Source organism: Grammomys surdaster, unplaced genomic scaffold (genome assembly GCF_004785775.1).
Source record: "Grammomys surdaster isolate TR1022 unplaced genomic scaffold, NIH_TR_1.0 124439, whole genome shotgun sequence".
NCBI lineage: Eukaryota > Metazoa > Chordata > Mammalia > Rodentia > Muridae > Grammomys > Grammomys surdaster.
The window spans coordinates 11359-81303 of record NW_021619445.1 but is presented as its reverse complement, the minus strand read 5'-3'; the positions used below and the strand labels follow the sequence as shown (position 1 = coordinate 81303).

Here is a 69945-nt window from a genome sequence, read left to right as displayed (position 1 = left end):
GGACGCTCTGCGCTTGTCCTGTTGTTGCTCGGACAGCACGTCCCGCCCCACATTATCTTTCTTGGCGATCTATCATTTGGTCTCTCTGTGTGGCCAGACTGCTTGGTTTGCAGAAGGATAGAACCCTGGGAAAACAGTGATTCCCTCAACTGGCTATTCCCCTCCACCCCACCATTTGTTCTGCTTTGTACCGGGGCCCAGCTGAGGAATACCTGACCTGAGAAGAACTTTCTTCCTCCAGAAATTCCTATATTTACCTGAACCTACTTTTAAAAATAGGCACTCGCGCCTGTGTGTGAGGATGTGTGTGTGTTCATATGTATGCATGTGCGCGCACGTGCGCGTTTATATGTGTGTGTGTGTTTGCTGGGGTTGGAAACCAGGGCCTCTGGTATGCTAAACCACTGAGCCACCGCAGCAGTATTTCTTTTTGTCCTGTGTGTGGTAAAGACAACAGGGATGAGGGCTGGTCACCTTGACCTCTTCCTAAATTCTTTGAGGAGATGTAGTTGGGTTTAGGGCTGGCTGAACGTTTCTGTGTGCCAGAAGCTGTGTGAACATGCATATTACTGCTTTAAGCTTCCTGCAGCCCTGCTGGATTGGTATCACAAAAACAGAGCACAGATGTGGTCACAGGAGTATAGGGACTGTGTGGTGGATTCCATACTAGAGTTTAGTCTGTTTCCTGTGCTTTTCCCAGGGTTGTCACGGATCAGGCCAGGGCTCCCACAGGAAGCCCAGGCCTCCTCCACCCAGCCCCCTGCACCTCTCAGCTGCCCACATCCCAAGGGCAAGCAGAAGCAGACATATCAACTCCTTTCCCAGTGCTAGAGTCAGCCTGGACAGCAAGGCTTAGGGGAATGAGGGGGATGTAAAGACAACCCTGGAGTATAGGGCTTGTGGGACAGGTCACAATGGTCACTGGTCTGCAAGGACGGGGTGGGGGAGGGGGATAGATCAAGAAAAGAAGAAAGTTTGGAGAGACAGAAGCCAGAGTGCTCTGGACGTTAGTCTTGGTCTAGTCTGAATGATACAGAGTCTGCTTAAGGAGCAAATGTCCAGAAGATGAAGTTCTGGTACTGGCTCCTCTGGTGCCACTTGACTTCCATATATGCTTGAACTGCAGTTTGGAGGTGAGACACCTGGTGGCTGGCACAAGTCTGCTCTGCAAGATGGGGGAAGGGGAGTTTTAGAATAGCCCCTCCCCTATGATGCTGTGACACCCCTAGCTGCTGGGAGTGTGGGGTGTGCAGCAAAACTGGAGATACATCAAGGCTCTCAGCAAAGGAGGAATGGGCCTGAGGTGGGGTTTAGGGATGGTCACTCTAGCATTGGCATTGGAGGTGATTACTGGGATGGGAGAATGGGTGGGAAGGGAAAATGGGGGGAGCCTGTTGGGAGAAACATGGTCACTGCTGTTCTTGCCTCACTGTTCAGTGAGCTCCTGAGGACAGTTGTTCCTTTTAGGACACACAGCAGGTACAAAAAGACCCGACTTAGGGATGGCCTAGTTTCACTTTCTGTTGATGTAATATTAACATCCTGCCAGAAGCTAATGTAGGAAGAAAATGGTTTATTTGGCTCATAATTCCATAGCCCTTTGTTATAGGGAAGTCTAGGTTATAGGACTTGAGGCAGCTAGCCATGCCCACAATCAAGAGCAGAGAGAGAACAAATGTGCACTTGTACTCAGCTCACTTTCTCCACTCTTACACAGTCCTGGACCCAAGCCTGGGGAATGGTGCCTCCCACAGTGGGCAGGGTCTTCCCACATCAGTTAATGCAATCAAGACAATCGCCTACAGACATGCCCACAGGCCAACCCAATTTAGACAGTTCTTCATTAGCTCTCTTCATTGGTGATTCTCAACTGTGTCAAGCTGACCTATCACTGGGGAGGTGACAGGGGCAAACCCCTTGCAAGGATAGAGATCAGGCCTTCCTCTTTTGGGCTGCACTTATTTTCTGTGATGTCCTTGAGCCAGGGCCCTGTTATAAGTACCTGACCACAGACACCAAAAGCATCCATCAGAGACAAATTCATTGATCACCGTGTTCTCAAGACCACAGTCTTGGTATTCCATCATAACAAGGGTGATGACAGAAGCCACCAGAGCAGCAGGTACTGCTCACTGAGAGCTTTTCCTGGTTCAAGTGGTACCCACACATGGGCCTCCATCATTCTGGGACTCTAGGATACGTATCCTATGTCTCCATGCCTTTATGACAGTGAATAAAATGAGTCTCAGGGACTGTGGGACAGTGCTGGAAGAGACTAAGAGAGCAGAGGCAGCCTCAAAGCTCATAGGAGGCTGTCCCACCCTCCTATGGTAATCCCACCATAGCTTTCTTAAGGCCACGCCACAGGTGAGGAGACCACAGTCCACACAGCTGGTCCAAGCAGGCCAATCTGAAGCCAGTGCAGGTTTGGGCATTGTCCTTGTTTGGCTCCAATCCTGGAGGTGTCGGATAGAGGCTGGGCCAGCACCTTGAGTCTGAATAAAGAGGAAGGCTTGCCTCAAATTCTTCTCCTTCTTTCAGAACCCCTACCCTGGACAGAAAAACTCTTCAGAGAGACACCTAAAGTTCTCCTGTGTTACTGTTTCATTTCTGGGATAAAATAACCTGAGCACAGTAACCTGAGAGAAGACCGAGTTATTGTGTGTTGCTCAGTTTCCATGGTTTACTGACTGTTGTTCCCTTTTTAGGGGTACGGTGGGGTGCAGCACTGAGGATTGAACCTAGGGTCGGCTTGCCTCGTTGCAGTAAAAAAGAGAGGAGAAGAGAGAGAGAGGGAGAGAGAGAAAGACAGAGACAGACAGAGAAAGGAGACAGAGAGAGAGGAGACAGAGACACAGACAGAGATAGAACCAAGGACAAGTCCAGAGGCGCGCCCCACTTCCTCCATCTAGGCTCTTCCTCTGAGTAGCCCACTCAGCCTGGAACTCATTAGTTCCAATGGAGCTCAACCATTGATAGAATTAGTGGCCCGAGATGCTAATCGTCCCCAGTAATGCCACCAGCTCGGGACCAAGTTTTCACATATGAGCTGGGTAGAGAACACTTCACTTTCAAGCACAATCCCTTTGAAGTGACATCTTCCTCACCAATGACGGTTACAGCCAGAACCAGTACCAGGATCCAAGATCCCCTAAGCAGCCAACAGCTGCCACCATATTCCTTCCCGTGTCCGTCAGGGCTTCGGTCTGGCCCTTTTTGGGTGAGAAAGTAGGGCCTACTAGGAGGTTCACCCTACTGTGGAAAAGCCCTTAGCCCTCTCCGTACCACAGTCGTGTGTTACTGGGTTCACCTACTATGTGCTAAGACTTAAACTGGAGATGAAGGTGTCAGAGGTGGCCCTATCTTCCAGGAGGGCTTGCTTGTCTCAGGGAAGGCAGGTTTGAGAGGGTTAGATAAAACCCAGAATCCAGGAAGCCTAACCATAAGTCATTTTTTGTGGTTTGTTTGTTTGTTTGGGTTTTTTTTTTGGTGCTTTTTTCAGAAGATAATTGGGAAACACCCAATGTTCTTAAACATTTTCCAGGATGGTAGCTAAGCCTAAAGAGAGACAACTCTTAAATGCTATCTGGGTCCACTGCCCCCTGCAGGCCCATCTGATGCTTTGCCGTAGGTCCTGATTCAGCTGGAAAGTGAGAGGTCTAGCAGAGTACCAGCTTGCAGTCTTTCAGGCAAGGATGTCAACCAGTAGTCTAGTGTTGTGGCTTGTCTGCTGGATGGCCTTGGAAAGGTCTTATACCCTCTCTGAATCTTATCCCCTCACCTCTAAGATGAGACCAACAGTGGCGGTGAAGAAGCAGTCAGTCAGGAAGGATGCAAGGATCGGAGATGAGCGCTCACGGTGCCGCCTACACAGACACCAGGGACCAACGGCTTTTATGAAGCCAGCCGACTATTCTGTCAAGATTGGTGCTTGAGCCAAAGGCTGCTTCACTAGCCACGGATGAACCATCCTACCACCCACACTCCCTGCTGGGGTTGGAAAGGAAAGCAGGAAGAGAGGTCACCCCTAAATGCTCCAAGGCAGAGTGGTGGCCATTGCTTAAACTGACCCTCAGGTCACTGTGTTAGAGGGACTCAGAACATCTCCTGGGTTCTCATCTGAGCACATCGTTCGTGGGCTGTCCTGTTTTAAGCTGTCTCCGTTCAGCTTGAGTGGCTTTCGTCATCTCTGCTGGCAGCTCTATGAGGAAGCCGTCAATCATTCCGTTCTCCCCACCTCCGAGTTCAGAATGTCAGAACATCCCAGTTAGCTTCCAGTCCTTGTTTGGTTCCTCATGTCACATTCAGTTCCACCCCCGCTTAGGGGTGGGCTCTGCTGCTTATCCTTGTGTCACCTAAGGAGCGAATGGGAGCGAGAGGGTCAGACAGCGCATGCGTGGCCGTCTGGCCGTAGGAACTATTCTTATTGAGCAACAAGCTTCACAAGTCCGGGGTTCAAACCTGCCCCATGGTCCTCTACCCATGACATCTGGTTAGCCAGGTCTGTAGCCTCATCAGGCCTCACTTTATACTTTTTTGCAATAAGCCATGATGTTGTTACACTTTCCAACTTCCCAGCGTCCTTACAGGTATGTTAGCTCCCATCACTGAACACCTACAGTGTACTGAGCCTCGGTCAAAGCAACATCCTTGGGGTGTGGGAAGAACAGACTCACAGACCTGAGTGTTCCTAACAAACACATCACTGTGGTTTTTGTTGTGTTGTTTTGTTTTTTTTTTAACCTAGAATGTTCTAGAATTTTAGCAGACATTCACCAAGCCTGTCTCAGGAATGGGGATTTGGTTTCAGAGAAAGCCCAGGGTGAAGTGGAAGTTTCTGGTTGTGTCATGTGATGCAGACTCCTGGGGTTTGCTGAGGCAAGACCTGTAGGAGGACACATGGTATTTGGAGAGAGTATAAGTGGGACACAGTGGACAGTGACAGAGAGCTTGCATAGCTAGCTGTGCAGCACTTTGTTAGTCTTGAGTCTTCCTTGGTCTTTACTTTGTTGAGGGAGGCATGGCAGAGAACTTCTCCTGGTTCTGGTTGCTCTAGCTGATTTGGCAGAAGCCTAGTGGTTTCTGCTGGATTGTGCATTGGCTGCTGACTTGTGTTTGCTATCCTGACACTACTGAACTAGACTGCTGATATCCTGACAAACCGAGATTGGAATGGCCCCAGAGATCTCTTCCCCTTGTCCTGCTTACCATCTTTTCTCCCACCTTTGGATGGTGGGCTAGGAGCAGGGTCAAAGCATTTGAGAACTCTTATTTTTTTTTGAAGATTTATTTATGAATACACTGTCACTGTCTTCTGACACACCAGAAGAGGGCATCCAATCTCATTACGGATGGTTGTGAGCCACCATGTGGTTGCTGGGATTTGAACTCAGGACCTCTGGAAGAGCAGTCAGTACTCTTAACCGCTGAGCCATCTCTCCAGCCCCTTGAGAACTCTTATTAAAAGCAGGTTTTGAAAAAATCTAAGCCTACACCAGGATGGGGGTGCACACCTGCAATCCTACAACTTGGGAGGTGAGGGCAGGAAGATCAGGAATTAAAGGTTATTCTGACAGCATAGGAACTTTGAGGTCAGCCTGGGTTGCTGAGACCCTGTCATAAAGATTGACAGATAAACAGATAAATGATAGGGAGGTGGGAAGATAGATAAGTGATAGGCAGGTAGATAGATCAATTAGTCCAACACCCTCCCCTTGAGCTCACAGGAAGGGTCTGTTACTGTCTTCCACTCCATGGGAAGCCTACTCAACTCCACTGGTGTTGTGAAAGGGCAGTCTGAGGCCAGGCATGGTGCCATATGCCTTTAATCCCAGCACTCAGGATGCAGAGCCAAGAGGATCTCTGTGAGTTCGAGGCCAGCCTGGTATATATAACTAGTTCTAGGACAGCCAGGAAAAAGAGACCCTATTTCAAAATGGAAAGAAAGGAAGCAGGGGAGGAAGGAAGGAAGGAAGGAAGGAAGGAAGGAAGGAAGGAAGGGAGGGAGGAAGGAGAAAGGGAGGGAAGGAATAAAGGAGGGAGGGAGGGAAGTGAGAGGGAAGGAGGGAGGGAGGGTGGAAAGAAGGGAGGAAGGATAAAGGAAGGGAAGGAATAAAGAAGTAAGGAGGGAGGAAAGCAGATCTGCTCACATCTCTCAGACATACCTGGTAATGCTGCAGTAGTGGGAGCCAACGGGATGGCCTGGGCCTGGGAGCTGCTCTCTTCAGCCAGCAGGGGGCGCCACTAGACTCCTTCGACCCGAGGAGAAGGAAGCCACACTGACCAACCAGTCCACCTGTTCCAGTTCTCGGTTCCACTGTGTTCTAGGTGGTCGGGTTTTCAGAAGCAGGGCTTGTGGAACGAGTCTATGACTTGCGGCTTGCTTTTCTTTTCTCAACGTCACAGTGTGTATACTTCTGAATCCCAGCTCTGGCCACTCCCTCCAGGCACATGGTGAGTGATTGCTTTAATGTCAGTCCAGCTGGTAGCTGTGGCTGGCGACTTTCAAGGGAGGATCCAGAGGGAAGGACCTGCTCTGTCCTAGCCCTGGACTCACCTGTGACCTCCCTCTACAGAGTCAGCTCCTGCTGCTAGCTAAAGACTCAAGCAGAAGAAAGAAGAGCAAAGAAGGCTTCCTTTGCCCAGAGCCTCTTTTGGTGGGACTTTCTTGTGACCAGAACATGTGACTCAAGCTGGCTAGTTTTGTTTTCTGGTGGGTAGTGGTGGAGGGGTGGTGGAGGAGGGATGTTCCTTGGAGCCCTCACTACTGGGAGTGCAGTGCCATTCCAGGGAAATGACGAGATTTTTCAGGTCAATGTTCAGTGGTGTTAAGTCCTATCTCTGACGTCATCCTCACCAAAATCATTATTCCAACATTACCGCCATTGCTTTCTCTGCCAAGATCCCATCTCACTCATCTACACTACCTTCACATCCCCACATCCCCGCATCCCCGCATCCCCGCATCCCCGCATCTCCGCATCCCCGCATCCCCGCATCCCCGCATCCCCACCATCCCCACCATCCCTGCCGTGTTCACCAGCCCCACCTCCACCATCACCACAATCCTCACCATCTCCACCATCCCCATCATCCTCATCATTCCTGTCTTTAATACTATTAGCACTGTCCGTCCCAGAACGCTTTCAATGTCTAAAACTAGAACTTGGTATCCTTTAAATAACAGCCTCCTCCACATCCTTTGGACCCATCTTCATCTCACTAGGCTGAAGTGTGGTTCAACGATGGAGGGGTTCGTTGAGCACACGAAAGGCTGTCCCTCAGTTCCATCCTCAACACACCAAGTGAACCCACCACCGCGGCTATCCTTCCTTTCCGCTCACTGTTTGCTATCCCTTCTCTCCGCTCGCTCAGCAGCCACCAGGTTCTTTGCATGGATTATGCAGTTTAAGCACATGCCTGGTCAGGGTCACTGCACTGAGGTCATTGCCCCCGTGGGCTCCGTGAACAGTGCAAGAGTTAGGAAGGAGACTCGGGTGGCTGGTCTCACACGTGGTGACACACAGACTCACGCACACACCCACACTTGTATGCATGCGTGCACACACATGCACATGTGTGCATTTCTCTCTCCTTCCCCTCAAAACCTTGACACTTCTAACTCTGACCAGCATGATGAGCTCCTTCTCCCTGCCCCCCACCTTGTTTTCTCTAGCAAAGAAAACATTGGTTCCCAGCTTGTTTTGTCTTTTGGCTGGAGACACACAGTCCTAACAGCCATGACCATATCAAGTATTGCCTGGATGGGCAGATGTGCTGACTGAACAGAAGGCTCCTTCTCCTTGGTTCCCATTGGTGGTCTCTACCTGAATCACAGCTGTGTTAGCTTGCTGCTGATAGTACTGTGTTCTGTTCCCTTCATCACTCTAGATTGATTGACTGATTGATGGTTTTTGGTTTGGTTTGGTTTTGCATGTCAAAAGAATCTACACACAGCAGAATAGAAAAGCGCTTTCCCCAGCATGCCCTCCGTCCTGATGTTTCTGCACATCCTCGCTGGCGGTCGACTTCCTTCCTTTCTGAGTTTTTCTTTGGCGTGACATTTTACAGGAACGAGTAGGTCCATGACTTTTTCAGGACTTGGTTTTCTCGTACAGTAGGTGACTGTAGTGTGTATGGTCTTTACCACTTTCCTTTTTTTTTTTTTTCTCTTAACGCTTCGTCTTAGACCTCATTTTGAAGTTTTGATAGGCTTTGTTTACCTCCTGTTCTTATCTCCCTTTTCTTTTACAAACGTTTTCTGTTATTATCATTATCTTTATTATTATTATTGTGTGTGTCAGACTTATGGAGAAAGTTTTTTACCTGATGAGCCCTCTAACTGGCATCTGTCTATCTGTCTGTCTGTCCATCTGACTTGGGGCTAGGGAGAGACTGTGTAGCACTTAAGAGCACTCACTACTCTTCCAGAGGACCCCAGTTCACTTTCCAGCCTCAGCCCCATGGAATCCAACATCCCCTTCTGTCCTCCGAGGAGCTCTTGCATACATGTGGCATCCACAGAAATTAAAATTTTAATCTTAAAAATATAAGTAAAACAAGGTCTTGCTGTGTAGCCCAGGCTGGCTTCAAACTCTGTCTTCCTGCCTTTGACTCCTAAGTGCTGGGACTACAGTTTGCCACCAAGTCCACCACACCCACCACACCTATCACACCAACCACACCAACCACACCCACCGTGCCCTAATACCAGTTAGTAAGTTTATCATCATTGAAATTCAAGTTTTCTGCAGTTCTCTATTGTTTGAGTGTCTGTAGAACATATATTTGCATGTGTTCATTTTATAGAGGACTGATTTACTGTTCAGGTAACTCTCATTCTTAATCCTCTGTAGTATTTCAAGTCATATTACCTGAAAAGAAGATAAAAGAATAGCTTTTCTTCAGTCTTTCAGAGTTTTATTTGTTTGTCCTTGGCTGCCCTGTGTCAGCCACTGAAAACGACAGGCATGTATCACCATGCATGACCAGTAATTAATATTTTAAAAACTAGTTATTCTATCTATCTATCTATCTATCTATCTATCTATCTATCTATCTATCTACCTACCTACAGGGTTTCTCTGTGTGGCCCTGAGTGTTCTGGAACTTACTCTGTAGACCAGGTTGGTCTCAAGCACCTCTGCCTCCTGAGTTCTAGGATTAAAGGTGTGCACTACCACAGCTTAAAATAATAAGGGTTCCAGTTACCTAGACAGCTTGATCCTTTCTCTTGGTGACTCCACCCTCCCTCGTGCTCACTGGCTAAGCTGCTTCCCACAGGTGCCAAGGCTCCCCCTTCCTGGAAAGACTCTTGCTTCCATTTCTCAGAAGAAAGGCTGAGGCCCAGGAAAACAGCTCCTGGGCAAGGTCAACTCCACAGGGCCAGGCCTCAGGCACTGATCTATGGATCAGCTCTCTGGTCAGTGGGTGCTTTGGACCATGACCCTTAGTGGCAATGGTCCAGAGAATTGGAACATTCTGATGCAGCTGGTTAGACAGGGTTCAGCGTGGTGGGGGTGCTCAGCAAATATTTGTCAAGTAGACAAAACTCTGGTCACTGCTGGTGTTGCAAGTTCCTCCCTGGCTCCCTCAGAGTAGGGGCTGGAGGGGAGCATGCAGGCTGAGGTGGGCCCTGCAGTGGGGGTTCAGCCTATCAGGAAGCAAGGCGGAGCTCAGAGGTGGCCCTGGGTCATTGTCGGAAATGCTAAGTTCAGGTTTTCTCACTATCTGTTTTTGATTGCCACGGACTTTCCTAGGACAGAAAAACCTCAGCTGGGCCAGCCCTGGTTTCCTTGCTGGAGTTTGGGCTGGGGTGGAGGGTCTCTGGCTGCAAACCCACCACTCCAGCCTCCCTGAGAATGACAGAAGCACTCTACTATGTTGCACGCGTGTAGTGCACACGTTCCTGTTCTCTTGATACCTGAATCTCAAAACCAAAACCAAAATTCTGCAGGCATGATTCCTTGAAGTGATTCATGTCCCTGCACTGCAGAGTTAAACTCGTTAGACTCCCCTTGGGTTAGCTGTGCATGCTTAGACAAATCGCTCCACCTCTCTGAGCTTGTTTTCTTTCATAAATATAGCAGATCATTTCACGGCACTCTTTACTCTCTGGAAAATGGCAGAAAGTTCTGGTTTCTTCTCTTGGTTTGGAACTCTTGAAGCAAGGACGTAATTCTTGTATTCATTGTTTTCTCTCTCCCAGTGCCAGAGAAAACTTAACCTGCCTAACTACTAAAAATACCCTAAAAATAACACTATTGGGGCTGGCAAGATGACTCAGTGGATAAAAGTGCTTGCAGCCAAGTTGGGTGACCTGAGTTCAATACCCAGGACTGGGAAGGAGAGCACAGAGTCCCAAAAGTTGTCTTCTAATCTTACATGAGCATTTCTGAGGACACACACATACACACACACACACACATACACACACACATACACACACACACACGAGCAGGGGGGTGTAAAAAATGTAAAAATACAAAGCAAGTAAATAAATAAATAAATAGTGAAAAACAACAACCCAAACACTAGTAGCTGATGTCTGTGTGACCAGCATCAGGCTGAAGTGTCTCTGTAGATTGTTAGTTTATCCCTCCTATTACTTAAGGAATGAGGCCAACTTAAAAGATGCAGAAATCAAAGCCTGAGGAGTCTGCTTCAGGCCAGTAGTTGGCCAGGCAGCCCGTCAAGAGGGCGGGCACAAGGCTCATGTTTCTCCCAGAACAGACACTTCCAGGGAGACAGAGAAAGGCTTGCCTGAGCCGGGCAGGAAGGAAGCTCAGGCAGGAACTATATGTGAAACTGGGGGACTTCACGTCAGCTGAGGAGTTGAGGGTGTCTCTGTCTGTGCTGTTCCTGACTGCTGCTGTCAGATGTCCTTTGCTTGTGGGGTGGTGTTTCCTCCTTGAAGTGTCTTAGTCAGGCATCATCTGACATCCAGTGGACAAATCCCCAAACACTGCTGAGTGTCCCATGGATATAGGATGCCCTCAGAGCAGAGTTGTCCAGCTTGACGCTGGCAGTGCAAGATTGAAAAGCCCTAGACCAAAGAGGGAGCATCTTCTGTGGCTCCGGCCTAGGTTCCTGTTTGGCCTCCCTCTTCTGAAGCAACCTGGTTTCCCACTTTAGAGAGCAGGAAACAGGGCCTCCAAGAGACAGGGGCTCCCATCAGAGCTCTTGGTGGTGGTAGCTAGAAGCCATGGTGTCGGCACATCCCTCTCCCGTGGATATAAGAGAGAGAGGGAACTCAGAGTCAGGACACAGGGCCTAGATTCTAGCTCTGCTGGAAGCACACCATGGTTAGGTACTATTTTGCTCTGGTTTATTCCCAGAAGATAAAAACAAAAAAAGCAGTGTCACTTCCAAGGCCCTAGTAACAACTGATGTGGTGCTATCCCATGCCTCTGGGAGGGCATTCAGGGAAAAGATGGGGGGAGGGGTCTGTAGCTTGCCTCAGTAGTATAGATATGAGGCCCTGGGTTCAATTCTCTGTACTTGTAGAATGAGACAAAAAAATCTCAGGGAAGGATGACTCAGGTCCTGACAGATCAAGGAGAACTTTCTAGACTCCTGTTTTCATCCTTGCCTGGTTAAATACAGACAACAGTGCAAGGAGCCCCTATTCTAGGACAATGGGTAGGCTGGTTCTCTGGAGCAGAGAGGCTCAAAAGCCCTGAGTTCACGCACAGGGTGACTCCATTATATTTTATTTATTCTATGTTTCTCTCTCTCTCTCTCTCTCTCTCTCTCTCTCTCTCTCTCTCTCTCTGTGTGTGTGTGTGTGTGTGTGTGCACACGCGTGTGCATGTCACAGTACCTGTGTGGAGGTCAAAGGATTATTTTCCGGAAGTTTTGTTTTCCTTTAGCCTTGTAAGTCTCAGGGATTAAAGTCAGGAGTCATGAGGTTTAGTGGCAAACCTTCACCCTCTGAGTCATCCCACTGGCTCCATTAAATTTTTTTTTTTTAAATTTCCTAGCATGAGTTCAAAGAACAGCTTTGAGTGAAAGCCCCCAGAGTTTGAGGCCAGATTCTCCTCCCAGGTCACTAGATTCAGCCCTTCTTCAGAAGACTCTTAGAAGACTCTGGCAAGGTTGGAACATCCTAAGCTGTGGACTCATCTGTCTCCAGAAAGGTTCTGTGTTGTTCATCTGCGTATAGAAGGCTCCCTGCGGTGCCCAGACAAGTCACAGCTAACTTCATCTGATATCATCCAGAGGCAGGGCTGTGGAGACAGCCCAATCAGAACTAGGATTGCAGGATTTGCAAAGCAAGGTGGATTGCGTGTGAGGAACACAGCAGAGGTTGTCCTCTGATCTCAACACGCATGCCAATCCATACACATAAATCCCATGTGTGCCCATATAGGCAGATAAGATGAAAACGAAGAGCCCAGAAACCAGATGGAAACTCCAGGATTATAGGCAGGTGACAGTTTGCCATGGTATCTGGAAACAGGGTCTCTGAGGCCCCAGCATCACTTGAAGGCAACAATGTTTCCCCCAGGCTGGGAGCTACCTCCCGCCAAAGCAACCCCTCCCATTGGCTGTGCAGGAATCCCTGGCTCCTCGTTACACGGAGACGTCCTCACAACCGCAAAGGTTTTGTGCTTGTTGTTTTATTTCCCAACAGTGAAACAAGCTAGGTGGGCCCCAGCTCAGCACCGTGCAAGCTGTTCTGCTGTTTGGCCTTCCTCCCTCCCCTGGGTACCTTCTTACTGCCTGCTACCTTCTTGGGTACCTCCTGCTGAGTGTCCACGAGTCACTGGAACTCCTGGTCTCTGGGATGTCACCCTAAACACCACCTGAGTTGTCTGAGGAAGGACTTTTGGCAAAGCAGGGTCAGAGTGACCAGGCTGGCACTGTGACGGTGTCACCCAAGCTGCACTGTGTCCTGTCTGGCTTCACTGGGTCTTCCCTCGGCCCTCAGAGATGATATGCTCAGGCTGGGCACGCATGTACCACTCTACCCAGGAGCCATCATAGACAGGCACGTCGGGTTTGCCACAGAGGAAGGCCCCCAGGACCACGTGGCAGGCTGTGACACCGGAGCCGCATGTGGCTACCAAGGGCTTGGACAGGTCCACCTTCTTCTCCTGAAATAGGTGTTGGATCTCCTCTGGGCTCTTCTCCAGACCTTCCTTGGTTTGGAATTCAGTGAACGGGATGTTTACTGAGCCAGGGATGTGGCCAGGTTCGATGCCTGCACAGGGGAAACATACAGACAGGCAGCATGAATGATGTCCAGTGTTAGCGGTATTTGTAGTATCAAGTCTCCCACCACAGCAGAATGCCAATTGGGTGTCCAATGTCTTATAACCACCAAAGCTAGGCACCGCCCCACACAGATGGCCAGCCTAAGGCTAAGTAACACCCAAAGTCACTGCACCCAGCTCATTGCTAGCTAGAGTTTGAATCCAACTCTACCAGAGCTACACCACACCCTGGGCTTCCTGATCATGAACCTTGAGGGGCAGCAGAGTCATTCAAGTGACCTCTGTCCAATTAGGACTTAGGGCACTTGGAGGCCTAGAGATGGTGTAGAGGGCAGACAGGCACTCACCAGATAATTGCCAGTGTGACAAAAAATACCCTAGGGCTATAGTTGAAAATAGTAATCAAAACCACTGACACGGTTGAATGCTTGCATTGTGTAGGACAGTGCCCAGACCCCCTCAGCGGCATTTTTCCCCTTTAATATCACCCAGATTCTATGGGAAGGAAATGTCTGTCACCCCCACCCCAGGAGAATAAGGCACAAAGACTACCATGTTGTAGCTAGCAGTGGGTAGGGAGAGTTGTGACCACTCCAGAGCCTGTGCTGCCATGGAACAGACCTTGGTGCCTTGAGAGGGTAGGGTCTTCTCCCAGGATGAAACCAGCCAGTCAGGGGTCCTGACAGTGGGACTGAGAGCATGACAGACAGGAAGAACCTGGGAACCCTAGGATGATGCACAACGAATCGTGACCACCAAGGCTCAGACAATAGGGAGGCAGAGGGACAGGAAAGCCTCAGTGTACCTGGAAGAAGGCTTTGGGCTCCATCTGGTCATAGGGGGAAATTAGACTTTATTCTCTTAAAAGAATTTAGTTGGAATGCTGAGGACGTAGAATGCTTGCCTACTATAAATGATGCCTTGGGTTTCACCCTCAATGCCTCAAAAAAAAATTTTTTTTTCTAGTGATGTCTACCTGTAAGCCCAGCAAGATCAGAAGTTTAAAGTCATCCTAAGTGACATAGTGACATAGTGTGTTTGAAGCCAACTGCAGCTACATGAGACTGTCCAAAAACAAACAAACAAACAAACAAACAAACAAACCAGTCTGATTAGCAGGATAAAGAAGGCCAGAGAAGTGTGGATTAAGGGGACTGTCACTTTACCCATGGCTTGGAAGCCCCAAGGGCTCCAGTGTGCATTTTCCCTCTAGCTTTCTTCCAGACAGAGGCCACTAAAGCCCCATTTTCACAGGAGGGCTGAGACTCACATCAGAATGAAACTTCACAGCTGTCAGTCAAATCCGGGCTGTCTAGATCCCAAAATGACGAACCTCTGCCTTGGTTTCCCTGTCTTTGTGGGAGCTGCTGGCCTATGTTGGTCTCTATCCTCAGAGGATAGCAGGAGACAGCGCTCCTGAGCTTCGAGAGGATTCAGTGTGTTGGTCATCCCCATGAGGTGGATCTCCTAAAAGTCGCCCATGCAGCCCTCCTCAAAGCCTGGAGTAGAGTAAGCTACAGAGCCAGGGGCCTATGGGTAAGTAAAGTCAGCATTTCCTTTTACTAAACTCCAGCTTTACCAAGCAAAACACAACCCCTGAGCTGCTGAACTGAAGGAGCAAATTAGAGGTGTACTCAGCCAAGTCAGGGACCGCGGAGGAGAAATGGTGATGCTTTACGTAAAAACTAGCAGGCCTTCCAGCCTGGCATCCAGCCTGGCATCCTGGACCGCATTAACCGTCACCGACTGCTTTCATTCTACACATGCAAGGCCCACCATCCAGAGTTGCTAGCTGATCTACCAGGTACTACCCAGAGTACAGCAGGGACAGGGCTCTGAGCAGAAGCCTGAACCAGCAGAGAGGCCATGGGAGAGCTTCCGGGGCCATGGCTGGCTCCTGCACCCTGGCAGGCTGGAGAGAAATGGTGTGTGTGTGTGTGGGGGGGGGGAAGGATTACTGTTTGCTCACTGTGGTTAAGTGTGCAGGGGGGAGTCTGAATCCAGAGACACTCCTTCCTGAGATCTCAGGCAAGGTGATCATTCCAGGGCTATTCTCACCTGCACAATGGCAGTGTGGGCATCACTCCATATTTTCAGAAGGATTGGTGCCTGGACCCTTACAATGCCAAATCACATGAAATGGTGTCCTGTCAGGGAATCTACACACACCCTCCTAACATCGAACACATCTCTAGATCCTCTCCACCTCCTTCCTCTCCCTTCTGAGTTTTGAGACAGGATCCCACTCTCTAGTTCAGGCTGACCCGGAAATCACTACATGGCCCAGGCTAGTCTCAAGCTCGTGATCTACCTGTCTCAGCCTCCAAATGCTGGGATTACAGCCATGTGGTGCCATACCCATCTCTAGATCTCTTTCAATATGCATTATAGTTGTAAATGCTATGCAGTTACACTGTATCATTCAGGAATAACGACAGGGAAAGAAAGGGCATACCCTCTGTACAGGGAAAAAAGTGTTTTCTGAGGTTGTTTAAACACTGGAATGTGGTATCTGCAGGTACTGAAGGCTGGTTCCACCTAGCTCCTGAGAGGTTTGCCTCACGCTAGCTAGCATGGCTATAGCCCTGCCTGCTTTGTGAGATCCCTTCCCATATTACACAGCGCTTTGTCTGAAGAAGCCCAGGCCATAGGCAGCCAGCTGGCTTGGCCCCCACCTAGGGCACCAACTACTTTGCTCAACCCACCCTAATACTCTCAGAATCTCTTAATATCACCCAGGCGGCAGTTGTAGGCGTCCAGCATCCTATCAACTCAGGAGCTGCAGGCTAGACCTCATTAGGACCAAACTTGAGTCCTTCCTAAACCAGACGGAGACTGCCTTCTGCTATTTTGTCGTGGCTGCACGCAAGCTCGTTATTGCAGTTAGTGGGCTTCCTGCTCTGTGTGCCCTGGATTCTCAAGGTACTTAGGCAACCTCAGTCCGTAGTTCCAAAACTGTGAGGTAGTGTTTGTGGCCTCCGCTATCAGAAGGAATCGAGAGGCTTAAGAGTGAGGCACCCAGCAACCAACCCTTCTCCCTTTGCTCTTTCACGCGAACGACCAGCACAAGGCTAGGCAGTGTCCAGAGCACACACCAGCTGGTCCCCGCATCCTCATCTGCCTGTTTCCCCAGCGTGTTACCATCTCGGGGTTCCGGCTGGGTGCCTTGGAAACGGCCAGCTGCGCGAGCGTCCACCACCTGGAAGCGTCGGGAATCCAAGTTCTCCAGGATGTCCTCATGGGTCTTGATGAAGGAGGGATCGAGCTGTGCGCAGAACTCCGCGGGCTCTGAGTGGCTTTTGCCGGAGCTGATTGGAAGGTTCTGGCTCAGCCAGTGGCGGAAGCCGCCGTCCAGCAACGACACAGTGTGGTGGCCGAAGGCGCGGAACATCCACCAGACCCGTGGAGCTGAATAGAGGCCCTGGTCGCTGCCGTCGTAGACCACAACGTGCGTGGAGGCGCTCACGCCCAAGCTGCCCGCGTAGTCGGCAAATTGCTCGGCGCTAGGCAGCATGTGGTCATAGGGGGACGTGTGGTCGCTGCATCGATCAATGTCAAAGAAGGCGGCGCCCGGGATGTGGCGCTCCTCAAACTCGCGTCGTGCATCGCGGCCCAGCTTGGGTAGGTACCAGGACGCATCCAGTAACTTCAGTGGCTGCGAGGGGCGCGGGGACTTCAAAGTTTCCGCCACCCACTGCGCAGACACGAGAGCTCGGAAAAGCTTCGGGGCGGCCATGGCCTAGGGGGATGCTCGGATTGCGGTCCTGCAAGACAGGGAAGATACCAGAATGGAGAGACTTGTCTGTCGTCAGGGATTGCTAGGGCTAATCGGCGTAGGTGGAGCCTAAGCACCGGCAGAACAGAGTCCAGGAATGCAGACAGGGCCTGGGGTGAAGCCAGGCTCTGCCTTCATCACCCAGGGAGCCCCTTGCTCAGGCTTTGAATAATGCACAGCTTCAATTGACGTTATGGCCATGGGCGCCAGGAGAGGGTGGTGCGCGTCCCCCACTCTTCCTTGCCCAGCAAAATAGGGTAGGGCTAGGGCCAGGGCCAGGCTCAATTAGCCCTCAGGTAAAGCAAATAAGACCAAAGTTTCAGCCCTTCTCTAAGACGTAGCCAGGCTTCACAGCCAATCAGATCCACTCATTCATTGAGCCGGTCTAGGCGTCCAATGGGAACAATAACCAGAATTCACCCTTCGCCCAGTGCCATTTAATCCTCATTTATTACAACACTCGACAGAGCAGCCTCTCCCCAGTCTGCTGAAGGAACACACTTAAGAGGTTTGACACTGTCACCTTTTTCTCAAAGCCACCGAAGCTCCCTGATATGCTTTGAATTACCTGAGCTGGGAGCTGTACCTTCCATAATACGGGTACTCAAGAGACTGAGGTAGGAGGACCAGAGGTCAGCCTGGTCTACATAGGAAGTTCCAGACCAGCCTGGGCAACTCAGCAAGACCATCTCAATACCAAATAAACAAAAGCAATCAAAAAAAAAAAAAAACCCCAGGACAACAATGACAGACAAACAAACAAACAAACAACTCAAACAACAGAAACCAGGGTACTAAGTGGGGGTAGCCTAGGCCCTGTGTGGGGTGGGGGGCACACACTGAGAACCCTTGACTTTGGTAGGCCCCAGAGAAGCTCAAGCAATGACACAAGCGAGGAATTGTGGAGTTTAGTGTGAGCAGCAAGGCCTCCACCTCAGCCCGGTTGTGTGAGAGAAGGCAAAAGGACTTTGTGTGGGAAGCAGAAGCACACTTTGACCTAGGGATAAGAATAAGGGGTAAGCCGGGCACTGGTGGTAGATGTCTTTTGTCCCAGCATTGGAACTCGGTGAGTTCGAGCTAGCCTGGTCTACAGAGAGCGTTCTAGGATAGTCAGTGCTACAAGGTGAAATGCTGCCTCAAAAACCAAAACAGTTGGTTAGACATGGACTCCTGCTAAGGACTGATGTTAGTGTTTGTGATGCAGCTGGATGTGACAGTTGGGGCACAACAGGGTGTGTGCACAGAGGGCAAGGTGACCAATGTGGGGCAATCCTTTCAGGATACAGCAGCTCGTTACCGCCATTCTTGGGACTCTTGCCTCCCCAGCTCTGGTTTGGGAGTCAGTCAGGGGGCACAGATGACATGGTATAGGCCGTTCATGTGGGGGTATGTGAGGGTTCCTGGGTCATGCCTGGAACTTCCAATTCTCTCTCTCTCTCTCTCTCTCTCTCTCTCTCTCTCTCTCAGGTCAGAGAGGCTAGGCTATGGGCTATGGGTGCCCACGAGGGGCAGAAACCAGAAAGAGACTAAGTTTCTTTGTTCTTGGAGGACCAGGATCCCAGGGGAGGTCCATCAGGACACATAGGACAGGCCCAGGCCATCCTAAGCTAGTGTGAGGCTATATACCCCACCCATGCAGGGGTCGGGGAGATACTGAAGAGCATCTCTCCACCTGGAGCCTCCTGGAACATTCTCTTCCCTACTGTCAGGCTCAAGAGTCAGAGTATGCTGAGAAAATGCTAAGCAGTGTTTAAATTTTTGCAACACACCATGACAGTATTTCAGGGCAGGATCGATGCTCACAAAACGAGGAGAGGAGTCCGAGAGAAAAGAACAGAATAGACTAGAGAGGCAGTGTACAGCCCATTTGCAAGAGCCATGCTCTATTTCCAGATATTTTGCTTATTGGCATTTATATAAATTTACAATGAAGGGGTAAAAATTGAAGCCCAAGACAATTAATAAATAATAATAATAATAATAATAATAATGTTTCAAGGAAAGACAGGTACACCGAGGCAGCTCCCACCAAACTTTAGGCTTCAGGTGAGAAATTAGTCCCCTTTCCACTACGTGCCCTGGCGCTTCCAGGTTCCACCTGTTTCTCCTGTTGGGAGAAGTTCAGGTCAATCCCGCGGGGTCGTTAAGGCACTCGGCAAGGTGGGCCTGATAAATGTTAGTTTCATTTCATTCTAGTGCGTTCTTCTACGTTCTTCTCTTGGGGCACGCTGGGTCTCCTCACCACAGCCGCTCTGAATTGCTTTGTTTATTCTCTCGGGCCCTCCTACTTTCTCAGGAGGCATCAGGTCATTCCAAACTCCATCCAGCCACTGCTACCCAATTGTCTCTTATCCCACCCCAACCCACAGGAGGTCACAAGCAGCCGTGGATAGTCCTCCGTAAGGCAAACTGGGGGCGCCCTGGCAAGTCTTCTCTTATAGACTACCCCCTCCTCCACTGCCGCGTGGTACCTCGCTATGCACCCCCGAGAAGCATCCTCTCTCACAGAAAAGCAAATAGGACGCATTGGGCAGCAGATACCAGAGTTTCGCGCTCCCCGCTTCCCAGCTCCGCCATGTCACCCCCTCCCCGCGCCCTCAGAGGTCCCCTCCTTCCGCCACCAACCTGCGGCCAGCCAAAGGGAGGAGACTTGGGCACAGCCCACTGCTTGGGCCACTCCGAGCCGTTGCATCTTCCATTCCCCGGACTGCGGGGGACTCTCGCGCCATGATGCGGGATTGCGCGCTGCCCCGGTGTCACCTCGAGCCTCCAGTAGCCCCTTTTGGGTATGAGAAGTATTATATGAGGAGGGACAAACAGGATTCCCGTGCAAAGCCGCAGAAGCTGTACGGAGTTCCGACTGTCTACGAGAGAGGTGTCTCTCTTCACCCCCATGGGAGGTGGTACAATGGTGCGAGCCACTTGGGAACCCTCCCGGCTCCTTGTTTGAACCCGGCAGCTTCTCCCGAGCGCAAGGGCGAGTGCCTGCGCAGCTACCGGGGCGAATGAGTGCAGCAAGCCGCCCAGGATGAGGCCGCTCGCTGAGTCGTGGTGGCGAAAGCAGGGCAGGGTGCCTAGAGCCCTTTCATTGGCATTGGGCATTCTAGAAACCAGAGAACTCAGGGTGCAGGAAACGAAAGCGGAAGGGCTGGCGAGTGGTCAGTGCGCCCCGGAGAGGCGATTCGAAGCCCAAAGGCCATCTCCATCTAGGACTTTTGTTTGTTTATTCCATTCTTGCAGTGTCCTGAGCCAGCCCCTCCCACCAGCTGCTGCCATAGGAATGCTCCGAAGCTCTTGGCCACGCCCACCTGCCCTCCTAGGCACCAGAAAGGGAGGGCGCCGGAGCAGTGGGAGGAGTGGAGCAGACTTTCCCTAGGGAATGTGCCAGCCTCTCCCACCATGAGTCTGGCTCTGAGTGTAGTTACCATTGCACGCTGGGAAAATGTAGCGGGGACAACAGCCCCGCCTCCTGGGTTCCGCCCACCGCACTCAGTCCTCTCTGGCCTGCCTGTCTCTTTCCTGGTTCCCACCCGCGCCAGGTGACACGCAGAGCTGACACTATGGTTCATCAGGTGCTCTACCGGGCGCTGGTATCCACCAAGTGGTTGGCGGAATCCATTCGGTCCGGCAAACTGGGGCCCAGCCTTCGGGTGCTGGACGCGTCGTGGTACTCACCCGGGACCCGCCAGGCACGCAAAGAGTACCAGGAGCGACACGTGCCTGGTGCGTCTTTCTTTGATATAGAGGAATGCCGGGACACGACTTCGCCTTATGAGATGATGCTGCCCAGTGAGGCCCACTTTGGGGACTATGTGGGCAACCTGGGCATAAGCAACGACACACACGTGGTGGTATACGATGGAGACGACCTGGGCAGCTTCTATGCACCCAGAGTATGGTGGATGTTTCGTGTGTTTGGCCACCGCACAGTGTCAGTGCTCAATGGTGGCTTTCGGAACTGGCTGAAGGAGGGCCACCCGGTGACATCTGAGCCCTCGCGGCCAGAGCCAGCCGTTTTCAAAGCCACACTGAACCGCTCCCTGCTCAAGACCTATGAGCAGGTCCTGGAGAACCTCCAGTCTAAAAGGTTCCAGCTGGTGGATTCTCGGGCCCAAGGACGCTACCTGGGCACACAACCGGAGCCCGATGCAGTAGGTAGGTGTTCTTGTGGCCCCTGGGAAGAATGCACAACAAAAAGATGAGGAATCAAAATATCTGGGACCCTTAGTCCCTCCAGGTAGACTTGTTTTTCTATCTGTAAAATGGGAGGGGACAGCCAACTTTGAAGGCTTTTGCAGCGCACATGAGGGCCCTGTGTGCCATAGCCGGGTGCTAAGAAGCTGATCCCATTAGGTGATTGCTGGCCTGTCCATCCATGGTCCACTCCCAGGCACCAGCTCTCCCACATGCAGTAGATGTACCAAAGGACCCACAAGCAGTCATTTGTGTAGCTGCACAGAGGTCTACAAATCTCTTCACATCCCCTAAAGCCCAGAAACCCTTTTAAACACTAATAAGGCTCTTCCCTGAGCTCCTTTGGGACCCTGTCTAGCACCTCAGTTCATAATCTCAACAAGTAGCTACAGCTGTCTGTGGAGCTGTGACAGCAGCTGTCATCTTGTGCCAGGGATGTTGATGGGATGACATACCAAACTTAGATGAAACACTAGGGTATTGTTACTTGGTCAGTGAAGTGGCAGAACCTAGATTTGAACCCGGTACCATTTTGTTTTAAACCAGGGTTCTAAACCCAGATACAAACCCATTCAATCCCACCATCACTTCCTAAAGTTCAGGGGAGCCTCCTGTGCCAGACATTCCCAGAAAGATGGCCCATGAGCCCCCTTTTGTATGTATGGGGAAGCTGAAGGAGTCTGCACAGCTTAGGAGTCAGGAAAAAAATCTCAGGAGATGAAATCCTGCCTACTGGAGGCACCGGACCCGAGGCGACCCCAGGTCTTGCTTTTCCAGAGTACAGGACTCGTGGCCCACTTTTTTTTTTTTTTAAATCAGTAAGTGCCCCTGCCCTGCATGACTCAACTCCAAGATAACGTTTTGCCTAACTTGTTGCAAAATGTCTCCTCCTCCCTGCTAGCTGATGTCTTCAACACTGCTTTTACAGTCTTAATACTAAATTGTCATCCCACTGGACAGAGTGGCGCCTAGGCACACAGGCAGGAGCAGGTCAAGGCCACACTTGGAGTTGGCAGAGCCTGGCATTTCTCCAGTCTCACTCTCTCCAGGCCTTTGATTTTCCCCGCCTGCTTGGCTCTGGGAAGGTCAGGAGAGAAAGATGCACTCGCATTAGGCACTTCCCAGAGACTCTGGACCTGGAATGCCTGCAGCCTCTCCTGGTCTTGGCTCAAAGCCCTCCTTTTTCTTCTTGGAACTTAAGGTGGGGGAAGGGAGAGTGGAGCTGATCATTGAGTTTTCCTGGCAGGCTGGAAAGAAAACCAGGAAATGAGTGATAATGGGGTCCAGACATAGTGTCCTTCATTTTACAGATGAGGAAAACTGAGGCTTGGAGAGGGGCACAGGCTGCCTGAGTTCTAAAGTCCCTCTCTTCTCTATGACTCTTTCTACCTTTTCTGATCGTCCTGGAGTGCCAGGGAGCCTGGGTTCTCATTCCAGCTCAGCCATTTCTATGTGGAGGGTTCAGCCTAACCGCTTGACCTTGTGTTTCCTGGTTGTTCATAAACAAGCAGAGGTCCCCAACCCTGTCACAGTACATGGCTTTTTGTTCCAGGGGCCTTTTGGAGGGGAAGGCACTGAGCAAAGTCCAGGGCCATCTAGATAGGCAGGGGATGGGCTACTTGACTCATTCTGTAAGAGCATTTGCTGGACACAAATGCACACCACCAAGGTCATGGTGTGCTCTGTGGGATGGGTTCGGGGAGGTTCCTGTGGGTTCAGCAGTCCAGATATAAAACATGGGGGATGGGAAGGCCTTGACTGAGTGTTCCTGAAGGTACTGAGTGAGGCAGAAATGAAAAACAGGTCTTCAGAGACCCTATGACTACTTCCGGTCCTCTGGGGGACAATTGCCTGCCTCTCAGGCCTTCATGTGCTTTAGAGACCCGAGTAAGCATGCAGAATAAAGAAGAGTATTTAGGTACAGTTGTGTGTAACCACAGGAAAGAACACTAGCAAACCAAAACAGTCCTAAGTCAGGCCCCAGAGTCTGGGTACTCAGAGTAAGTAGGAAGAATCATAGAGAAGAGAGGGACCTTAGAATTCAGGGGTCTCTGGGGTCTTTGCCAGTAGTAGGCTGTCTCCCTTCTCCAAGCCTCAGTTTTCCTCATCTGTAAAATGGGAATTCTGTATTTGGGCCGGGTGGCACTCACTTCTCAGTTGTTGAGCCTGGGTACCTGTGACCCTGTTATTTCACCCAGGGGTGGATGGGGATGAGTAGGGAGGACAGTGCTGGTCCATGCTGAGCACTTTGATTTGCAGAGCCCTAGATGCAGTCACTTCTGGAATCTTCAGTAGTCTTGTGGAGGGCCTGGCCCCACTCTACTCAGGGCTGCAGGCCCCAAAGGGAAGCTTGCCTAGGGTTGCCGTGGAGGGTGGACTGAGCCAGAGCAAACATGAGCGCTGAGGCAGGAGAGGTCGCCACTCTACATTGTTGCTATGTAGGAGCCAGGAACCCCTCTGCCTATGGCCCCGCCTCTTGGGCCACAGCCAGGGTACCTTTTGGATTAGATTCCCTATCTTTAGGATGAAAACCAGAACGGTCCAAACAGGTTTTCCTGGCCTCCAACAACCATGCCCATCCATGGCCTAAAGGATCTTAAGATGTCTACTGACTTGAATGAACCTCCTCAGCCAAACCTGGGACACAAATTCATAGACTTCTAGGCCATTGAGGAACACCAGAAGTCATCTCAGTAATACCTTGCCTCAGCCTTCTTTTCCAGAGGAGCTCAGAGTGACTAAAAAACATAGGCTTTGGAGTCTGACTTGATTTCCCATGCCTCTGCTGTGTGTCCCTGGGGAAGTTATCGAATCTCTCTGAGCCTGGGATCCCCATTAGAGACGGGAGGAAAGTCTCTTCAGTTTTGTGAGGAATGAGGGAGACATACTTCTCTAGAGAACTCACTTTTGGCGTGCGGGCTACGAAGGGGAGGAGGGTGGTAGGAGGCTTGCTTCTAGTTGCAAGCCCTTCCTCTGGTTGGCCATGTTCCAGGGTTTCTAGCCTAGGCTCATGGGTCCCTCTGCACAAAGGCTGTGGCTTCTGTTCCTATAAAGTCCCCAGGCAGAGACTGCGGAGCAGGCTCAGTGAGGAGACTGCTTGCCTCGTGACCATGGGGACCAGAGTTAGATCCTCCGAACCAACTTAGTGACTGATGTTCAGCACCCTAGCACTGTGGAGGCAGAAATGGGCAGATCTCTGGGACTCGCTGCAGCCAGCATTACCAAAACAGCAAGTCCCAGGGGCATGGCCAATAAGGAGCATCAGTCTAGGTGGTCCTCAGACCTCCATGTGCACATCTCCACGGGTGTGCTCCTCAACCCTCCCTCTCACTCATAAACAGACAGACAGACAGACAGATGGGTCCTGAGCCTCCCTAGCAGAGCAGCCATTGCTACCTCCTTGGGCTGGTGCCAAGGCTTCCCACTGTCTTTAGGTTCATCCTTACCAAGACAAGGCCCCTTTTACAGACTCAAGATGACAATAAAGGTGGTGTGTCACCTACAAGAAGAAAACAGCAGTCAGAGGCTCGGTGCAAACGATCTCTCCCCCAGGGCCTGCAGGAAACCGCTGTATCCTGACAGTTACTATTTACAAGTCAGCAGCTCCTTACTGGCAGGGTTACCCAGAACTGGTCTCAGGTCACAGCCAGGAGATCTGTCTAGATGTCACTGTCTTTTGCAAGCAGGGACATGTGTTCAGTCAGAGGACTGCTTGTGCTGGTGAGTCTAGAATCTTCTTTGGGATGAAGAGGTTCTCACATTGCTGCATTGACCCAATGAGTATCCACTGTAAGCCTGTTCTTCCCCTTCCCACCACGACCACCATGCTGTTTCTGTCCTGCCCTATGGTCCAAGTGTAACAGGTTAGTGGGGTTTGGGGGAACCTGAAGAGATGGAGGCAATTCTGGCGTGGGCGTCACTCTCAGTGATGTCTGTGGAGGGGTCCAGGTGCCTAAGGAACAGAGCAGTGGCTAAGCGTGCAGGGACTGATCGAGCGTGGATCCTTTGGGTGCTGCCAGGCAGCCATGAGCCATCTTTGCTGTTTCCCCTTTTATTGGCTTGATGTTTTTCAAATGAGGTCTCACTCAGTATCCCAGACTGACTTGTAACTCACTACACAGACCAGGCTGGCCTCAAACTATGCATCCTCCTGCCTCAGCCTCCAGCACACAGGGACTACAGCTGTGTGTTACCGCCCATGCTGACTTTTGCAAAGCCTCACTAGGTGTGCTGTAGGAAGGACCCTGACCTGCCGCACCTCTGTCCACAGTTAAGCTTCAGAGGTGTGTGGAGGGGGGGCTGTTACTAGAGGAGCCACAGCACGGGGCAGGTGTCATTCAGATTCAATATTGTCTATGTCATTTGACCTTACCCAGTGACATTCATTCCCCATGGGGAATCTGAGGTCCGGAGGTGGCTGAAAATCAGTGTAGTAAATGGCCAAGATGGGATTTGAACACGTATCTGTTAGGAGATCGCCTTCGGTTTTCACAGGAACACCAACACTGGGTGTGGTCCCGGGTCAGCCTGTCCTTCCTGAGCCATTTCACGTTAGCACACCTCAGCATTTTCACTTGTAAAATAAATTCACGAGAGAGTTTATTTAATGACTCACGAAGCTAGCCAGCTTCGGTATTTGTGCAAATAGCTGCCCAGGGAGGCCCACAGAGTTTCTCTCCACCATGTCCATGACAGAAGCAAATAAAATAGCTTCTATGTGAATTCACCCCGTCTGCTCTCCCCAGTAATCCCGGGACACAGGTGTGCACTACTGAGCCCATTTCGCAGGTGATAGAACCGGAGGTATAGAGCACAGAGATAATTCCCAGAGGTTAGGGGACAAACTAGAAGGGTCTGCAATGCACACAGATGTCCTCTCAAGAAGTGACTTGGGACATCCATCAAATCAGATCTTGGGACAGGGCCTGCAGGCTTGGGTCTTATAGTTTGAGTGTTGATAAGCAGAACTTGCAAGAAATTGAGTTGCCAAGAGAGCAAAGACATTACTTCTATTGGCGGTGGCCCTCAGATACTTTAGTTTCCATCCCCATGCACCCCCTAACCCATATTCTCTATTACTACCCAGGTCTGGACTCTGGCCACATCCGTGGCTCAGTCAACATGCCCTTCATGGACTTCCTGACAGAAGACGGCTTTGAGAAGAGCCCAGAGGAGCTGCGTGCCATATTCCAGGACAAGAAGGTGGACCTCTCGCAGCCCCTCATTGCCACGTGCCGCAAGGGGGTCACAGCCTGCCACATTGCCCTGGCTGCCTACCTTTGTGGCAAACCCGATGTGGCTGTTTACGATGGCTCCTGGTCGGAGTGGTTCCGCAGGGCCCCCCCAGAGACCCGTGTGTCCCAGGGGAAGAGTGGGAAGGCCTGAGTGTGTGCAGCCTCCTCCTCTGCCCACCAAATCCAGCCAGTTCCCTTCAGTGAGGCTGGTGTGACCTGCAGTGGGTTTACCTCTTAGGCCATGGAGATTGACAGGATTTTAGAGTTGCTCTTGGTGCCTTCCTCCCTCCCTCTACACTGAATAAAGTGCCTTTCCTCAGTAGTGTGTCTGTCCCCTTGCCCTGGTTTCACACAACCGCCCCTACCTTTGTAAACCTTCAACCAAGAAGGCCACTCAGAGGACACCATTGCCATACTTGGTCCTAGCCAAGGCACCTGGCTGCCTTTTCCTGTGTTGTGTGGCCGACTTTTCCTAACATAACACACTAACACACACACACACACACACACTACTCACCCCAGAAAGGGAATCCATGACAGACCAAAGCAACAATGGTTACCAGACAGAATTGAAACTATGTTTCAGAATTGAAACATTTCCTCCAGACCTGGATTTTTTGAGGAGGTGGGGTGCCTCAATCCCAGGTCCAACTTGTTGAACCAAGAAGTTTTTATTGGAATTACTCAGAGGAGTGAGGGGTCACTTAGAAGGGATAACTCCGAAGCAGGTGCATCACCACAGTCCACCCCAACATGGGCGACAACTCACGGGAGCAGCATCCCTGGAGCTCCGCACAGCTTCCAGACAACTCCACAGGGTAAAACAGTCTGCAGCTCTGCTGGTCCCAGGACCCTCCCCCGACACTTTTGACTTTGGTTATACTGCTGTGGAGGGGGCTCAGGAATCTTTCAAATTTTTATTCTTTTCTTTTTTTCTTTTTTCTTTTTTTTTTTATTGGATGATTTATTTACATTTCCTATGTTGTCCCCTTACCCCATCCCCTACCACCCCCTCGGAACCCCCAATCCCCTCGCCCCTCCTCCTTCTTCTCTGTGGATGTAACCTCTATCTACACCCCCCCCCACTCCCACCTCCCCACCCTCAAAATTCCCACCCCCTGGGGCATCCAGCCTTCATGAGGTCAAGGTTCTCTTCTTCCACCTATGCCCAGCAGGGCCCTCCACTTTTACATATTCAGCTGAAGCCCTGGATCCCCCCCTAAGTGCTCCCAGGCTGGTGGTTTAGACCCTGGGAGCTGTGGTTGGTTGGTATTGTTGCTCTCCTCATGGTGCCGCAAATCCTTTCAGCTCCTTCAGTCTTCACTCTAACTCCTCCATTGAGAAACCCATGATCAGTTCAATGGCTAGTTGTGAGCATCTGCCTCTGAATATGTCTGACTCTTGAAGGCCTCTGAGGAGATATCCATATCAGGCTCTTATCAGCATGCACTTCCTGTCTTCCACATCAGCATCTACCTTTGGTGATTGCACATGGGATAGATACTCAGGTGGAGTGGTCTTGAGACGGCCCCTCCTTCAGTTTCTCATGTGACCTCTGTTTGCCTCTTGTGACACCCCCCCCCCCCAAACACTCCTAGAGGAAATGTTTCAATTCTGAAACATAGTTTCAATTCTGTCATGTAACACTAGTCAGGGATGCTCTGCCAGAGAGGATGCTGAGATGTACCTGAGAGGACATAGGAGGAAGAATGGGGAAGGCAGAGAGATGAAGTCGAGACTAGCCCAGTCCTGAGCCTTCGGCTGGGTATCTGCTCCATGTACAGTGAGTTTCGAGGAACAGAAAAAGTAGCCTTCTGAAGGCCAACCAAAGAAGCATCATGTGCTGACACACCTGCTCAGAAATGGGCAAAGGAGAGGTGGCTTTGACCTTGACTCCCTTGCTGCCTCTGAATAGACCCTCTGGGGATGGTGGAAGGTGAGACAGCCATGTAGGGGGTCTGCAAACCCAGCAGTAGCAGCAGGAAGCCACCTAGGTGAGAACTCCATGAAGAGGCAGACCGGTCATTGCTGATGCATTTTGAGTTTTCCAAAAACAAGCTTTGAGGCTGCAGGGCAAATATCCAGTCCTGTCTTCTAGAGATTCTAGGTCTCTCCTGTGTAGCCTTCCAGAGTGAAAGGGGGATCTGGAGGGCTAAGATCATGTTAGGGAGGAAGCCCAACCCAGTGCTGGGGCAAAAGGGGCTCATAAGCTGCTGGGGAGGGGCTCTGAGGCTGCAAGCCAGGCCTCATCTCTGTTGCCTTTTCCCTCCTCACACCTGCTTACACCCTCTTGGAACCTGGATGGACCCAAGCATCCTTGGGCCTGAAGGACAAGTAGCCCTCTCCTGCACTTCCTACCTCAATGCTCCTTCAGCCTAATCTCAAAGCACGAGTCCTGAGTCTGTGAGGGTGAACAGAGAGAAGTCCTGCAGCAGGCCCTGAAGGCATCTGGGGAAAGGAGGTGGCTCAGAAGGGAGGAAATAGCCCTGAGGCTACTGTGCACAGCTGGAGCAGAGTGCAAGGGTCCAAGGCAGAGGAAAGAGAACACGAAAAGGACAACTTTGGCTTTTACTCTGGTTAAGACGGGATGGTTCAGGAAGGCTCTGAACAAGGAAGTGACATCATCCAGCACAGGTTTGGCAGGGACCTATGGCTATGGGGGTGAGAGAAGCCTTCAAGGGGATTTGACTCACAGAGTCTGTGGTATGTGCCTTCTCATTCCCTTAGAATAAGGATGGGATGTATGACTTGTTTATAGCCAACAAAACAGGGCAAAGTGGGTGGGAAGCCACTCCTAGGACCGCCCATAACAAGACTGATGTCTGTTTTCTTCACTGGCTTTGATGAAATGTGTGGGATTCACACAGCGAGGGGCCAAGAAGCTAGTGGGACTCTAAGCCCTTATGTCCAGCAGAACACAAAGAAGTGTCCCACCAACAGCCATGTGTGCCTGCAGGCATATCCGTCCCCAAGGGAGTCTCAAGACGAGCCCCACTGGCTATAGTCAGACCCTCCATCGTAGCCTTCTGAGATGCCGGGTAGCCATTCTTAGATTTCTGCTCCCACAACTGTGAGCTAGCAGTAATACAGAATAAACTGAGAAGTTTGTGGGTGGGGCCAGCTCTGTCCCACAGTAAGATCCCTGAAGAGTGTGCCGCACGCTGCTCACTTGTTGAAGTGGCACAAGTCGGTCATCCCAGCACACTGGAGGCTGAGGCAAGACTGTCATGTGTTTAAGGCCGGCCTGGGCCTCATAACTGAAAAAAAGAAAATGCTTATCTAACAAATATCAGGTCCTGTGGACCCCAGATTTAGTCAAGTTTCTCTCTCTTCTGGGGAGATGCTGCGAGATGCCCACCTGTACCCTCTGGGCAGCAGAGTTAGCAATGTTCACACCCGTGGTTCTGTCACCACATCACCATGTAGAAATCGCAACTTTATTGAGCTCATCTGCAGCCAGCCCTGTAGTTTAAGGCGGAGAGGACCCTCATTGCCACAGCCATGCTTTAAATGTATTCCCTCATTTCCAACATCCAGCTTGGGTACTGAAGATTCATTACTCTGAACCACACTTGCACTTCTAAACACCCTCATTCCTCTCCTGTTCTCTTCTAAGCCAGTGAGCTCCTATGCATACGTCAAGATCCAGCTCAAATGGTCCTTTTGAGAGCCCTGCCCCCCTTTCCCTAGGTAGAGTTGGTCATGTTGTCTGCTATTTCCTTGCACTTCCCAGAGTGTCCTTTATGCTTGATCTGAACCCTGTGAACCTGGCACATGTATAGCCAGACCTTGGTGGCTGCTCAATGGTTTTTACTGAGAGGGCGTATCAGAGTCTCTCCTGTCCTTTCAATCTTGGCCCCACACCCTGGTAGGGTGAGCCTATCAGCCTCTGAGGTAACAAAGGTCAGTGCATAGTGTCACCATGGCAACTCCAATGAACAGCTTGGAACTCTGCTCCTTAGTAACCTACTGGTCTTCTTGGGTAGCAGTGCTACTCTGTCTGACCCTCCAGAGTGGTTCACCTGGGGAGGTGAGGCAGAGAGACCTGTAAGGTGGGTGGGGCTCCATCACCACCTGGGAATTCACTTTCCTTCTTTCCACTCAGCTGCTTGTGAGTGCCAGGTGCCCAGGCTGCAACTGTGCGCATCTTCCTGCCATCCTTGACTTACACCTCTCAGGACTTTGCTCTCCAGGTCAGTGACAGGCTGTGAGTCCATCTTCTGTGTGAGCCAGCAAAGGCTGCTCTAACTGGCTGTACCTCTGGGAAAAGGGGCAGCTATAGGGGCATAGTGGGTTATGACTGTGCATGGGGGACCAGCTGGGATCAGAAAGCTAATTTGAAAGCGCTGATTTCAACTTCATGATGGATCACAGAGGCTACCACATGCTAGACACTCCCTTTTCTATTTTGCTCCACCCCTAATCCTACTTCTCTGACCCCCATCTTCTCTATCATGACAGAGGGGAAGTTCACAGAGACCCTGAACATCTCTGTGGGTCCTTCTGAAGACACACTAATCTGCTGGTTAAGGGAGTGTGTCTTAGTCTACTGCTGTTCTATTGCTGTAAGGAGACACCAAGATCATGGCGACTCTTATAGAGGAAAGCATTTAATTGAGGCTGGCTTATAGTTCAGAGGTTTAGTACATTATCATCATGGTAGAAAGCATGGTGGTATGCAGGCAGACATGATGCTCTAGAGTAGCTGAGAGCTCTACATTTGGATCTGCAGGCAGCAGGAAGAGAGAAAGAGATTGGGCCTGGCTTGGCTTCTGAAGATGGAAAGCCCACCTCCATGACACCCTTCTTTCAATAAGGTCACATCTCCTAACCCCTGTCAAGTGGCACCACTTCCCACTGAGCAAGAATTCAAATATACGAGCCCATGGCGGCCGTTCCTATTCAGACCATCACTGAGTGCTAATGTGAGTCGTGGCAGTCAGCTCTTGCTGTGTAACAAATTGCCCCAGAATTTAGCAGCTTAAAATATTGGTGTTTATGGCCTCACAGTGGGTCGGGAATATAGCCACAGTTGTGGTGGGTCCTGTTTCAGTGTCTCATGGTGTGTGGGCTGGGACTTTGCTCTCAAGGATTTTCTCTAAGGCTTCTTACATAGAAGAAGGAGCTCCTCATAAGCGCTTGGACAGAGGCTACCTCCGCAGGGTGCTTCTCTATGTGGCCACTGGCTTCTCTCAGAGCCTGGGAGGCTAGACAAGTCTGAGAGAGTATGTGAACAAAGATAGGGCCCGTTCTTTACAACATGGAGGTGGCATTCCTGAGTCCCATTATAATCTGCTGATTTGAACAAACTACTAGGCCTGCCTGCCTCCAGGGAAGCCGATTACACTGAGAAGCAGAAATTCCCTGATAGCCTTTCAGCTGGTCCCCACAAACATGTGCCCCTCTTCCCTGGATCACACATGCACCCCCTTGAGGTCTCTGTCACCTCACCTGATGAGGGGTGATGGTAACGGAGAACTGGGGAATTGTTGGATTAGGACTCTTGTGTGGCTTCTCACTATCAGCGACCTTCCTGAAGCCATCAGCTGCCGGGAAGTATCAGGCATGAGGGATGCTTCAGGCTTTCCTGTTCAGATTAAGGATGGAGGAGGCACACCGTCTGGGGCCCCAGTGATTCTGAGCCCACATCAGATGCTGGATGGCCCTTGAGCTGACTGTAAGGCAAGAAACCATTCTCCCTTCTGTACATAGCCCAGCAGTCCTGTGCTACAAGTTCACTTCTAGGCTAAGTGATGTTTTAACAGTTTGGTCCGGTGGTGTCTGCTCATTTCACACAGCTGGCGTGGCTTCCAGTCACAGCTGGTCATGCTTTGCTGACAGTTTGGTAACACACTGTCCAACCCCTGGCTGCTCTGGACAGAAGCCGTGTCTTGTTTGTCAGAGAAAGCTTCCTGAAGAGCTTCTGTGAGGTGTGCCCTTCAGTCCTCTTCTATGATGGTTCTCAGCCTTCCTAATGCTGTGTCCCTTTAATACGGCTCCTCGTGCTGTGGTGACCTCCAACCATAAAATTATTTTTGTTGTTACTTCTTAACTGTAATTTTGCTACTGTAATATGTGTTATATATAATATATATTATGTAGCTGTGTAATATACGAATGTAAAATATGTAAATATCTGATATGCAGGACGGTCTTAGGTGACCCCTGTGAAAGCAGTCAGTCAACCAGCAAAGGGGTCGCGACCCACAGGTTGAGAACCACTGTCTTAAAGCGTCACTCCCTCATGTGGCTAAAAGTAATGTTTTGGTCTTCTTTTTTCCCCACACACGATGTTAATTTGTATGTCCTACTGTTGACCTTTGCCTGAAAGTGCTCTGAGCCTTTTCTTGTGTGTATGTGTGTGTGTGTGTATGTGCATTTGCATGTGTGTGTCTGTGTGTATGTCCATGTATATGTGTGTGCATTTGCATGTGTGTGTTTGTGCATGTGTGTGTTTGTTTGTGTCTTTCTGTGTGTGTGCATATCTGTGCACTTATGTGTGGATGCCAGAGGTCAACCTCCAGGTGTCTCTCCTCAGTCACCCTGCCTTTTCTCCCTGGCTGGTGGTGCACCAATGAGGCTGACTGGCCAGGGAACCCCAAGGCTCTCCCAGCTCCACCTCCCAACTCTGGGATTACAACTACTCACCACCACTCCTGGGATTTTACATGGGTGCTGAGTATGAACTCAGCCCCTTGTGCTTACACGGCAAGTGCGTTAACTGTGCTGACTCCCCAGCCCCAGAAGCATCTGCTAGTTGTGTATCTTTTGGCATATAAAAAGGATAAGAACATGTTTCTTTAAAGAAATTTCATTGTATTTTATTTGCTGTGTACACATATATACAGACACATGTGTGCACAGAGATATGCACGTGGAAGAGAAGAAAACCTGTGGGAATCAGTTCACTTCTTCCATAATGTGGGACTGAACTCGGGTCATCAAGTTTTCTGGCAATCACCTTTACCCGCTGAGCCATCTCGCTGGCCCAAATATGAGACTTTTCAAAGCCTTGAAACCTGGCTCCTTTGTGTTTAATGGTCTTCCCCATAAGCACCCAGAAAGACACAGCTTATATCCTGAGCCCAGGTGTGGCTGGCTTCTCTATCATCACATCACTCAGTTTGTAGCTTTGTCATCTTCCTTCCACATCATTGCAGGCAATAGCACCCCTGCATTTTTACCACTGAATATCTTCTTCTAAATCCTTCCAGTGGTACCTTGCTGCTCAATGTGCCCTTGACAGCAGCATCCGTTTCTTGATTCCTGCTCATCTGGGTCTCAAGGTGAGCAGGAGACTTTTCCTACCAAACATCCCAACCTCCTCCTAAGTGTACCTACTGCTTGGTCCAGAACCTCTCCCTCATCTCATTTGCTTGTCCTGGCAACACCCCACTCTTGGTACCAAATGTATGTTCATATAGCACATGCAACACATGATCAGATAGCACAGGTAACCCGTGATCAGATAGCAGTTTTCAAACGTTCCAAGTTTTTTTGTTTTGTTTTGTTTTTGTTTTTGCTTTTTAAGTCCCAAGCTAGAGTCTCACACTTTCTATAGCTACAGAGACTCAAGTTCAGAAGGTCCCATGTGGAAGAATTTGTACCCAAGAGATGTATTGAGGAGAAAGAATGTGTGTTTATTGAGTGATGGCCATAGCCTGCTGCGTGGTGGGTCAGGTCCCGTAGATGTAGTATCATGTGGGCTAAATTCCTAGGGTCCTCAGCTGGAGGATTCACTTTCAAGTTCTTCTAGACTCTGGGCTCACTTGGTTCTTTGAGGACACTGTGACCTGGGGCTTCCGCTCCTCATGAGCTGCCAGCCAGAGGCTACCCTGTTCCCCTCTACATGGCTTCTGTGTGGGATAGTTTCACACATGTCAGGTCAGAGTAAGGCAACTGAAGAGAGGCAGGGAGAGTACCAGTCAGGCAAATGCTGTGAATCTAATCCCAGATGTGACTGAACCGCTTCCATCACATTGTTTTGATTAAGAAACAAGTCACTAGGACCAGTCCATACTCCAGGATTGACTAGCCTGTGAATACTGTGGGTGGGTTCATCAGGAGCTGTATCAGAAAATGCACAGTGGTCAAATAATTCCTACTCTGTGGTGCTGAGGATTTACCCAGGGCCTCATGCATTCTAGTCAAGTGTTCTCCAACTGAGCCTTGGCCCCAGGTAATTTAGTCAAAATTAATAGGGCATTTTGAATAATAACTTTTCAAGTGAATAAAATTGGTCTGGTTCCTACCTGATTTGGGCTTACCAGAAATTCAGCTTGTGGAGTGACCTTAGACCATTCTCTCATTCTCTCATTCTCTCATTCTCTCATTCTCTCATTCTCTCATTCTCTCATTCTCTCATTCTTCTCTCATTCTCTCTCTCTCTCTCTCTCTTTCCCTCTCTCTCTCTCTCTCTCTCTCTCTCTCTCTCTCTCTCTCTCTCTCCCTCTGCCTCAGTCCTCAGAGACCCCTTTGATGGTTACTTTTGTCAACTTGACACAATAATCTCACTGAGAGATTCTTTAGTTCAGGTTGGCCTTTGAGTGTGTCTATCTGTGGGAGATTGCCTTGATTATGTTAACTGAAGCGGGAGGATCCAGCCCACAGTAGGCGCCACCATTCCCCAGGCTTGGGTTCTGGACTGTTTAACTGTGGAAAAGTGAGCCGAGAAGTAAGCACATGTCCACTGACTTTTCTCTGTGGGTGGGATGTGAGTAGCTTTTAAGTTTCTGTCCCCTCCACTTTTCCCTGCTAGGATGGACTTTAATGTGGAATTGTGAGCCACAAGAAACCCTCTCTCTCATAATTGCTTTTGACAGGGTGTTTTGTCACAGCAACAAAAAATGAAATTAGGACATTCTTCCAGCTTAGATTTGCTGCTTCTTCCTGTCCCTCCCTTATTTAAAAGATAAGTATATGTCAGAACAGGCTTCATTGCAGCGACATCACTACATTTGAAGAAACTTGGGGGAAATGTCCCATGTGCTTTAAATAAGGGAATATAAATGAGGAAAAGATCCCTTAGGAGAAGGGACACAGGTACAAAAGCTGCAGGGGCTTTTGAGAATGCAGGACGGATGGATGCTCTTGGGTCCTGGGTCCCTTTCCAGGCTCTCCTTCCTTCTTCAATGAACAATCTGTGGGTAAAATGGGCTCGGAGTGAGGCTCAACCAGGCGTTCATGAGGCCCTAGGTCTCATGCTCCCCTTGCCCCATGCTGCCACATTCTAGCTGTCCTATGCAGGGGCCATGTGGAAGGAACTGAGGCAGCTCAGGAGCACAGACCCTGCATCCGTGAAGAGCCGCATGGCAGTGTCAACAGCAGATGATGCTTCTGATGACAACTTTCTATTTGAAGAAATAAAGTCAGGGCCTCCTGGAGCTGTTGGAAGAGAGGAGGAAGAGATAGGAGGAGATTAGGAAGAAGTAAGAGAACCTCAGTGATACGGCTAAGTGAGAAAGGTCACAGAAGCCCAGGCGGTGGCCTTGGCTAGCTGGAAGCATCTGGTGAAGGGCAGGTGCTGTTGGGGTGTGGTGTGTGCTAGATGATGTACTAACAGCGCAGCTGCAGCACAGGGAGCCTGGTCAGGGCTGGCTGGATCCCCAGGGCCTCCCTGATCAGTTCTCAGATGTCATCCTTTATGGAAACTGTCACCTGAGACCACTCAGAATGTGCTGCTTTGTCTACAGGGCCAAGCTCAGACATTACGGGTCCCAGAGCCAGACTGGATGGAGCTAAGCCACCGACAAGGTAGGACAGGAAGATGGGACACTGCCTGCACAGACTGGCTTCTTGGAGTGGGGTGGGGGGCTCACCTCCTCACCTCCCTCAGTCTTGCTGAGGCCTTTAGATGGCATGGGCTAACCCACCTAGGGTACTCCAAGCACAGAAGGTACGTGGAGGGCAGAGCTGCACCTTCCAGGCTTGGAAGCTCTAACTTAATGTGGTCCTGGTCTCTGGCTTCTTTGGGTTAAGCTTGGGTTGTTGGAGAACACTCTATACACTTAAAGTGCAGGGCTATGGGAATACAGGGCAGGGTTGGTACATCAGGCCTCACTGAGCCCTACCTGGATTGACATCTGGGCTGGAGTTGGTGGCAGAGGGGGTGTGCTTCTGTGCTCTTGGTACTGGGTATAAGACATGGCAGGCCTGGAAGGGTAAAGGAGTCTTATGCAGGTGTGGCTGAGCCAGGTCAGCTCTGGGAAGGTTCCCCGGGGCAGCTGGGGATAGCAAGCACAGTGGGGAGCGTCAGGGTATTCCTGCCACAAGCTTCCCAGTGGCTGGAGTCACCCAAGAGCTATTTTAAGCACTTGGTTTCTAAGCCTTTCCTGGGAATTCTGACTCAGGAATCTGTTTTGAATGAGCGTGAGGGGCATTTTGATAAAAAGGCCAAAGTCAGAAAATGTTCATGGTCCTTCCATGTTCACAGTATTGAACTTACTCTGTTCACCTGGCTGGCAAATGGATTATCAGAGATTCAATGAGATTTTAGAAGGCCAGATGTAGGCAGGCAAACATCCATCCATCCATCCCTCCCTCCCTCCCTCCCTCCCTCCCTCCCTCCCTCCCTCCCTTCTTCCCTCCTTCTCTCCCTCCCTCCATCCATCTATCCATCCTACCCATCCATTCACCCACTCTAAGCATCTCATCCCATCCATCCACCCACCCACCCATCCATCCATCCATCCATCCCTCCATCCCTCCCTCCATCCATCCATCCATCCACCCACCCATCCATCCACCCACCCATCCATCCATCCATCCCATTCCTCCATCCCATCCCATCTGCACAATATCAGACCCCAAGGAATAGCGTGACCACCCTCAACACTTCTGGAAGCCAGAGACAAGTAGGAGGGTTCCCAATGGACAAAGGTAATGATCTTTGTTCTTTGAGCCCAAGAACCCAGGGCCCACCCAGGCCTAAAGTGCTACCAACCCTGAAGGCTGGCAGACTACTAGGCTGCTATTGTTACTTCATAATGGCTCAACAGATGAGGCAGCCAGGAGGGCAGGCTGGGGACATGGCATCACTGAACCTTGGGTCAGGAAGGAGTGTGTGAGTTTGCTCCTGCACAGACGACGTCTTCCTAAGGACAGGTGACACTTCTGCTGACTAGGCAGGTGCTGTGTATTCTGTTCTTTCTACCTCAGTTTATACTCTTCCTAGTTGTCCATGGAGGCCCCACTGCCTGGCTATCTGCTGCTTTCGGCTGAACCTGAGAAAGATGCCATCTGGCTCCAGGAGACATCTCTCCCTTTGGCTTTTGTGTGTGATGAGGGGAGGGGGACAAAGAATGGAGTAAGACAAGCAGGAGGAAGTGGAGAGAATTGGAGAGAGAGCCCACTTTTCTCTGCACCCTCTCCCTGGTGAAGCACCCACACCACTCCAGTGGGGAAGAGGGGTCTGGCACTACCTCCCATGTCAGCTGAGCAGGGCCTTTCAACAGGACAAGAAAGTCACAGCCAATGAGGCCTGATGCTTGCACCAGCCTGTCCTGAAACCTGACTGGTGGCCACCAAGCAATGGGGCAGCAGCCAGGGTCTGTGAAGTAGGAAGGGACGCTCCTTCCCTACCAATGGTGTGGACAGGACCCTGAGGTGCAAGGATGGTTTTCTTTAAGTGAATTAGAATGAAGCATGAAATTGAATTTCATTTATACACAAAAGTAAAACAAACTGTTGTAGACTGGAAGACTCTTCTGGAATATTTAGGGGCAAGCTAACCAAACATTTCCAGCTGGCTCCTGGGGCTGAGAATGGGGGCAGGCTGTGAGGGCCATGAGGACTCTCATGCACAGCACATGTACTGGAATACGCACTCCCATACTGCTGAGAGAAAACACTCTTGGTTAGCCAAATCTGGGGCCATCAGTGCAGCTTGCAGCCAGAGTAGAGGAGACTGCTGTCCTGGCCTGGATGAGCTGTTATTCCTTGGGGTCTGACATTGTGCAGCTATCTGTCTGTCTTCTCCTTTACTGAGGGACTCAAATGTTCTGGAGATCATGGGGTATTTGGAAGGTCTGAAACTGGCCCCTCTACATGGACTTCACCTGTGTGACCCTCTTCCCTTATCTACGGGGAAGAAGGAGGTACTGTGGAGCTTTCAGTTGAGGTAAAAAGGGAAAATCCAGGGCTGTGAGGATACACTGTGGATTGTGTTGAGTGGAGAGCTGGCCTAGCTAGCCTGGGGCTGGTTCTTGCTTGTGTGTGTGTGTGTGTCTGTGTGTGTATGTGTGTTGTGGTGTGTGGGTCTGTACTCAAAGAAATGATCTAACTTTCACAAAAGAAGGGTGGTGGATGGTGGAAAGATGGCTCAGTTGTCAAGAGCCATAGTTCCAGAAGACCTAGGTTCGATTCCCAGTACCCTCATGGTAGCTCACAACTGTCTATGACTCCAGTCTCTGGGAATCTGACACTCTTTTCTGACCCCTGTGGGCATGTGGCGCCTGGACTTAGATGCAGGGAGACAACCCTTATACATAAAAATAAAGGTTAAAGAATTTAAATATTTATAAAAAGCAAGAACGGCCTCAACAGGTAACAGACCAGCCTGGGCGATGCTGACAGGTCAAGTGGCTCAGGGTGACCAGGGAATAAGGCATCAGTCCCTTGTCTGAGCTAGGGATGACAGGAGTGGAGGGCCATAAACTGAGGGCAGAGTTTTGGGGTGATGCAAGTAGGAATGAGAGAGGGAGCCCCGAGATCCAGGGAGGTGGCTGGAATGGAAAGCAGAAGACATGGGAGACGGGGTGCAAAAAACCCATTCTGGCACTTTGCCAACCTGAAATTTGGCCAAGCCGAGAGCCATCCCTGCCACCCCTGCCACCCCCGTGCCTAGCGGATTCATCTTATGGTTTGTTGCAGTTCAAAGTGAGCAAGGGGGGCTGACCCAAGTGTGCCAGGGGACACTAAAGCTCAGAAAGGCTGCTTCACATGCTCAAGGCCACACAGTTCAGCCTCATCAAGGTTGATAAGCCTGAGTCACAGCCCCTTTAATCATAGCCTTATGGGGACAACTCTGTGCTGTGGAGGTCTGCTCACTGATGTCCCTCTGTCTCCTCTGCTCTCTTACCTTGCCTTGGGATCCTGTAACTCCTCTGCTCCGCCCTGTCATCTGGCTCTGGCTCTCTGATTTTTGTCTATTTTCCCTCTTGTTGGTGCATCTGTTACCTTCCCTGTATCTGTCTCTCACACACCATCTTATGCTATCCGACCTCTCATCCGTCTTCCTCCCTGACCAGGTACAACCGCTTTGACAAGGACCCACCAGAACAACAAGGAGGACCAGCAGGACATGGACTCCTTCAGAGCTACCCATAGCTCCTTGGACAGCTCCAAACTTAAATACCATCCAAGGCTCTCCCAGAGCCCTTCAGGCAGCCCCCTGGAGCAGGGCCACCTGGAGACTCCACCTCTACCACCAACTCCTACCTGCAGGACTTCTCTGGCTATGAACTCTCATCCTGAGGACCTGAAGAAGGGGGCATCCAGATCCAGCTTGAGAGATGCCCGGGAGACCTTCCGAGAGGGATGTCTGGGGGAGGAAGGCCGGGACTCCAGGACCCCAGAGCAGAGGACAGTCCTCAGCAAGAAGGACAGCGTCATTCCTGAAAATATCCGCCACAAATTTGGGAGCAAGATGGTGGACCAATTGATCTCTGAGGATCAGGTGACAAAGCCAGGGACTGGGAGGACTAGGTGTGAAGGAAGGTTGTCTTAGAGACTTTTAATAAGGATTCAAATCCATTCTTACAAAAGGTCCTTCTACTGTTAGAAAGTGGAGTTTATTGAGACCTGATGCTTTCAAGGCTCTTAGGTCTACCTTCCACCCCTGCTTTACAACTAGGAAAACGGAGGCCTAGATAGTTCCAAGCCCTGCCAAAGTCAAGAGCTGCTCTATGTCGAAACTGATCTCATACTTAGGTTTCCTGCCTCACAGGCCTAGGCTTGACCTTGTGGATCTCAGTTTCCTTCTTGGTATGAGAAAGAAGTTGTTCTTAGTGTAAACTAAGAGGTTTGGTTTGTGGGATGCCTTAATATTAGGCAGCAAGTTGGGGCTCTGGGGTGCCTCAACTGTGTAAACTGGGGAAGTCTGGCCTCTTGAAGTCCTGTTTCCTCATCTCTACAATGGTGGGGACAGGCTTAGCTTATGAAGGTCCTCCTCATGATGTATACGGTAAGAGCTCAATGTGTACAGGATCATTGCTGTCCCCATGTCTTTGTCCACAGGGAGGAGGGACTGGAGAGAGGAGGGACTGGAGGGAGGAGGGACTGGAGGGAGGAGGTGTAGAACCTGCCCTGGGGGCTGCGGCCTGCAGAGAGGAAGGCAGGTTGGGAAGGAGAGGATGTACACTTAACTTCCTGGTCACATGTCTCTTGTCCCTGTCCCCCACCCCATCAGGCTCGACAGGCCATTGGTGAAATCTTCGAGGGCCAGAAGAGATCAAGCTCATGGCCTAGCAGGACCCAGAGCCCCATGCAAGCCTCCTCCATTTTCTCAGACTACTATGACCTGGGCTACCACATGCGGTCCAACTTGTTTCAAGGTCAGATTAAAGGCAAGGGTGGGGTTGTAAGCATGCTTGGTCCCCAAGACACTGGGCACCAGAGGTCTTTGGGACATTTGGATCTTAAGGCCCAAAGGCACAGCCCTACAGACATCCATGTTACAAGCACCCAAGGCATCCTCCATGCTGACATGTCCTGTGGGAATACCAGGATCACCTAGTCCCTAGCAGGTGTGTCTTCACTATGCAGGTGACTGTGAGGCTCTCCCACACGGGACACCTATGGTTTTCTAGTCTGCAAGCAGGAGGCCCAGGTACCCCAGACCTAACACCTTTGTTGACCATGATCATAGCAGCTTTCTTGGGTTCAATGGTCAGCTTGATCACTCACTGGTGGCTGGGGACGACTGTGAACAGGAGATCTCATCTCTCTGAATCTCTGTCTCGTCCTTGGACAACTGGGTTGATAAAGACAAAGTGCTCCTTATTGCCATGGGCAGGATTCCAGGACAGGAGGGTGACAGGCCATTTCTTTCTTCCTTCCCTGGAGCCTGATGGTGGCATCACCTGGGGAAAAGGTAGGATGGAGGGGTGCCATTTCTAGAAGGATAACTTGGCCTGTCCAGTCCTGTTTAGCTCATGGGCATCATGTGCTTCATGTCACAGCTGGGCTTGCAGCCAAGAGCTTAAGACCTCTCAGTCACATGATGAGAAGCAGGACTCACAATTGTGGTCCCTAGGGGGTCACAGGATTCCCAGGGCTTCTCTCCACTGCTGGGGTTGGGGTACACAGCGAGTGTTCAGGGGCTCCTCTCTGCATCTTTTTCAGCTTAGCTTCACTGTCCAGAGTCCACTTTAAATGGCCCTCCTCCCTTCAACTGTCTTCAGTGCTCCCAGGGTCTGTCTGGAAAGACCTCTTTTCCCTGGCTTGGGTCCCTGTCACCCAAGGAACCAGACATACAATGAAAGCCTTTCTGGGTTTTTCTTTGAGCCCGAGGAAGAGGTGTCAGTGGCTGGGGGAGGGAAGGAAGCTGGATTAGATCAAACTGCCCTCTCTTTTGGAGTCCGAGATTCTCCTTTCTCTGTTTGGCATTGGTCACCAAAGAGTTCTTATGTACGACACTATAAAATATGTACATGAGTATAAAAGGATACTGCTCGTAGGAAGCCATCTCCCCTCACCCAGCCTGAGCAATGGAAGTGTGCCAAGGGAGAGCAGGAACCAGCCTCCGCCAACTCCCAAGGATCACAAGGGTCCATTGTTGGATTTTCCTGAACTGACTGGCATGTAAATGGTATCTTAAAACTAGGCAGAAGCAGCCTGTCTTGGCAGACTGGCACCAGAACGAGGGCTTGGCTGGCAGCACTCGAAGCATGTGACTGTCAGTGTCCCTGTCAAGGTTCATCTCCTGGGATTCACCCTGGCACTCGCTGATGGGAATAGGTGAGGTGTGGCTGCATCCAGGCAGGGCAGAGATGCCAGACAGGAAGAGCAGTCTGGGTCACGGATCCTAGAAAGTCTTTTTCAGAAAGTCTTTTTCAGGGGTAGAGTAGGAGACTAAGGTAGTGTGAGGGGCAGGGGAATGGACTTGTTCAATTTGGATGAAGGATTGCTCCAGTGCAGTATGGAGGACACAGGGGATCTGTGGGACCAGATAGGGTAGACACTGGGACAGCAATGAGGAAGGACTGTAAACATCCAGGAGGGACCCATGATGGCAGCCTGGTGTGTTTGTTAGCCTTCTGTTATTGTCACAGAAATGTTCAAGATAATCAACTTATAAAAAGTTAACTAGGTGCAGTGGTACATGCCTGTAATCTCAGCACTCAGGAAAAAGAGGCAGGAGGATTACTGTGAGCTTGAGGACAGCCTGGGCTACTTAGTGAGTTCCTGGTTAGCCTTGGTGACAAGAATAAAGTCCTTTTTCAAAGAATCAAAACCAAATCAAAACCCCCAATAGAGGAGAGTGTTACTGGGGCTTGTGGCTTTGAAGGTAACCTAGGTGATGATCAATTGGCAACTTGTTCCTCTGGGGCTTTGGTGAAGGAAGGATGTCATGGTAAGGAGTGTGTGATGAAAGGAAGCCATTCACATCATGATTCAGAAGCAAAAACAGAGAAAGAAGACAAAGTCCTGTTACCTCCTACGCACCCTGGGACCTGAAGTCTCAGTAGATCCTACCTTGTTTTCGACCATCTTCCAATAGTACCAAACGGGAGGACCAAGCGTTTGACATGTTGACACGGAGCCTTTGGGAGACATTTCAGGCTCACACTAGAGCAGGTGGTCTAAGTTGCTGAGCTGGCGCACTGAACATCTGGATGGTACCGTGTGCCATGTGGCAGCTCAGGTGGGCTGGGTCCCCATGGCCTTCGGGGCATTTGTGTGAGGTGGAGAAATTGATCAGACAGGGCAGGCTAAAGAACTGACTTGGGTGTGAGAGCAGGATTAGGGCTGATTTCAAAGCAGTTGACTGGAACGGCCTGCAGAACAGGTTCTTGATTGTGGAGTTGGAACCTTCCAGAAGGAGCGAGGTGGAGCACAGGCTGAGGTGGAGAGAAGGCTATGCTAAGTCATGAGTGTAATCCTGTCTGCTTTCTCAGGCTTGCTTAAAGCCCTTAATCCACTTCAAGTCCACTTCTGTCTGCAGTGAGGATTCTTTTCTAATTCCTTTGTGCGGAGTATTTATCTCCCCAAGAGCCTCATCTTCCCCAGGGCCCCTCAGGTTTCTATGTACAAGAGGCGCTCAGGGGGCTCACTATTTATCCGTCTCATATTCCACTGTGGTCACTGAGCTATTGTAAGGTGTCTGGGAACATACACCATTCTGTCTTCTCCAACACCACCACTAAGGCCCATGACACCCTGCCAAGACGGTCCTTTGGCTTCCAAGTGTAGAGAGACACATGTATAACCCTGTCCCCATGCATACTTACACTGACACACACACACACACACGAGTACACACACACACACGAGTATACACACACACACACACACACACACACACACACAGAGTGAACTGGAATTGTGTAGCTACCACAGATGGAGGCTCCAGAGCAAGAGAAAGTACCTGAGTCTGGGTTCAGATTTTGGCTTGAACTGGGAGGAGCTTCAGCCCCTAGGACCAGCATTCCTGAGGTGGTGCGTGTGTGTGTGTGTGTGTGTGTGTGTGTGTGTGTGTGTATGTATGTGAGTGTGTGTGTATGTGTGTGAGTGTGTATGAGTGTGTGAGTGTGTGTGTTTCCCTAAAGCACTGCAATCACTCTGCTGCTGTGGGCTGAAGGGTGGCAGAGGTTTAAAACCAAGCACTGTGATATGTCCTGCTGTCAACTCCATGCCCTCAACCCTACTGGTTGGCGTTTGAGGATGTTCTTGGTACTTCTTTGGTTGGTGCCTGCCCATCCACCCTCTGAAAGCCTGGGGCTAAGACTCATCAGTGCCTTGGGGTAGCACCCCTCTCTACTGCCTGTGGCTGGTTTACAGAAATGTGGGATTCCCTGTACTAGGGGTACAGTTGGCCCATGTGTGCGCTGATCCATCAGCACAGGACCAAAGCCTTTTGTTCTGTTGTCGTTTCCTCCAGACTCCGATGCAGTGCAGAAGCTCCTGAAGTAAACGCCAATCCCATCTAATTAGATTTGTTCTGAGTGGTGAGAGGCAGGCAAGTCTTTGCCTTGGAGAATCTAAAAGGCCAAAGTAATCCTTTTAAAGGATGCTGGCCATCATCCCCCAAACCCGAAATCTGACCATTTTACAGCCTCACCTAGGGCCTGCTTTCAAGTTCTGTCCAGAGGCTTCGGACCAAACCTCTAATTCATTCTGGTCCATAAACCTTACAGGCTGTAGATAATAAACTTGCAAATTTATTTGCCTTTCTGAGTGATGTCCAGATCGGTCTCGCCCTCAGAGAACGCAGCCTGCAGTGAACTACAGGTCCTCAGAGAATGCAGCCTGCAGTGAACTGCAGGTTCTTGGACATTGTTGGGACCTGGTTCACAGCCCTGAGCAGCTCCCGGCTGTTCTGGCAGATGTCCTCATGAGCTTGCAAGTCCTCTTTCGGCGTGAGACTTTGTGTTTGCCTAATAGGAGAGGCCTGTTAATGGCTTCTGCAGAAACCCTGCCAATTTTCATTGACACTCTTTGCTTGATCTATTAATTAGTGAAAGATGAAGCTCTAAATCCTTCCCACAGTAGCAGGCTCATCAATTACTCTCTTGACCTTAGTGTATCTATTCAGATGTTTGCAATGAGGCAATCATAGAACTGAATTCTCTCTCTCTCTCTCTCTCTCTCTCTCTCTCTCTCTCTCTCTCTCTCTGTCTCTCTATCTGTCTCTCACCACATATGTACATACACTATGAACCATGCTCTCTCTCTATATATATACACATATATATGATTAGTGTATATGAGGGTATGTGTGTGGGGAGAACAAACACACACACACAGACACACAGACACACAGACACACACACACACACAAACACACAGACACACAGACACACACACACAGACACACAGACACACACACACAGACACACACACACAGACACACAGACACACAGACACACAGACACAGACACACAGACACAGACACACACACACAGACACACAGACACACACACACAGACACACAGACACACACACACAGACACACACACACACACAGACACACAGACACAGACACACACACACAGACATACAGACACACACACACAGACACACAGACACACACACACACACACACATCACAGCATGCTGTGGAGGTCAGAGGATAATTTGCAAGAGTCGGATCTCTGCTTTCATCAGAGAGTCCCGGGTATTGAACTCAAGGCGTAGACTTGGCAGCAAGCACCTTTATCTGCTGAGCCATAGTGGCAGCCCCCACAATTTTTATTTTTTCCTACTGCTTTCAACATACAGGCTACTTTGTTAGATATAATTGCATCCAGCTGGCATTTGGCTGCTGTATCCTTTTTGTCTTCTTCATATTCATCCTCCCCTTGTGCCTCTGTTTTTAAAAGTATGCTTTAAATAATACAGGTCTGGAAATCATTTACTCTGACAATCTGTCCTCTGTAACCAGTGAGTGAAGTCAGTTTTTATTTCTGTTGCTGATGTATTTCTTTCTTTGTGTTTTCTATTTGTGTTTTCCATACGCTTTTTAAAAACTTAAATGAGGCTTTACTTATTTTTACTTCTCCAATCAGATTTTTTTTGCCCTTTTCCCACAGTTCCTCTTCATTTTCTGGTTTTTTTTTTTTTTTTTTACACTTTCAAGTGCATGGCAGACAAATCCTCAGTTCGACATGAGGTTCCCCCTGAGCAGTGTCAGGGCAGTCGAAGGCTGTCTTCAGTCTCTCTCATCCCTCCCTGGTGTGATGTCCACCAGGACGTCCTGTTGTAAAATCAAAAGATGGAGCTTCCCTGGCTGAGGCCTTTAACTCTGTAGCCCTGAGGATTTACACTCCCCCAGCCTGTGCTCCAACAGTGAAATGGGCACAATAGTCACATCTGCTTCCTGGGGGGGGGGAGTTGAATCAGTGAACAAGCTTCTGGGGGAAGCATCTGGGACCATCTTTAGCTCTTGGTAAATCTTCCCACCCAGGGCAGGTTGGTGTCATGCCTCAGTATAGACCCTAGTGTGTTGGTTGCTCTTGACTGTCACGTTGGTTGGACTGAGGTCTAAAAGATTAGTAAACAAGGCCTCTGGTATGTCTGAGAGGAAGTTTCCAGAGACATCAGCTAAGTGTGTGTCTGGGGTGGGCGTGGGGTGGTGGTCTGCTCTGGATGTGAGTGGTACCTTCCATGTTTCCAGGCTGCCATGGTGAGCTCCTCTCCTCTCACACCCTTGGACACCTTGAACTGTAACCTCTGGAACCTAGAGCCAAAGCAATTCTTTGCTCCTTTTAGTTGTCTGACTTGGGCATTTTGTCATAGCGACTGGAAACGGGTCGGCACAATGGCTGCAGCCTGAGATGTGAACGCCTTGCTGTGACTAAAACTGAGCATGGGATTTTGAAACTAGCTTGCAGGAGGAATTTGGAAAAGTTTGGGGTTTTGAGCTAGGGAAATCTCAGAGAACTACAGGCTCGCTTAAAAGGGTTGCTGAGGAGTTCACACCACCTGTGAAACTGTGCACGGTGTGGGCCGTTCTAGTCTGCTCAGATGGGAACAAGGATTCCCTTGGGAATGGGGCTAAAGGCCACTCATTCTTCAACCTGCCAAAGAATGTGGCTACGTTTTGTCCGTGTCCTGAGACTTTGTGGGAAGCTGAGTTTAAAGACAGGCTTTATCTTCCGAAGATGGAAAGCAGATCTTATCCCCTCTTGTATGTTCAGAATCTGATGCTCGGAGGGAGAGGTTAACCCTTGAGGCCACACCGAACCCCCTACTCCCCTTCTCATCCACAACCAGTACCCACAGAGTAAACTAATATTAAGATAAAACATTGGGTGCCTAGCTTCCGTGACCTGGGGATTTCTTCATGGTGTCTGACAGGCCCACCCCAGGAGACAAAGAGCCTCATGAAGGCTTCCTACACACCGGAGGTGATAGAGAAGTCGGTGAGGGACGTGGAACACTGGCACGGGAGGAAGACGGACGACCTGGGTAGGTGGGAGCCTGGGGGGAGGGGTGGCTCCTCCAAGGGCAGGGAGGGTACCTATAAGGTGCAGAGCAGGAGGTGTGGGGGTCCTTGGGGTGGAGCTGAAGAGGCCTGGTTCACGGCCACTGGGGTCTGTATGCCCTGGAAGCTGCTGACCCCTGTGGTGGTCCCTCTTCTGATCCCTGCAGGCCGGTGGCACCGGAAAAATGCTATGAACATGAATTTGCAGAAAGCGCTGGAAGAGAAATATGGAGAAAAGAGCAGATCCAAGGGCAAGTAGTTGAAAGGACATTGGAAGGAAGCTCGAGAATGTTGCCAATAAAGAAATAAAGGCTCTGGTCTGAGCCCTGCTCCTGTGTGCTGCTTCTCACCATGCCAGGGTGGGGATCTATGCACGAGGCTGGAGGAATAGCTGAGGAAGACAGAAGCTCTGAGCAGCCAGGATACTCACACATCTTCTTCATGCCTTCCTCCATGTCCCCAGGAAGAGTTGGAGCAGCTGATCCAGTGTGATCTGATCACAGGTCCTCTACTGGACACTGCTAGGCTGCACCCTGCATATGGGCCCGTAGCAGATTTTAACTGTTTCTAGATATCTATTCCTCCCACATGAACCCACAGATGTTAGAGTTAGAATTGTCCATGTCGTCCATCTCTTCCAGTCTAGGAGCAGATCTGATGGGTCTGTCATAGGCACAAGCTGATTGGTTCAGGATGGCCGTGTGGCTCAGCTTGGGCCAATGAAATGGATGACAAGATGGACATGCTGCCTCGGAAACACTTATCGGAGCCGGGCATGAAGCAGGGCGTTCTCTAGTCCTAACATACTGAATGGGAAGTCAGGAAGCCATGCAGACTGCCTTGGCAGACATTCTAGAACCAGAGGAAATGTGGGCAGTTCAGCACAGCCTTAGTCTTCCTGGACCTTACAGAAGCCACCAGTTCTGGACCACAGCAGGTATGGGTACTGTGGCTGGGTTGATTGTCAGAGCTTGATGAGTGACACATCTGGGATGGAATCACAGCTGTGAAGAAGGGCCCACAGCTGGGTTGGGTGCCACATCTGAAACGGTACCATAGTTGGGAAGAGAAAGACAGTTGGAAAGGTTACATTGCTGGGATGACCACTGTAGCCGGGGTGGGCACTGTAGCTGGGATGGGTACCACTCCTGGATGGCTATTGTAATTTGGATAAATACATCAACAAGAACAGCAGAGATGATTGCACAGCTTGGATGAGTACCACAGATAGGATAGGTATCATGGGTGAGACAATACAACTGGGACCAGCACTAAAGCTGAAATGGATGGTCTAGACCCAAGTGGGATGGATAGCATGCTTGAGGTGGGTACCACAGGCTGGTCTGTGTGTCATCTGTCTACAGCCCTTTTCATAGTTATTTGGACTTCTCCATGGTATAGTGACCGGCATCCAGGAAAGATCCAAGGGAGGCAGACTTAGTGGGCAACGGTTTAGCAAGTGTTACGCAGGGGGTTAATGTCCCCATGTCCTTGGTTCAAGAACACGTGGTCAAGGCCTGACTGTGAAAGGGGATGCCACAGACAGTACTGTGCTTCAAGGGGCATCTTGAAGACTGCCCAAATGGAAGTTTACCATGGCGCTCACTCCACTTTGGACAAACCAATGCAAGAGGAAGCATCAAGGTCACTGGCAGAAGGGGGAATACTGTGGGCCATCTCTTTCCCAGCCTCAGCTTCCTCCAAATGAGGGAAATGTTGGGGGAGGGGCTGCTTAGAGATACAGCTCAGGAAGCCCATCCAATGTCACCTCACATTTATTGAGCTAAAGGTGTTCAAGATGCAAGGCTCAGCTCAACCTCTTTCTGGATACCTAGTCTCTGCAAGGTCTGTCTTTGGTGCTGGAAAATCTGGACCCCACCCCTATATAGTAGCTACTGTGCACCCAGGATACAGGGCACCTGAGAAACTCATTTGGGGTTGCACTAAAGTAGGCCCTGCATCTCTGCAACACAGAAGCAACTGGGACCAAATGCTTTCCCCACACAGCCTCGCCTGCTCCTGATGCCGGCTCTCAGCTGTTATCTCTTTAAGAGAGGAAGCAGATGTAGAGAGGGCAAGGAAATTGCACAAGACTACACTGATAATGCCTGGGACCAAAACCCAGTAACTAATTCCTCTTCCTCCTCATGCTCCTCCTCTTCCTTCTTCCTCTTCCCACTCTAGCTCCCAAATGTTTGACACAAAGCTCTACCAAGTTTATTGACAAGCTTTAAGCAGTACAACCAGGCAGATATTCACCTATTCTAACCCTCTAACCTACTTCCCAGCCACAGGCCCCATTGCAGTCTCTCCCTGGCTTAATCCGTGTGTCCTCAGGGCAAATCCCTCAGCGACTTGCTCACTATGATTTTTCCTGGCCTCAGGTCCTCACGGCCACCTCTTTCTCTCCTGCTTTGGGACCCTCTCCCTGGGATAGCAAATCATCAGCTCTTTATTAGCCAATCAGGGATAACTGGGGAGCATCCTTTACATAATACTGATATATGAGATAGTTCAATAGTCAGGATAATGCTAGCATCTGGACTGTAACCAGATCTCTCTGCACAGAAATCAGCATCTTAATATATGGTCCAGTCATCTGAGGCAAGCAGTCTACCAAATGAACTTTATCCTCATCCCCAAAGCCACTTTATCTCCACCAGATACTCATACTGTGGCATCATCAAATGTGTCAAGCACCACAGACACAGCCCTGTTAGCCATTGAGGACAGCAACGGGCAATGTAGTCCTTGTCCTCAGGGCATCATGGTCTGCAGAGAGATGCTGGAGAAGCTGGTTCTAATGAGCTGTGCACACACACAGATAAGCCATGGCACCCGTCTTAAAGACAAAGAGATGCATGCATCCGCAAGTGCATACAGCGAGACCCATGTGGGATCTTGGAGGAGAACGTGGTGGTAGGTGCAGCAGGAATGGGGTAGGGCCTCTCTGGTCAGGTGGGAAGCCTCATACCAGAGGCTATCTCAGAACAACTTTGGGTCACTGAGATGGACCAGAAGGGGCAGGACCTTCAGGACAGCATGCTGTGTAGGAATCCTAGCGAGGGGTATTTGAGGAGATGAATGTCACTCACGAATCTTGGAGCAGAGCTCCACAGAGGAGAGGTAGGGGTGGCAGACAGTGTACACCTGAAGGGACTGACTCCACAGAGCACCATCCCTGTGACATCCAGTGCTGCTTTCTAGGAGCTTACGATCTGACTGAAACATACAGGGTCCTCAGTGACAGTAAGTGACAGGAAAGAAAACTGAAGGCACGCTCAATGATTCCGGGTCATCCGAGGTGCAGAGGACAAGATCAGATCACAGATCGACATTAATTAGAAAGCAAGTGTAGAAGAGAACGTGATGTCTCGTTGCTGAGACAAAAGACCCGACAAAAGTTCAGGGCTTCTGTGGCTTACAGTTCCATGCAGGGGGAGGCAGCGGAGGAGGAGGGAGGCTGCTGGTCAGCCAATCAGGAGGCAGGAATTGTGAATGCTGGTGCTTAACTCCATTTCTCCTTTCCTTCAGTCTGGGACCTCGGCCACAAGATGTGCTGTCCACACTAGGATACGTCTTCCTAGTTCTGTTAACCTAATCTAGGTACTCTCCCACAGACACACCCAGAGGTCTGCTTCTATGCTGAGGTTTTCCAAACCCCATTAAGTTGACAGGATTAACCTTCACAGGTGAGCAAGAAATGGGGCATGTGTAACAGAATTGAATTTTTATCTGTCAGCCTCATAATTCCATTTCTTATAGTCTAGAAGACCCTCTCACACATGCTGAGAAAACCCATTCCTGAATATTCACTGCAGTACTGATTCATAAGACCATAACCTAGATGTCCATCAGCTAGAGAGAGGGTGAATGGGCAGTGGGAAGGAACAGATCTCCCTTACACACATCACAGAGCCAGGTCACTGTGTGCCATGACACCAAATGACAATCTTCAGAATGTGTCCTCCAAGAGCAATGGCTCTGTATTAAAGATTGCGACCCTTTAATACAGTCTCTCATGCTGCAGTGACCTCTAACCATAAAACTGTTTCATTACTACTTCATAACTGTAATTCTGCTACTCTTGTGAATCACAGTGTAAATATCTGGCAAGCAGGATATTGGATAGGCTTTGCCCAATCATGTGACCCTCCAAAGGCTGACCAGGGCTCATGGGGTGCTTGTAAGGGTAGGGAGTGAGGACTGAGAACATCCTATTGATACACCTTCATGCTGCATTTAGCTCAGCACTTTCAGAACCAGTCTGGCGAGCGAGCAACTGGCAGAGAGCCTTCTGATGGGAGGAAGGTGGTTGTTAGCACAGCGTCTATGAGCTGATGAAAAGAGAGAGAACGATTTCCATTTTGGCCTAAGTGAACAAATGTGGCACATTCTAATACTGCCTCAGTTAAAGATTCCATCTTGACACGAAGACGAGCTTGGTTTAATTAGACATTTTCTAGGGAGAGCAAAGCTGTCGTGCAGGCAAACTAAATAAAACATGTATAGCTTTTTTTTTTTTAAACCTAAAGGAGGCTTTGATTTCCCAGTGCTGCTTTTGACAGTATTCTTGACTCTCCATGGTAGAATTCACTGTGATTGCAAAGCGCCATGTGCCGGGACCAGATGTCACATGACATTGATTAGCACAGGGAAAAGTTAGAGTCGTCTTTATAATTTGTGTCATGGCCATCTACCACAAAGAGAAGCTCCTGAGGATGTCCTGAGATAGGACACCGCTGTCTTGTGCCCCGGCTACCATTCCAGGCCACCGCATCCCATATCGGTGGTACATCTTCTCGAACTTCCACCTTCCTGGGGATGGTACCATTCCTCCTTGCACATATATTGTCTTGTGACCCTGCTGGAGAGACATCACAGGAAGCCACTGTTTGGGAGCAGGCTTCTGTACTAGTCCCAGCAGAGTCACCCATCAAAAACACAGCTAAAGTTTCAACATCAAGCTGACAGCCATTTGTCTGATGATCTGAGGAGCCACGAGAACACAGGAGGCGAGAGTCAAATGTCCCAATAGACATAGCCATGAAGTCCCCTCCTGTGGGTCACCCAGCTCGTGCTGGTCGTCAGCCCATACAATCCAGGAGGGCAGTGGGAGCAGAGACGTTGAACAGGGGGTTTGGAAGCCCTGTGAGTACACACAGTGAATAAACCACACCAGGACCCTGCTGCTCTGCCTGTCCATTCCCTTTACAGAAAGACATCTTAGGAGGAACACCCTGCTTTTGGCTGTGTTTCTTCTCCCTTTCCACTAAGCTGTTCTGAGTCTATGACCCCAACTGGTTCTGTGAACTCATCAGAACGCTTGTTCTACTTGATGGAATGAACTGTGGAGGCATCTGTCTATAATCCAAGCACTTGGGGGCAGAAGGATCAAGAGTTCAAAGGCAGCCTGAGCTCATAAGACCCTGTCATAAAGCAAAACAAAATAAACAAAGGGAAAGAAAAGAAATGTAAAGGTCTTTAAGATTTTAAAATTGAACGGGTGTAATTTTATCCCTTGACACACAATACATGCTGGAACTGGGATTCGAGCCAGACGGCCTAACCTGAAACCCGTGCCTTGCCCACCAAGCTACCTCACTCCACTGAAGTGCAAACTGTGTTTTCTCAGGAATTCAAGTAAGCATGGACAGGGCTTCTAGAGTGTTTGTCCAGCCAGAGTGCAGAGGAGGAAGTTCACATGGAGATTTTCTTGTTTACTGTGAGTTCTTAAATTCTTCCAGATAAGGAAGTGCCAGAGATCTTTCCAAGCTGGTGACAGAGGAGGAGGAAGAAGAAGAAGAGGAGGAGAAGGGTGAGGAAGAGGAGGAAGGGGGGAATTGTAGATGAATTTGGTGAGATTTGGGTCAGTTATGCCAGGCCACAAGGAAATTACCCAGAGTAGCAATCGCTAGGTGCTGGAGTAAAAGACATCATGGACTATGGTGGAGAAGTCATTAAGGGACAAAAGGGTAGAGAATAGAAGTCTTAAGAAATACTCTATAAACGAGTGGGGAGAGTGAGGCACACATACAGAGAGAAATGGATGGCTGAGGTTCAGACACAGAGAGATAGGAGAGAGGGAGATGGAGACATGGAGTCGAATCCAGGTCTCTGAACTTTCTAGGTGACCTCTGGGAGACCTCGAAGCTTTAACTATTGAGGAGTAGGCAGTGAGGCTCAATCAGGGTTGGAGCTCAGGTAACCTCAGGTTCCTGTACACAGAAGAGTCAAAGATTTCCCTCACAGGAGCACCCAGTGCAGCGACTGAGTAATGGCTGATTGGAGCAGGTCAGCAGCCTCCGTATTCCCCACGGGCTATCGCTCTTGAACTCATTACGAAAGGTTTTCAGGAGAAGCTGAGGAGAGGTGATGTGCATCTATGGTGTTGGAGATTGCACCCCAGGGTGGCTCTGGACATAGCTTTGCCTTCAGGGGACACATTGTCCACTCCTGGCTGACCCGTCCTTTGCCAGCTGGCTGAGCATGGAGGTAGTAAATCATTAAGGCTGTCCTAGGGAGTGGGGTGAGTCAGCAAAGCCTACTGCGAGCAGCTAGCAGCTCCGAAGCAGGGCTGGATGTCTGGGACAACCGCTGAAATTATGGCTTCTTATACCTTTTAATACCTTCACCAGTCGGCTCAACTCAGAGACTCCGCCCCTCTAAGCTGAGAAGCCCCGCCCCTCTAAAGTCTTCAAGGGTGAAGAGGTCTCTTGTCCTGTGGGTGGCTGCAGATCCCTCTGCCCCTACCCACACACCACACACATAATGGTGAGCATTATTAAAGGATTCAAAATCCCCCTGAGCCTCTCTCCACCGAACCATCATTTACAGCCTGTTCTGTCCAAACCTGAAAGAGAAATCAAACAAACAAGAGAACAAACAGCGACCCCACCCCTCCAGATTAGCTTCTAACAGAGCTCAAAGGACAGAACCTTTGAGGCCAGCATCAGAGGACCATCTCCAAGGTGGGTCACTTCCAAGCTGACTTGGGACTAGGGCTCCTACAAAAGGGTTTACTAGGAGCCATTTCCAGGAGCTGCCATGGGGAGTCCAGAGGCAGACAAAAGGAAGATGATAAAATGTATCCTTCAGTAAAGCCAGCTGCAGCGGAGGGGCTCTGGGAAGTGGTCAGAGCCTGAGCACCTGGGAGCCACCCACTAGGAGGGCGGGATTGGAGCTGCTCGCAGGCATAGCCTCTCTGATGCTGGTAGCTCTGCTCAGCATCCTCATGGGGACACGTGGATGCCCGTGGCTGTGGGGCTCTGTGGAGCGACCTGGAAGATGGAAAGTGAGAGGAGACAAGCCAAAGAAAAACAGCTGCATGTGAGTTTGTGGGGAAGAGCAGATTTTATCCAGTAATTACTATCAGAAGGCAACATGACAGGATTTCTTTCTTTCTTTCTTTCTTTCTTTCTTTCTTTCTTTCTTTCTTTCTTTCTTTCTTTCTCTCTTTCTTTTCTTTCCATGTTTTAAAGATTTATTTATTTATTTAATGTATATGAGTACACTGTTGTTCAGACACACCAGAAGAGAGCATCAGATCCCATTACAGATGGTTGTGAGCCACAATGTGATTGCTGGGAATTGAACTCAGGACCTCTGGGAGAGCAGTCAGTGCTCTTAATCTCTGAGTCATCTCTCCAACCCCTATGACAGGAATTCAATGTGTTAATTTGGCTTTATTTTTTATTCTTGAATCAGGTAGCATTTTATGCATACTTCCAGTGAGACAACAGAGGATTGCTTCATAGACAGAAAAGGGCTAGAGAAGGTGACTTACTTCACTTGCAGGGGGAGACCGGGAGATAGGAAAGCATAAAAAGTCCTGCACTGTGCCCCAGATGACTTCAGGAGCCTTGTTGTGTTCAGGATTAAGGCAGAGAGAACCCCACTACCCTGCTGCTGACTGGTCTCTTTGGAAGTATGGCTGCTTCCTAACTTGATTTCTTAGAAGGTCAGAGGAACGATGGTCACAGTCCATCGTGACCAGAGAGACATGGATGCAGAGCCAGAGGCGGCTGTTTGATTGGCTGGACCTTTGAATGGGTGAATGTGGGGTGTAAAAGGAGAGAGTGGGGACTCCGGGGACAAATGTGATCAGGCCATCTGTATTTGCCGGCTGCCATGAAGCTGTGGTTCTGTTTCTATTGGTTCTATTTCAAAGGAATTGCTTTCAGGTCTTTGAGAATGGTCCTGCTGGATGGCAGTCCATTCACGCCCAGCTGGGAGGGACGAAAGAAGGGATGTCCGATTCAAGCCTTGTCAGCTAATGGTCTGGAAAAGAGGTCAGCAGCCTGTGCCTGGTGTTGGCCAGAGTCAGATGCTAAGCCTCCAGTAGCATGGATCTGCCTTGGACTGCCTTATTTAGTGGGAATTGGGCTTGCCGGGAATACACTCACATGCTGCCAGAGGCCATGCCAGAGTTCCACTTGTCTGAGTGCAGATAATGGCAGTTCTGTGTCTTACTGTCCCCCAGCTGTCCCTGTCAGAGACCTAGGACCTACATTCCAGAACACTGAAGCTTGCTCTCTCATCACAAGCACTTTGTGCCACACAGGGACATACACACACTGTCACCTGGGCAGCTAAATAGTGTGCCACACAGGGACATACACACACTGTCACCTGGGCAGCTAAACAGAGGCATAGCTGCTTGTTCAAACAAGTGCGCAACACTGTGGCATGTACACCAACATGTGTATCTGCTCATATCTGGTCGTTAACACAACAGAAGCGTTGCTAGCCTCCACCCAAACACAAGTGTGCAAGAAGGGACTACTTCCCTACACTACTTCCTCCTCTCCTTTTCCTCTTCCTCTTCCTCCTCCTCTTCCTCCTCTTCTTTTTAGACTAGTCAAGTGCACTAGTTAAAAGGGAGAGTGTAGAACATGGGGTTCTATCTTTAACTGACTGTGAGCAATCAGTTGAAATAACTCACCACCTTCAGACCTGCCCACACTAGGTTTAATGTTCTATCTACAGTTAGGGTTTTGCAATTCGTTGCAATGTTTGAACAAGAGGTCCGAGGTTCCATTGGCCCCGAGCTCTGCACAGATGCACCCGTACAGCTCACTTTGCTTTGCTCTTTCCATGTCTTGACCACCAGACTTCAAAGGCTTCAGGGGAGATCTGCAGAGGGAGGGAGAGGCTGACACTGCAGAGTTGAAGTAATGCAGGGTGCCGACCTCTAGGTGGCAGCACCACTCCAATTAAACCTCAGTGGGCTGCAGTGGGGAGGAAACTGGCTGCTCAGCTATGGGGTTTGGGGTGGTTCTGGAATCCACTCTCCCCCACTCCCTGTCCCCGAAAGCTTGAGGTTTACCAAAGCAACTGTCCTTGAGGGAATTACCTGATCCATTCTTCTACTAATGCATCTTTAATAGCTTTCTTTAAAAAAAAAAAGTCTAAGCTCGCCGGTGGTGGTGCATGCCTTTAATCCCAGTATTTGGGAGGCAGAGGTAGGTGGATTTCTGAGTTCGAGGCCATCCTGGTCTACAGAGTGAGTTCCAGGACAGCCAGGCTTACACAGAGAAACCCTGCCTCTAAAAACCAAAATAAATAAATAAATAAATAAATAAATAAATTAAAATAAAAAAGTCTAATTACAAGCCTTGAATAGTGGAGTCATAGCCCAAGCTCTTGAGAGGCAGACAGGCTGCTTTCTGTGATTTCAAGGCCAGCCTGGTCTGCATAGAGAGTTCTGGGACATCCAGAACTATGTTGTGAGACCCTGTCTTGAAACAAGCAAACAATCTGATTACAAACACAGCACATTTTATTGTAGAAAACAGAACACTTGCACACAGATGTAAAGACAATCTCAGCTTGATACTTAAAGTATTCTTTAAATTTTTATGTATGTATGTGCGTGGCATGTGTGCATGTATGTGCAGGTGCCTTTGGAGGCTAAAAGAGGGCTGGAGCCCCTTGAGCTGGAGTTACAGGCAGTTGTGTGCAACTTGATGTTGCTGCTGGGAACCAAATGTGGGTCCTCTTTAGGAGCAGGAAGTGTGCTTTACCCCCAAGCCGTCTCTCCAGGACTGTATGTGGTTTTTAAAATGCCTTTGGCTTTTTCTATCTTTCTTTCCACCACATCTTTAGTTTTTGGTGGGCACACCCCTGTATCAGGGTTCAAGTTAGAAACCAGGAGAAAGGCCCAAGTCCTTGTAACTCTCCCCACTCCTCAGGCACTGAGAGGTTGTGTTCTGTTGAGATCTCCACGGGAAGCAGCTATAAGATAGACATCCTCCCTATCCAGGTTTGAATGTCCACTAGGAATGACCGAGGTTTCCCTTCCTAGATCTCTTCCGGATGGCAGAGGTTTCCCATAGTCCCTTCCTTAGAGGCCTGCCTCATTCCTCAGTAGGCTACTTCTGACTCAGACTTAACAGGCAGGGGGAAGGAGTAGCCACCTCTCTCAGAAGGCACCTGCAGCTGATGTGTTACCTGTATCACTCACTCTTGGGAGATACTAAATGCTCTCCTTGCCATGGTGTCAATGTGGCTGGACTGGGGAACATCTAGGAAGCTTCATTTCTGGTGTGTCTGGGAAATGGTTTCCAGAGGAGACTGTTGTGTCGGTAGACTGAGTCTGGGATGATCCACCCTGGTGGGTAGCCACAATCCAATTGGCTGGAGTCCCAGATAGAAGAACAAGGCAGAGGACAGATGTCTTTCCCTTTCCTGGAGTAGGGACATCTTCCTGCTGCCCCGAGAGATCACAACTTTACAAAACCCCCTTCAGTCCCGATTTCAGGATTTATAGCAATAGACGCCCTAGTCCCAGCCTGTGAGTCTTGATTGAGCATTACATGAAGTTTTTAAATGTGTGTTGAGCCAAGATAGGAAATCCCCGTGTTCACAGCTTGAAGAGAGCCCACTGGGGCTTCGCAGGGTCCATAATCAGGGAAAACAATCCCCCAGACACCATTTCCTCTCCTTCTTTTCCATTTGCTTCCCTCTCTAGGAGTCCTCAATCTGTATGTTGTGACGCTTTTGGGGTCAAATGACTTTTTCATAGGGGTCACCTAAGACCTCCATAAACCGCAGATACTTGCATGGCAATTTATAACTAGCAAAATCGCAGTTATGAAATAACAACAAAAGTAATTTTATAGTTGGGGGGTCACCATAACATGAGGAGCTGTATTAAAGGGTCACAGGATCCAGAAGGTTGAGAGCTGCTGCTTTATCGAGCCCTGGCTAAGGACATTCACCCTTCAAGGGTGTGGCCAACCAAGTGGGGCTCTGGAAGCCGTGCTGCCTCCCCCTCTAAGAAAGCCTCCAAGACGTCGAAGAATCAAATTGAGCGTTAGACTAAAAACATCAGAAAGATTCTTGCTTAGCTTTTAGCTTTTAAATTTAGAAATGTATTTATTTTTAGGTGTACGGGTGCTTCACCTGCTTGCGCGCGTGTCTGTGTGCCCTCAAGTGCCCTTTTCCCAATCACTCCAAATGGCAGATCTGTTTCCAGTGCTTACATCAGAAGCATTAGGATCTCACATCTCTCTTAAGCAGCATTTCCTGTCTCCCAGCTCACTGGACCACCTCTAGCTTTGAGTAGCACCTAGAACCAATGGATTTTGCTGGAGGTCAGCCCCGGCTGATCTTCTTTCTTGTTCTCTCTTGAAGGTAGCTAAGGAGGAAGAGTGATGGGGGGGCAGGACTTGGTCTTGCAAGTTATTTAGGGGTACTGTTCAATAATAAAACGTTTACCTGTCTTAAATCTAAGTCAGTTTGCTTTGGTAGCTGACCTGCCTGTCTGCGTTCCTCTGAGGCCAGAAAACAGAAAACTGCAAGTCTCCAGTGTTTAGCACCTCACAGTAAAGCAGCAGAAGATTAAGTAGAACAGCCTCTGCTCTATCTCTACAGGAACCATGAGGCTCTAATTCCTAGCCTACTCCGTGAAGTCTCAAGAAGAAGAGGGGACACTTTGAAAAGGTGATTTTATGAGCTTCATGTCCACCTGAGTATCCATCCCATGTGCAGTCACCAAAGGTAGATGCTGATGTGGAAGTCAGGAAGTACATGCCGATAAGGGCCTGATATGGATGTCTCCTCAGAGGCCTTCAAGAGTCTGACATATTCAGAGGCAGATGCTCACAACTAGCCATTGAACTGATCATGGGGTTCTCAATGGAGGAGTTAGAGTCAAGACTGAAGGAGAGCGGAAAGGATTTGCAGCACCATGAGGAGAGCAACAATACCAACCAACCACAGCTCCCAGGGTCTAAACCACCAGCCTGGGATCACTTAGGGAGGGATCCAGGGCTTCAGCTGAATACATAAGAGTGGAGGGCCCTGCTGGGCATAGGTGGAAGATGAGATCCTTGACCTCATGAATCCTGGACGCCCCAGGGGGTGGGAATTTTGAGGGTGGGAAAGTGGGAGTGGGGGGGGAGGTAGGGGTTACATCCACAGAGAAGAAGGAGGAGGGGTAAGGGGATAGGGGGTTCCCGGGTGGGTGAGGGATGGGGTAAGGGGACAACATATGAAATGTAAATAAAATATCCAATAAAAAAAAAGAAAAGGTGATTTTAATCTTTATTTCTAAGGACTATATCCAAAACATTCTCTGAGGAAGTTCTCTAAGAAAAGATCTCCAAAGAAGGTTCTCTCTAAAAAAATGGAATCTCTTCTCTCTTTTTCCTCAGCACTTAGAGGTCTTTTAGAATACGTGATCACATGGTAAGAAGTTCACATCAAGTTAACACATAAAGTCGAATCATAAATTGAATAAGAAGTTTACAACAGAGAATGTTTAGGTGCGTATCCATTAAGAGTAATTATCGGGATAAACATTCATTGTCTGTCACAAGCTCAACAGGTTCATCGAGAGTTAAAGACTATAACTGAGTTATCATTGAAGTTTTGTATAGATAAACCCAGTCAATATTTTATCGTCTGTCCTTGCACCAATAGTAAATCATTAGTTCCCTTTTCGAGACCTTTGGTTGTTTTATAACCTCTTGGAGTATGCTCTAAACTGTAGATGCCAGCTCACTATCTCAGAAGCAATCAACTCATGACATTAAAACCTGGCAGAGTTCTCTATGTAGTTTTGACATCAGAAAGGACTTAATAGCAGTCCTACTATAAAAGATCTTAAGAATTACTAATTTAGTTTAAGGGATTCTTATTGGATCATCATTAAGAATTAAGAAATCATCTATTTGTCTATATAGCATCACTACAAGACAGCACATCTTCATTGTTCTGCAAAGATCTGCTCAAAAGTGTGGACTAATAACTAGTGATACACACACACACACACATACATACACACACACACACACACACGCACACACACGCACACACACGCACGCACGCACGCACGCACGCACACATGCACACACGAAAAGTATATTAACAGCAGGAATCTTTCCTAAAATGTAATCTTCTCAGCCTTGCTTAGAGCAGCAAAACTGTCATAGATTTACAATCCATGGCAGAACTCTATCAGGAAGATCACCTGCTAGTTTTTAGCGTCTCCTAGATGGCTCCTGGAAGGAGCCTTCTCTCTTGCTGGTTCTTTAACTTATCTTCCTTTAGCACCTCCTAGGACTCTGTTCCCATGATGTCTAATTGACCTTGGTGGTGTGGGCGGGGCCAGAGAGCTCACCCCAATAGTGTGGGTATGGAAGAACTGAAGATTGAGCAGCTCAGATACCTCTCAGGTCCAGATCCAGGGCTTTGAACTGGACAACCCCAGCACTGACCCCACTGGTGAACTGCAAGAGTGCGTGAAGGGACCAGCTTTGTAGATCTAAACTCACAGATCTCCATGACACAGGGCAGCAGCAGGATGTCCAAGAGGAGTCCCAGTGACGTGCAGTATTGATAGTGGAGCAGAAGTCAGAGGCCTGGAACCAGACCAATGCGTCTTTTCAATGAACATTTGCACGCAAGCAAAGAAGGATGGACAGAGGGTATACTGTGGGACACACTGTGACACTACAGATTCTTTGATGCAATCTCTCTCTCTCTCTCTCTCTGTTTTTGGGAGGAAGTTGCAAAGGTAGAAGGTGGGTAAGGGGATGAGGAAATGAGTGGGATTGGGGTACATGATGTGAAATTCATGAGGAACCAATAAAAAAGTTTTAAAAATCCAATTATTGTTCTCAGCTTCTTCCTTGGACAACACAGCCATCTCCTAGCTTTCCTGTGGTGTAAACGGAGAGCCAGTGTGAGACACCTGGTTAAACTGAGTCGCACGTGATGGATGGCTTTGAAGTGCCAGCGTGTCTTATCTCCCTTTTGCTCTTGTATTTTTCATCCCTTCTGGATTTTCTCAGAAGCTTGCCTGTTTCTCAACCTGTGGGCCATAGCCAGGTTCTCTCCACTGTACCCTGTTCCTATGCCACCCATGTCCCCTGAAACTATCCCCATATTAACTACAGTATCTCAAAGAGACAGAGACCTGGGATAAGGGAGGTACCCAAGAATCAATGGGGGTGTCCTTAGCTTTGACTCACAGTGTTGGGAATATGGAGCCTGGGGAGACTGCCTCCTGTAGCCAGGTAGAAACTCCAGTGGAGCAATAGAAACACCAATCCACCCACAAGAATTTCAACCCAAAATTTATCCTGTCTACAAGAAATGCAGGGACTGGGGATGGGAAGGAGACCAAGAAAATGACCAACCAATAACTGGGCCAACTTGAGACCGGTCCCATGGGTAATCACCAATCCCTGACACTATTAATGATACTTTGTTACACTTGTCCTCTGAGAGGCTCCACTCACCAACTGACTCAGACAGATTCAGACAAACAGTGGATGGAGCTTGAGGACTCTTATGGAAGTATAGGAGGAAGGATTACAGCCTCTAAGGGGATAGGAAGACCAACAGAATCAACTCCCTGCAGGAACCTGGGAAAGGGCCACCTTTTTTGAGAACAGACACTCTGGGTGGTGATACTTCCTGGCTCAGGCTATGGAGAAGGGGTGGTAATTTACAGTTATGCACAACTGGACTTTTTGTAATGTTTACCAGATCCTCCCTTATTCAGGTCTTCTTGATTGATCAGGTTCTGTTGACTGACACAGAGATAAAGCCATACTCACAAGTGGATGGGCTGAGAAAAACAAGAAAAGATTTGTTCTGATCCCAGGAGCACCCTGCACCTTCTCCTGACCCCTTGTTGAGGAAGAACACTATCTGAGGCAGCTTGGAGAACTTCCTCACTAGAGACAGTTACTCTCTGTCCTGGCAAAAGCCAAGTGATCAAGGTAAGGGGCTTCTCAAGTCCCCTCCATCCACTACCTCCACTGCTGTGTGCATGGGGGAAGGAGAGATAGCTGGTGTTGCTGCCCCCTCAGTCACCTAGGCAGAGACACCACTTCCCCGGTAAGGAGACTCAAGAAAGACTGCCATCTGCAAGAGCCAGACAGAACGCTGACAGTCACTTTGGGGGCTCTTCATCTTGCCATCACTGTGGGGACATCATCCAACACCAGCAGAACTGAACCATTTTCAATGGACCCAGTGTTTGAAAGCTGAGCGATTTTACGTAATGATCAGCCGTCCTGGATGTGGACAGAGAGCTGGGCACCACACTGTGCCTGTAGAAGTGTTACAAAGCATGCTGCACACAGGAACCCGGAATAAACTTCTGTATTTCCAGTACAAATTCCAGTACAAAAGTGATTATTTCCTTTTCAAAATAAATTTTATTGTCCACTCAGGTGCCAGATGCCACCATTATTTCTTGATACATCATCTCGTTGTACCATTTCCCCAGGTGACCAGAACCTGGGTAAGTCACAGTAATGCACCATATTGTTTGTGTGCAGCACGTCTCTGACTTCTTCCTGCAACAGACTGGCTCATTTCCAAACTTTGGCCACCATCTTCCAGTCGTTTCCACGCCTGGCTTTAGATCCCTCTGAACAATATGTTCCTCCTTTTGTGGCTCCCTTTGCTTAGCGTATTACCCTCCATTTCACCCGACTTGACAGAAATGGCAGAATCTGAAGCAGGCTGCTGTTGTGAAGCACAGGCTGGCCAGCAGTAACTCACCCTCTTTTTCTGCATCCTGGGTGCTGTGGTGACAGGTTTGTACCTCATGCATTTTTAGGCCTAATTTCTAAGATTCCTCCTACACATGTGGACATCTTGAGCAGGCATTTTCATGGATATCAACCCTTATCATAAACACAGGTGTTGACACCTTTATAAACGTTTACCGTGACTGGAGTTTTTCTCTCCTTATTTTTTGCACACTTGATGCCTTCAGTTCCTTAAAGAGTTGATGGCTTGAATTAAAAGTCAGGCACAGCCTTGGTAGGGGTGGGATGACATGGTTCTTGCTCCTGGGGTAGGGCCAGCAGACATGGGCCTCCCTGAGTGCCAATGCCTGCTGTGGGATTGAGGCTTGTTTGTATAATAATGTGAATATTTTTCATGGTCCTTATTTGAGGAATGTCCTCCCTGTTAGCATTAATAACTCCATGATGATCAGAGAAAGCACAAGTTGGGAGGTGAAGGTGTGGCTAATGTCTTTGGAAAATAATACATGCCGGGACCTTCAGGGTAGCCCATAAGGCTGTGGGAAAAACTCTGAAAATATGAGTTCAAAAATTTATAATAGCTCATCTATGCAAAATATAAGGTTGCAATTTGAATTATATGAGGGGCATCATGAATCTAAAAAGAACAAAAGCAGCTGTGTTGTGAGTCAACTTGTCAGAAAGATACTAAGGAGGGAGACAAAGAGATTTAGGGAGTGCTGATCTCAGGAGATCCCACCAGGCTAAGTTTTTGTTTACAAAGACAGATTCCTGGGCTCGAGGTCAGCCTTGGACAGAGGGGATTTAGATACAGGCCCAGGTGATGTAGAAATGGTAATTTCAGGGTGGGGTCCTACCCAGCTAGCTTATTGTCTGTGCTTAACAAAGGCAGATAGATTGCTGGATTCTTTTGCAGTATTAAAAATATACTTGTCTCACAAGAATCAAGGGGTTTGGGGTCACGGGATGGATGCTGACTCAAAAGGAAACCTGGAGTAAATGAATGGGTTGATATGTAAAATAAAAGACTGAGCTTACAATCGGCAAGAGATGAGCTATCCAGAGAATATTTTAAAATCAAATTGTGGGTCCAAGCTGATGTCCTATATTCTGTTCAGCACAGCTTTTTCTCTGTTCTGCTTTTCTGGAGATCTACAGACAGTGCTCCCTCTCTCCCCCAACCCCTCTCCTGTTTGAGACAGTTTTCCAAACAGTTCTCTTTTTCTATTCTAAAATATTTGGTCTTTTAATAGCATCCCATTACTCACTGGGGCTGAAGCTTGGCCCCCTTATTAAAATACATTGCCTTCTTTTTCAAATACATTTTCACCAGCTTTCTTGTTTTAATGGTTTTTTTTTTTCTCTGCCTAAGCTTGGATGTTCTGGAAATTGCTCTGAAAACCAGAGTGGTCTCAAACTTGAAATTTGCTTGTCTCTGCCTTTCCAGTGCAGGTTTTAAGGTATGTGTCAGGCCCTAAGCTTTACTTAAATCCCTTTTCATGAGTTGGAAGTTTGGCTGGGTGGCATCTTACCTTGATGTCAACCATTCCCTGTATTCTAGCATCAAGAATGTCTATAGTCTTTTTATGTCCTTAAACACAGAATTCAGAGCCATTAAACTTCCTGGTGCTCCCTTTCTCATACTGTACATTTGTATTGTTCCTAGCTCAGTGTGCTCCTTTTCATTATAGAACTGTATAAGACAGGCCAGCAAGAACCACATGGCACAGTCTATGTGAGACTGCTGTTAACTGTCCTCTGCCAAAACTTTAAATGCGTAACTCTTCAATTTACCTCAGGTTGTGTTTTCACACAATGGTAGAAAGCAGAGACGTTCTTAGTCAAAACATCACAAGAATTGTTTCTAGGCCTCATGCTAACATTCTCCTCTGAATCCTCCGGAACTGGGCCTTTCCATTTTAAACAACCCTCAGCACGTCAGCATCCCTGTCTTTGATGGTCCTGCTAGTATGACCCAGTAAACCCTGCTTTAATTGCCGAATCACTCTTCTAGTTCAAAGGTGCAGTCCACTATCATTATGGCAGCAACCATGGTGACAACCATGTAGACATGGTACTGGAGAGGTAGCTGAGAGTTCTTCATCTGGATCGGCAGGCAGCGAGACGAGAGAAGGACACTGGGCCTGGCTTAAGCGTTTGAAACCTAAATGCCCACTCCCAGTGCAACAGGTCCATATCTGCTCCAACAAAGCCACATCACTTAATTGTGTGAACCTGTGGGGGCCATTATCATTCAAGCCACCACAGCCCTCTTTCAGAAAAGAGTCATCTTTCTCCTTCCTCCTCTTCCTCTTCCCTTTCCTCTTCCTCTTCTTCTTCCTCTTCCTCCTTTTCCTCCTCCTCCCTTCCTCCTCCTCCCCTCCTCTTCCTCCTCTTCTCCTCTTCTTCCCCCCCTCCTCTTCCCCCTCCTCCTCCTCTTCTTCTCTTCCTCCTCCTCCTTCTATCTTTCCAGTGCCAGCCAGAGATTACCAATGCACTTCTGCATTCCCTATGCTCTGGACTTTCTCACATGTTAACTTGAGTGTCTGTGCGCATACTTCCTACACATGGCTGCTCGGTGTCGTCCATTGCAACAGGAATGGCTTTCTTCCACCCTTGTCATTCACTCTTGTCTGCAGCTGCTGCTGCCTCCAGCTAGCCTGCCTTGTTCCTCTTACAACACTTGAATAAAATTGTTCATGAGTTTCTTTCAGGCGTTTTACTAAATTATTCATTCATGAGATTAAAACCTCAAGAAAAAAAAAAGACCTCTGATTGTTTGAATTACAATTGGGCAATTCAGGCAGGGTTTAATGGGTTATACTAGCAGGAGCATCAAAGACAGGGATGCTGAGGTGCTGAGGGTTGCTTAAACTGTGAGGGCCCAGTTCAGGAGGATTCAGAGGAGAATGTTAGCATGAGGCCTAGAAATGATTTTTGTGATGGTTTGTCTAAGAATGTCTCTGCAACGCCATCAAAGCATGAGCCTAACTGTGCCCTGATTTACATCAACAGAATCCTTGAGACCTTTACTAAGCCTGAACCATACAGGTAGGCATCCCTTTCTCCACCCATCTTCCCTGCTTGCTAAGTCCTCTGGAGCAAACCAAGCTGCCCTGAGCAGCCTGCTGTCTCAGGGGAAGCTTCAATCTCACACACCTCTCCTCCCACCTTCATCAGGCCTGTTGAGCCTGTACCATACAGGTGAGCTTCCCTTCCCCCTCATCCTTGCTTGCTGCCCTGAGCAGGGACTTCCTCTGTGCCCCTTAGAATGTGCCGTTGTACCAGGACTGCTTCTTTCTCCTGTGTGAAATTCCTTCAGAATTGACGTCATGTTCATGAGCTTCATAGTAATTGATCATTCTTCTATCATTTCAATCGCAAATGTACTTTCTTTGCAAATACACTTATACAAAAATGCTATCTATCCTACTGATAAGCACGGCAACCAGGGGAAGCCAGGTAGCATGGAACAGAAATGATTTCTACTCACATAGATCTGTGTAAAACGCCGACCTGAACTTCCATTTCCTAGTCTGCTTGTGACTGATGTCTATGAATGTGATCCAACTACATAGGAAATGGGAATGACGGAAAGGGGGCTCAGTTGTATAATTGGTGAATCTTTTCACTGTTTGTAGATTAGCTGAAATTTAAATTCTTTGTTAGAATTTTTATTGTTTTTTTTTTTGTTTCTGAAATTATTGAATTCAGAAGTTTCCCGATATATTCTGAATCATTGCTAGAGAATCAGAATGATGAGAAGATTTTGTATATAAATTTAATTAGACAGCCACTCAAAGGCTGAACTGGCATAGACACCCACCTTGAAGCCTGATGATGTGACTTCAGTCTCTGGAACTCATTTGTTGGGAGGAGGGAAGTGACTCCCCCAAGTTGTCGCCTGACCTCCAGGTGTGAACTGTGGCTGGTGTACACTCATGTACAAACACATAGACACATTTAAATACAGACTGAATGAATTGAAAATCTCATTAGAGTAACCATTTCTCTTGCTTACGTAAATGCTACCAACATTTTTCCTGAACCACTCAATGATTTATTCACATAGAATAATAGAAATATCATTTATAATCTGAAAACAAAATCAATAGGCAAATGAGGCCAGCCAAGCCTCTCGTTACAAACTGACAAGTGTTCAGAACGATCTTATTTAAAGGGACCAATTAATCTAGCAATGCCTTCTACACAGAGAAACCTGGTATCAAATTCCATCAAATTGAACTGATGGTCCTATGATTTCTCCCACAGGAGAAGTCACTGTGTGGTGTGCTGCCAAGTCCTTTGGCATGAAATAAGGCTAAGGGAATGAACAGCAAAAGATGAAATGCTCTGGAAGAAGACCAAGCTCCTGAAGGTGGTGAAACACCAGCTGGTCCCCATGCTGGGGGACTTTCTGAAATGGCCCTAACGCTGGTGGTTTATAGCAGCATACACAGGTCTCAGCATAGTTGACACCTGCAGTATTATTTGCTAATACAGAGGAATGAGTGGTGGGCTTCTGAGGCAAGGAGGTATGAGCCCACAAGGGACTTCTCTTCCAGAGTCACACAGGATGTATTGAATTTCTCTGGTAATAGATTGTCACAAATGTGTGAAATGTTTGCCTGAGCAAAACATATAGAACAAAACATGGTGCCAGAGTTTACTCTTGGCTTCTCACATGAGTGTCCTTTACTTAGATATGCCAACTTCCCAGACTCCCAGAGAGGAAAGTGTTAAGCATAAACTACATGGATTGTGTACCTTTCAGATATATGGTGCTCTTCTCAGTGAATGATAGGAACTTTCTGTCTCTTGGGCTGAGGACACACTGCAACAGTCAGACTTTAAGAGAAGCTGTTCTTTTTTTTTCTTTTTGAAGTTATTTTATTTATGTGAGTACACTGTTGCTGTCTTCAGACACACTAGAAGAGGGCATTGGATCCTATTACAGATGGTTGTGAGCCATCATGTGGGTGCTGGGAATTGAACTCAGGATCTCTGGAAGAACAGTCAGTGCTACTAACCTCTGAGCCATCTCTCCAGCCCCCAAGAAGCTGTTCTTAGTGCTCTTAGCATCCATGGACAGAAAGGGTAGAGTCCCAGAGTGTGTCTCCATGGCAAGGGAAGAGATTCAAAGACCAAGGTCCATAATCTTTTCCTCCTGATCCTGGTGATGGGCTAAGGATGGAAGTCAGCTTTTGGCAAAGCAGGAGCCCTTCTCACAGCTAAAATGTCATGGCAAGACTGGTTTTACCCTTAGAGATTATGTTAAACAAAATAGAATTTAAACTATGGACATATTTGCTTTGCTTTGTACATTTACATAGGTCATTTCTTCTGTTACAAAACAACTGTGGATATAGCAGTGGAAATGGAGAAAATCAGTAGTAAACCTGGAATGGGAAGGCCTAACTCTATCTGTAAGTATGGATACCAGGAATGTACAGAAACGAAGCTGAAAAACGTTATGATAATCCCAGGAGTCCACACGTTACAAGACTGAATTTCTAACCACGGACGCCATTGTCTCAGGAACCACAGATGTAGCAATGCTGCTTGTCCCACCCTGTGCCACCTCCTATCAATATTCACTGAAGGCATCTCTGTACCCTCGTGTCTACTTTATTAACAATCAACTCTTGGTAATTATGCCTTCATTATTCTTTCATACCTGTATAAGATATATTTTGGCCATTTTACAACCCTCCCCCCACTGTCTCTCATCATCCTCCCAACACCTGCTAAACCTCTGATTCTTCTTGATGAGTAGTAGCTCTCCTGTTTCCAAAACGTTGCCATGTGTGTTTGAGGAACTGTGTCTAAATAGGGTTGTTTATATGAATGTGAGTGGAATTTACTTGCGAGAATGTGAAAACATCACTCCGGAAGAACATAGAACATAGCATTCCTCCTCTTGGCAATCGTGAATGTTAAAGATTTCTTGGTATAGAAACTTGACAGGTGATGCCTTATCTTCATCATCATAGGTGGACTCACGAGTGTAATGACCATGTTATATCAAGAAGCCAGTGCTTGACAGCAGCTACCCACATCACCTGGCCCCTGTGCACTTTCTTCCCTTCCTCCATGGAGTTTTCTTGGCCTTGGACATCCCTGTTCTGCTTAGAACTGGGCACTCAATGGTTGCTGATTCCTAGTACTTTAATCAGGCGTGAGTCTGTCTGTGCCTGTTTTCTCTGTTTGTCTCCTATTTCCTTTCCCTGAAAGTCAACAGTCGTCTATGTCATGGGGAAAGGGAAGACGTGAGAAATCATTACACCCATCTCCAGGGTTCCCCTCACAGAGACATTTCAGAAGCCTTTTGGCATTGATGGGACCACATGACCCAATATCAGAA

The 69945-nt window shown here is 49.0% G+C and overlaps 4 protein-coding genes across 8 annotated transcripts in view; 2 read left to right on the top strand and 2 right to left on the bottom strand.

Moving 5' to 3' along the window:
- Nucleotides 1-15, bottom strand: part of Kctd17 (potassium channel tetramerization domain containing 17) — a 10730-nt gene extending 10715 nt beyond the window's left edge. For all 5 annotated transcript variants that reach the window (XM_028784571.1, XM_028784576.1, XM_028784575.1 and 2 more), the window contains exon 1: nt 1-15. This exon is cut by the window's left edge and continues 283 nt beyond it. The gene's annotated coding sequence lies outside the window, so the exon portion shown is untranslated.
- Nucleotides 16-12602: 12587 nt separating this feature from the next.
- Mpst (mercaptopyruvate sulfurtransferase) lies at nt 12603-17271 on the bottom strand. Its single transcript, XM_028784577.1, has 2 exons — nt 16359-17271; nt 12603-13204 (listed from the first exon to the last, which is right to left on the bottom strand). The coding sequence occupies exons 1-2, from the start codon at nt 16951-16953 to the stop codon at nt 12906-12908; spliced, it is 894 nt and encodes a 297-aa protein (XP_028640410.1). The 5' UTR covers nt 16954-17271; the 3' UTR covers nt 12603-12905.
- Nucleotides 17272-20492: 3221 nt separating this feature from the next.
- On the top strand, nt 20493-26742 carry Tst (thiosulfate sulfurtransferase). Its single transcript, XM_028784587.1, has 2 exons — nt 20493-21147; nt 26273-26742. Exons 1-2 carry the CDS (start codon nt 20553-20555, stop codon nt 26569-26571), a joined length of 894 nt encoding a protein of 297 aa, XP_028640420.1. The 5' UTR covers nt 20493-20552; the 3' UTR covers nt 26572-26742.
- A 3638-nt stretch (nt 26743-30380) lies between these two features.
- On the top strand, nt 30381-47888 carry Tex33 (testis expressed 33). Its single transcript, XM_028784588.1, has 6 exons — nt 30381-30613; nt 36113-36173; nt 39668-40095; nt 40828-40972; nt 47439-47549; nt 47733-47888. Exons 2-6 carry the CDS (start codon nt 36152-36154, stop codon nt 47822-47824), a joined length of 798 nt encoding a protein of 265 aa, XP_028640421.1. The 5' UTR covers nt 30381-30613; nt 36113-36151; the 3' UTR covers nt 47825-47888.
- Nucleotides 47889-69945: the final 22057 nt, after the last annotated feature.

Excerpts from the sequence above, each read along its gene's own strand:
- Mpst (XM_028784577.1), bottom strand. The coding sequence starts at position 16,953 with ATGGCCGCCCCGAAGCTTTTCCGAGCTCTCGTGTCTGCGCAGTGGGTG. Across the intron at positions 13,205-16,358 it reads CCAGCCGGAACCCCGAGATG|GCATCGAACCTGGCCACATC; the intron begins GTAACACGCTGG and ends TCCCCTGTGCAG.
- Tst (XM_028784587.1), top strand. The coding sequence starts at position 20,553 with ATGGTTCATCAGGTGCTCTACCGGGCGCTGGTATCCACCAAGTGGTTG. Across the intron at positions 21,148-26,272 it reads ACCGGAGCCCGATGCAGTAG|GTCTGGACTCTGGCCACATC; the intron begins GTAGGTGTTCTT and ends ATTACTACCCAG.
- Tex33 (XM_028784588.1), top strand. The coding sequence starts at position 36,152 with ATGGAGCTAAGCCACCGACAAG. Across the intron at positions 40,096-40,827 it reads AATTGATCTCTGAGGATCAG|GCTCGACAGGCCATTGGTGA; the intron begins GTGACAAAGCCA and ends CCACCCCATCAG. Across the intron at positions 40,973-47,438 it reads GCGGTCCAACTTGTTTCAAG|GCCCACCCCAGGAGACAAAG; the intron begins GTCAGATTAAAG and ends GGTGTCTGACAG.